This window comes from Ovis canadensis, chromosome 6 (assembly GCF_042477335.2).
Source record: "Ovis canadensis isolate MfBH-ARS-UI-01 breed Bighorn chromosome 6, ARS-UI_OviCan_v2, whole genome shotgun sequence".
NCBI lineage: Eukaryota > Metazoa > Chordata > Mammalia > Artiodactyla > Bovidae > Ovis > Ovis canadensis.
Genome location: NC_091250.1, coordinates 121,872,119 through 121,941,794, shown reverse-complemented (window position 1 = coordinate 121,941,794; position 69,676 = coordinate 121,872,119). Strand labels below are relative to the sequence as shown.

The window sequence follows — 69,676 nt, the reverse complement described above, 5'->3', positions numbered from 1 at the left end:
ATGACGTCTCAAAGTCAGCCAGCTGCAGTGCTCAGTACCCAAGCGCTTGCAAAAAAGGGCAACACATTCTGTGGGTCCAGCATCAGGTGTGTGCGATGCAGCCTTGGAAGGCCCCGCCAGCACATCCCTGGCTTTCCCCGCCTCTATGTCAGCATCTGTTTGCCTGACTCCATTCTTTAGTACCACGGGAGCTTGCTCAGGTGCAAACTGGAAACCGCAAGGGAGCTAACGCCCTTGAGGGTACCCACCTCCCAGTCAATATGGGAGAGAGTCACCGAGTGACTGTCAACCACCCCATCACATGGGAGTGTTACCAGGAGCATGCTATGCAGAACCGTACAGAGGCTCTCCCGCGGGCCTGAGCCCCGGATTCATTCCCGTGATCGTGAACTCTAACACAACCTTGACTTTCTCTTTCCCTCGTCCTGCTTTGCTCACTATTCACCTATGCTTCCTGGAACCACCTGCCAGGTGACCTACCTGAGCCCGAATCCCTCATCTCACGGTTGGCTCTCTGGGAAAACCCAACTAAAATGTCTGATGCTTGTGGGGGTTATGGTCAGGTTGGAGATGAAGGTTTATCCCCCCTGCCACCAAATTCATGTTGAAGCACTAATTCCAATATGAAAGTCTTAGGAGGTGGAGCTTTTGGAAAGTAATTTGGTTTAGGTGAAGTCATACGGTGGACCCCGTGATGGGATTAGTAACCTTAAGAGGAAAGAGACCTTCCCAAGTGGCTCAGTGGTAAAGAACCCATCTGCCAACACAGGAGACGTGGGCTCCACCTCTGGGTTGACAAGATCCCCTGGAAGAAGAAATGGCAACCCACTCCAGTATTCTTGCCTGGAAAATTCCATGGACAAAGGACCCTGGCAGGATACAGTCTACAGGTCACAGAGACACGACCGAAGGGACGGAACACACACAAGAGGAAGGAGACCTGAGTTCCTTTGCTTTCTACCTTATCGAAACAAGACGGTCGTCGTAAGCCAGGAGACCTCACCAGGAACCCAGTTCTTGGCACATTAACCTCGGGCTTCCCAGCCTCCTCATTCCTTCAGGCCCAGCAGTTCTATGGCTTTTCAACCTCCATGCCCATCCCAAGAGTGTATTTCAGCTACACTCTCCCCAGTGGTGTTTCCAGAGTCATGTCTCTGCTTCTCTGGGAGCAGTTTGGCTCTCAGTGCAGGCAGCCATGGAACAAGGCTGGAGGTCACACAGAGGGAGCATGCGGCCTCAGGCTCCCTGGCACTGACCAGCGCTGTCCCGGGCCTGTCCCCAGGTCCTTCCTGTTCCTCCCAGTCTGATGCAGGAGACTCCCCCTCAAAGTATGCATCTGAGATAGCAGATCCCTGGTCTCCCCCATCAGCACACCAAAAAAACTTCTGTGTCCCCAGAAAGAGCACCAGCTAAGCCAAGCGTGACAGGAGAAGAAAGCTAACATTTTTAGAGGTAAGTGGGATGGTATTAACTACAGGATGAGCAGTTTAATATTTTGTAAAGATTTCATGAGTTCTTTTTCCTGCTTGTCCTTTGTACATCTCCTTAGTAGGTCAAGACAACATTCTATCCTTACATTTTTGCCAATATGCTTGGAGTGCCCTTAGGCCATTAACGAAACATCAAGTTGTTTGCTAAGGTCTTGGAATAAGCACTCTTCGTCCCTCAGGTTCCTAGCCAGGCCTGATGTATGGAATTTCCACCTGGGCATCTGGGGCTGGACTTTCAATCCTGGTTTTCATAACAGAATCTTCCTCCTAGAGGAAGCTGCCTGGCAAGTTGGACCATCAGCTTAGAAAATTCACCTCAATGGTAGAGAAACCTAGGGAGGAAGACAGGTTTTCCTGAAAACCTAGCAATATGAAAAGTAGTTGTGGACTACTGGGCATGTTAACTGATGTTTGATATATGTAAAGTATATTTCAGTGAAAGCTTTAGACTGCTAGGATTACGACAAATAGTTGCTGCATATCTTTTGAGCCATGAAGTTAGAATTTTATGCTTTACCCCTAATACCTTGAATACTCAAAATGTCAAAGATTTAGATGTCTAGCAAGACATGGCCAACTGCTACCTCTCATTACTGTGACTTATCATGTTAGGCTTTTTAATTTGTAGGAAAAGACTAACTACTTGCTTATGTCCTTTGACAATTTCTGGTGCCTTTGCCAATTTTAAAATCCTGTTTCCTGAGATTTCTGGCTTAATGTTAACATTTATACATAAGAATGTCTCATTAAAGATGACAATTTATACCTGAGGCCACGTGAAGTGACATCATAAGGTGTTCAGTATCTACAGGATTCTAAGAAATTTATTTACCTGCTTTAGCATAGGACCCTGGGTCTGGGAGACCAGAGTCCAGGGCTCTCAAGCAGGAATGGAATCAATTACGTTTCAAAAGTTAGGTGAGCTTGGTGTAGGGTGAGGCAATTCAACACAGGATCATGGTTCCTCTGAAGGAAAATAGGGCAAAAAGCAAAGATGGTCAAGGCAGAGGACATTCCCCACTGATGCCTTCAAAACCCTAGTTTCCCACCTGGCAGCTGCCGGAGGGGTGTCCTTTGGCGCCACCTGGTGGCCAGAGGGCCTCACAACAGACTTGGAGATGAGATGCCCGAGGAAGCTTGACAGATGCTGAAGCTGAAATATACTTTGGCCACCTGATGCGAAGAACTGACTCATTTGAAAAGACTTTGATGCTGGGAAAGATTGATGGTGAGGAGAGAAAGGGATGACAGAGGATGAGATGGTTGGATGGCATCACCGACTCAATGGCCATGAGTCTAAGTTCCAGGAGTTGGTGATGGACAGGGAAGCCTGGAGTGCTGCAGTCCATGGGGCTGCAGAGAGTCGGACACGACTGAGCTAAAGCCTACCAGGGGAGATGCTAGGCTCCTGCAACTAGAAATCTAGACGCTGGAAATCTGGGGACAGCCCTAAAACCTACTCAGCATCACAGTGGGCCTGGGCACGCCTTTCCTCCCGCTTCATCCTTTCTGCTGACCCTGGCTTGGCTCACATGATCTTCTGGTCACAGACCCCTAAGAAGCTCCCAACCACATTGAACCTAGGGCAGCTAGATGAGCCAGAAATGCTGTTCACAGGCCGTAAGATGTGCTAAGATGAGACATGTGGGTCCCCTGCACACTGTCTGGGGAGGTCAAGAATGCAGTCTCTTTACGATGAAGGCACTCAAGTCACATCAAGCTAAGCAGGACTTGGGAGAAGTCCTATCCCAGATCCAGTCTGCAGGGGGATGGCTGTGGTGACCTGGGCTTGACACTAACATCCCTGCTTAGATGGTCTTTACGCTGTCAGACCAATGAGTGATGTGGGCCATCTGCTGCCACAGTCATCATTTTACGACGACCTCTAATACACACGAATGTCATCACTGCCTCTGATGAGGCTTGGAAAGCACTTATCAAGGGCAAATTGCAGTGTCAAGGCAGCATTCTGTGTACAGATTACACTACGCTCACCAGAGCTGCGTATGTCTAAGTATGTTCCTAATGAGACCATAAGACTTTCAAATGCAATAAGAGAATAAAGTCATTTCTATGGTTCATTCCTTTCCTCAGCAGTAAGACAAAGGGTCAGAAATAGAGGGGCACAGTGGCATTTATACTTTCCCTTGAGTCATAGGCAAGGATAGTCTAGTTTGGAAGCCCATAGCCCAGCCCAAATTGACAAAGCTGACAGGTGCTTTCCAAGGATGGTTTCAGGGTAATTTTTTGATACTATCAAATATACCCACATTACAAGAGCAAAACTGAATGGCCTAACAAGCCAGGTAAGGTGGTGATTTTGCCAAATCCACTCACTGCCACTTGTCAGAAGTGATAAATTTCAGTCTATTATAGCCAAAAAAGATGATACTTAAAGTCCTTGTTATATATAAGTCCACCAAAGGGCTTCCTGTAAATAACTCCTTGGAGACTCTGGACTCCGAGGGGCACAAGCCCAGGGGTTATAAGGATGCCCCCACATTCAGTGCCAGGGTGGAGAGGGCAAGCCACCAAGCAGTACACACCCTGCCCAATCTGCACGGCCACGTGGGTGAGCACACAGCTTGCACTTGAGGCTGAGCCTCAGAAGAGAGGACTTGGGACACCACTCTCTCAACCAGCAGGTGCCCCCAACAGTTGCATCAAGTTATCAAGAAAGGCCTCCATGGCTCACACAGCTCTTTCTGGAAACTTCTCTCACCAGGAAAGACAGGTGCAGCCACAGATGACCACGTGGACTCCATCACTCCAGGTGGCAGAAGGCAGGACATGACCCCACCTAGGGTAGCTTCATATCTTGTCTGTATGCTTCACTTCATTTCAGTTCAAAATCTAATTTTTTAGCTTTTTATTTATTAAATTTTAATATCTTTAATTCTTACATGCGTTCCCAAACATGACCCCCCCTCCCACCTCCCTCCCCACAACATCTCTCTGGGTCATCCCCATGCACCAGCCCCAAGCATGCTGCATCCTGCGTCAGACAGACTGGCGATTGAATTCTTACATGATAGTATACATGTTAGAATGCCATTCTCCCAAATCATCCCACCCTCTCCCTCTGAGTCCAAAGGTCCGTTATACACATCTGTGTCTCTTTCCCTGTCTTGCATACAGGGTCGTCATTGCCATCTTCCTAAATTCCAAAATCTTTTTAACACACTGAAGATTTGTTGCAACTCTGCCCATCAGCACTGCTTTCCAACATGCGCTCACTGCATGTCTGTCACAGTTTGTGAATTCTCACAATATTTCAAACTCTTCACTATTCTTGGTATGGTGACCGGGGATGCCATGAATTGGACCAGAGAGATGTGTTCCAATGGCTCCAACTGGCCAATTCACCATATCCCCCCCCTTTACTTTCTGCCTGTGTCCTGAGGATGAAATAGTGAAGTTAGGCCAGTGAATAACCTACAATGGCCACTAATCAAGGGAAAAGAGTCTCCTGTCTCACTTTATATCCAAAGCTAGAAATGATTAAGCTTAATGAGGGAGGCACGACAAAAGCTAAGACAGGCTGAAAGGTAGGCCTCTTGTGCCAGACAGTCAAGTCGTGAATGCCAAGGGAAAGTTTTGGAAGGAAACGAAAAGGCTACTCCAGTGAACACACAAAGTTCAGCCTCATTGCTGACACGGAGAAAAAAGTTTTACTGGTCTTGCTAGAACAAACGAGCCACAACATTCCCTTAAACCAAAGCCCAGTCCAGAGCAAGGCCCTAACTCTTTGATGCGATGTCAGGGAGGTGAGGAAGCTTCAGAAATTTAAACCAACAGGCAGAGTTCAGTTCAGGCAATTTAAGTAAGTTGTCTCCTTAACTTAGAAGCCACAAGGGCTGATGTAGGAGCTGTAGCAAGTTATCCCAAAGATCTAGCTCAGATCACTAATGAACATGGCTACAGCAAGCCAGTATTTTTAAATGCAGAAAAGCAGCCTCATGCTGCTGAAGAGAAGTCAATACCTGGCTTCCAAGTTTCAAAGGCCCAGTTGACTTGTTCGGGGCTCATCCAGCTAGGGACTTAAGTGGAAGCCAATGTTCACCTGCAATTTCAAAGTCATAGGGTCCTTAATTATGCTGCTGCTGCTAAGTCGCTTCAGTCGTGTCTGACTCCACGCAACCCCTAGACGACAGCCCACTAGGCTCCTCTGTCCCTGGGATTCTCCAGGCAAGAACACCGGAGTGGGTTTTAGCGCCATTTACAGAGCTCAGGCAGAGTCAAAGTCTGAATGAAAGCACATTCTGTTAACAGTTTCCTGAGTATTCGTTTACTATTGAGATCTGCTCAGGAAAAAATTCCTTTCCAAGTATTATTGCCACTGACAATGGATCTGGCCACCCAAGAGCGCTCTGATGACGATGCAATGAGATTATGTTGTTACATATGCTTGCTAACAACATCTGTTCTGCTGCTGTGGATTAAGTCATTCTGACTTTCACGTCTCATTTAGGTACACTTCATAAGGCTATAGCTGCCATAAATAGTGATTCCTCTGAATCTGGGCCAAGTAAGTTGAAAACCTTCTGGAAAGGATTCATCATTCCACATGCCATGAAGAACAACATCGTCATTCACGGCAAGAGGTCAAAATGAACATTCACAGAAGTTAGGAAGACATCGATTCCAACCTTCATTGGTGACTAAGGGCTTCAAAACTTCAGTAGAGAAGGAGCTAGAGAGATGACAGCTAGCAAGAGGACTAGAGTGAGAGGTGGAGCCTGAAGACGCGACTAGACTGCTGCAGTCTGCGACCATGTAATGGATGAGAAGTTGCTTCTTATGGAGAGACAAGGTATCTACCTGGTGAAGATGCAGTGAAGACTGTTGAAATTAGAGGATTCAGAGTTCCAGCAACTTAGTCAAAAGCAGCAGCAGGGTTTGAGGACAGACTCAAGATCTGAAAGTTCTGTGGGTAAAATGCCAGACAGTATGGCACACGGCAGAGAAACCAGGAAAGGGTTTACAACCACTGCAAGGCTGTGCACAAAATCCTTCAAGCTAGGTATCAGCAGTACATGAACCAAGAACTTCCAGATGTACAAAAGTTGGGTTTCAAAGAGGCAGAGGAACCAAAAGTCAAATTGCCAACATTGACTGTGTGGATCACAACAAACTGGAAAATTCTTGAAGAGATATGAGTACCAGACTACCTCCCATCTCCTGAGAAAACGGTATGGGTTCAAGCAGCAATGGAACAGAAACAGACATGAAACAGACGGGTTCAGAATTGCGAAAATGAGTACAAGACTATATTATCACCTAGCTTAACTTGTTCATAGGAGTACATCACGCAAAATGCCACCTGGATGAATCACAAGCTGGAATCAAGACTGTCAGGTAAAATAACCTCAGACATGCAGATTATACCACTCTAATGCCAGAAAGTGAAGAGTAACGAGTCTCGTGATGGCAAGAGTGAAAAAGTTGATCTGAAAGTTAAAGATCATGGCACCCACTCCCATCATTTCATGGCAAATAGACGGGGAAAAAGTGGAAGCAGTGACGGATTTTCTTGGGCTCCAAAAGTCGGCAGATGCTGACTGCAGCCATGGAATTAAAAGATGCTTGCTCCTTGAAAGAAAAGCTATGACAAACCTAGATAGCATATTAATGAGTTAGCCTCCAATTAAAATAATTTAAAAAGCAGACAACATCACTTTGCCAAAAGTAGTCACGTATGGAAGAGTTGGTCCATAAAGAAGGCTGAGAGTCAAAGAATTGATACTTTTTTAATTGTGGTTCTGGAGAAGACTCTTTAGTCCCTTAGATAGCAAGGAGTTCAAACCAGTCAACCCTAACTAAAGGAGATCAACCCTGAATAGTCACTGGAAGGACTGACGCTGATGCTCCAATACTTTGGCCTCTTGATGCAAAGAGCTAACTCGCTGGGAAGGAAAGACATGCTGGGAAGGAAAGACATGCTGGGAAGGAAAGACATGCTGGGAAGGAAAGACATGCTGGGAAGGAAAGACATGCTGGGAAGGAAAGACATGCTGGGAAGGAAAGAAAGACGACAAAGGGAACAGGGAGTGGCAAAGGATGAGACAGATAGCAAACTCTGGGAGACAGCGAAGGACAGAGGAGCCTGCCATTCTGCAGTCTATGAGGCCAGAGAGTCAGACACGACTTAGCAACCGAACCACCACCACTGCTGTAAAGCTCAGCATTTGGCTTGCGGGGCATCAGGCTAAGGATTCCAGTCTGGTGACTCTCGGGCATCAGGGAAGCATCCACATTTGATAGATGCTTTCCCTTATTCTCAGTAACTCAGACATCTTTCACCTCCACTTAAGGGGGCAACACTTCCTACAAGTACCTGGACATGGGAAAGCTAAAGAAACAGAACCCTGAAGAAACGCAGCTCTTGCAGACAGTAAGCAAGTGTTTCAGCCCCCGGGGTCCAGCAGGTGGGTTCTGCCCGGCCAGGCACATCTTTCACCATCTCATGCAGTAGGTGCAGGCTCAGTCCCGCCTGAGCAGCTCAAGTTTGGTGGCACCAACACCTACTAGGAACTAAAGGAGCCAAAGAAAGCCTGCTTGCCGGTTCTCGGTGAGCTCACAAGTGAGACAGCAGAGAGGGCCCAGTGTGATCCTAAAGCAACAGGACCTACAGATACCCCAAGGTGGGTCACATCAGAGGCCACACCCGAGCACTCAGCACCCCTGGAGCTGGATATTCTTAAAACGTGAAGCTTCAAGGAAACTGCACGCTTGAGCCCCAGAAACACCCCTATAGTCAAAACATCCTCCCTGCCCTCAGGGAGTTTCCCATCTGGCAGAGACAATAGCTGAGATGGTTCGGCTTTGACATCAGTTGACAGGCACCAGCAAGCCCAGCAGTTTCACCACCACAATATTCAAAAACACATTGGGGCACTGGCTCCAAGGAAGGCCCCAACATCCACAGGGCAGCCCCCCAGAAGTACCCGCCTCTGGATCCTGGCTGCAGTTTACACTGCCAGCCTCTCCCCCAGGCTTGCTTAGTATACAAGTCTGGCAAAATTATATATATATGTAATTCAGAAAAGCTAAAACTAAGGTCATTTAGTAGGAGGCAGGGGCATTGAGAGTGTCATAATCAGGCTCCCAGGTTACGTACGGCCTTGCATCCTGTTACCAAGGCTCATCTCCCAAGGCAGGCATCCCTCGGCCTCCTGGTGTGTGGTCTTTTGTGGACGGTAGGAAATGACAGACCCACTTAGAACTGCCCGAGATGGTCTCCCAGCACAGCAAGCTGCTTTCCACATCTCTCAGGAAGGAGGCTGACCCAGCCTGGACCACAAGAAGGAATAGTCCCTGGTAAGGCCCCTAACATCTGCACGTGCAGGGCAAACTTCCTGGGTTTAAAAAAATCCTTATTGAGAAGGTTCTTTGTCCTCTGACTGCAATCTCCAAGGTGCCTTGCACCTGTGAAGACATGTGGGAAGAATTCCACATCCACTTGAGTGACAGCCTCCCCCAAACCACCTCCCAGTCACCCAGCACCCCCCCCATGGCCAAAGTCCCCCTAAGTCGGGCCTGCCACATACCAGGGCACATCAGGCATTACCCCAAACTCAAGTTTCTCATCCCTGATCTTTATTCTCAGCAATCCAGGAAGCCCATCAGGCTGTAGCCTGTCCTAGGCCCCAGAGTGCAGCCGTCAGAGGGCAGCAGGTTAGGATGCCCTCCCTTGTGAGTTTAGAGGCTGAGCTGTACGTCCTTGGGGGAGCTGAGCACCCAGCAGAGGACACTGCTTATCCTCTATCCCAGTGTGTGAACTGTAGATGTTTTGTCCTGGGATAAGTTTCCCAAATATATGCACGTGAGAAAGTCAAGGATGGGAGAGGTCATTCCCAAGTCTTCTCTCCCCCATTTTCGGCTAGTTACTATGAAGTCAGCGGGTTCATAGTAGCTCACTGAGTTACCACACTCACTGATGACATCCCCTTCACTCTATTTTAGGGGAAACACAGCAATGCCAAGTCTCAGCGAAGTGAACTCAGTACCCGTTTGTTGAGTCTCGCCCAGCCACCACACAAACCCCAGCCTTTGCACTCACCCACTGTGGGTGGCCTTTCTTAGCCCTCGGCACCACCCCCCAGGGCCCCTGGGCCCACCTGCCTCAAGTCAGAACACTGTCATCCAGTTTCACAGGAGGATTAAAGTTTTTAAAAGTCAGATTACGTTCCCTGGCAGTTCCAGACGGGTTTTCTGGGTGAGGCCTGTGAGGGAATAACTTGGTTTGAGTTCAAGTTCAGAGATTCGTCATTCCCGGGGCCAGGAGGGGTGGGGGGGGGGGGGTGCGGGACTTGGTACAGGATCTGCCTTGACACCTTTAGATTCCAGGCAGTCAGGACTGATGGGTGCAGTGGGAGGGAGCCACTTGCAGAGGGCCTTGCTAGGAGAAGCAGCTGGCGCCATTCTCCCTGGTCTTAGCCAGCTGACCCACCTCTCCCAGGGTTCAGTCTCTGACCCTCCCTTATCCATCCCTCCATTGGTCAGATTTAGGTGCTGCTGGGGGAGGGGCTGGGGGGCCCACCTCATTTTGGGAAGGTCTCATGAGGCTGAACCACAAGAGCTAAAGCCATCTCTGCAGTTTGACCCTCACAACAGAGCTCTTGTGGCCACAAGACCTGAAAAAGGTCAATCTTCATCCCAAATCCCAAGAAGGGCAGTACTAAAGAATGTTCAAACTACAGGACAGTTGCACTCATCTCCCACGCTTGTAAGGTCATGCTCAAAGATCCAGCAAGGCTCTTGTGGTTCAATTCGACAGCCAGGCCCCACCATTATCCTATTGGTTCTCATCACTATAGCCTAGAAGACCCTGCGTGACACAGGGTTCTGGAAGAGGCTTGGAACCTGTAAGGGATAAACGGCTGCTACTCTGACACACCCGAGTCAGCTCCCCAGCTACTCAGGGGACAAGAGTCAAGTCCTGGGCCAAGGAGGCCAAGATTTAAGGGTGAGGCCTTGCAGCTGCTAGGTCTGCTCACCTGCTCTAGCAGAGAGCAACCTGTGAAGGTCTGCAGCACATCCCCCAGCAGTTTCCTCTGGATGGATGGTAGCTCAACCCCTGGAGGGCTCTGTTAGAGCCCACTAAGCCACACTCCTTCCATCCCACACTCTTAAGTCCGAGTTTTTCCACTGAGCATAGCCCCAGCAAGAGGGGCCCTAGGCATCAGGGAAACCCAGCCAGTCCATAGCAGCTAGTTCGGCTCCTCCTGGGCCACAAGATCTGATGCCTTGTTCTTCTGCCACTGCCTGCTTTCAAGCCTCTTTAGACCCCTCTTTTTCCTTGAAAAAGGAAAGTCTGCTCAAGTCCTGACCTCTACTTAGACTGAGGTTGCAGACATGTGCCTCGAGTTAGATAAACCCCTTTTCTGTTTTAAACCCAGCTAAAGCCCCCCGACACCTCAGGACTCCAATCAAGGCCACATTTGATACTCCAGCTGTTCCAAGTCCACACGGCCATACAGGTTTAGGCCAGTTGTCACCATTAAGAGACTAAACTTCAGCCAACATGGGCACAGAGCCATCCCTTCTACACACACAGCCTGTGTCTGCATACAGAGCAGCAAGTTTGTCTTTCTCCAGACACACCAGGAAACCTTTTCCAGGTGGGATTATTAAATGATGCACTTGGCGAGAAGTTAATTGCATACCAGTGCAGAGGGAGCCAAATTCTCCCCACCAAGCTCTAACCACTGCAAAAGGGGCTTATCTATATGCTATTAGTTCCTTCAGGGCACTGCCTTCTAGAAGCCTCAAGGGCAAGTGAATCAATGTCAGGTTGGGGCACATAGGAGAATCCCAGGCTGGGTGAGCTTACAGGAGAAGTATATTGTAGGGACTCAGCGCGGTCATGAGTCCAACACAAGAGCTGGAGCCAGCAGCCAGGTCCTCAAGCAGGAGTCTGAGGATTCCCAGGCAAAAACAAACTCAAAAATTTGGCCTTGATTTGCATTCCGTAAACCCTAAAGTGACACTCCCAAGCCACTTCCAAGTCTTTACAGATAGATGTAAGAGGTAGAGAAGCACTTCCCTCATCGAAATTCAGACTCTTCCAGTGGCTACAGGCTTCCTTCCCAGTTCCTCCACCGGTAATCCATTTATTTGCAATTTGATTAAACACCCTTGCCAGGGCAGAGTCTGTCTCCAACACCAGGTCCTAGCAGTCCTACATAGCCTAGCAGAATTGCCATTTTAGCTGAGAAACGCTGGCTTAACACTCATTCAAAAAACTAAGATGATGGCATCCTGTCTCTTCGCTTCACGCAAATAGGGGGAGAAGTGAAAATGGCGACAGATATTTTCTTGGGCTCCAAATGCAGCTATGCCATTAAAAGACGCTTGCTCCTTGGAAGGAAAGCTATAACAAACCTAGGACAGAGTATTACGCAAAGACGCTCTGCTGACAAAGGTCCATCTATAAAAGCTATAGTTTCTCCAGCAGTCATGTATGGATGTGAGAGCTGGACCATAAAGGTCACTGAGTGCTGAAAAATTTGTTTCCACATAGTGGAGCTGAAGACATTTGAGAGGTCCTTGGTGTACAAGGAGATCACACCAGTCAATCCTAAAGGAAATTTACCCTGAATATTTATTGGAAGGACTGATGCTGAAGCTGAAACTCCAATACTTTGGCCACCTGATGTGAAGAGCCAACTCACTGGAAAAGACCCTGATGCTGGGAAAGAGGGCAGGAGGAGAAGGGGACGACATACTGCAGTCCATGGGGTCACAAAGTGTTAGACACGACTGAAAAACCACCCCCAAGCTGTTCTACTCCTCCCCTGGGAGCCCAAGTTGACCACTACAAAGCATGTAGTCAAGGTCATCCATTTGATGGCCTAGCTTAAGTGAGCAGATCACCCACCACCCCAGTGGTCCAAGCTAAAAACCAAGCATCACTGGGCTCCTTTCTTCACCCTTAACTCCCACTGCCTGCACATCAAGTTTATCTACTCCCTGTTCTCACACACTGTAAGCTAAATTCAAATTTACTGTAGCCTTAAGGCAGAGGACAATGAGTTAGCCATTTGTTAGCAGTAGCCACAGAATGGACAAAGGACCAATGTGGTGATAGTCCCCCATCCGGTGGACTTTTGTGGCATTTCTAAAACAGCCCTCCCCAAGGACCCACCTTGTCAACTCCCAGGTAAAATAAAAAATGTATTACAGAGGAATTATCTAGAGAACTCAAAAATGCCACCAGAGCGTGTGGAGTCTGCTCCTCCAGGGGAAGTGAAACACGGTGTATTTGTAACAGATGTACACTGACCTGCACAGAGGTGCCTGCTCTACTGCCTATCACTCTTCAATGGAAGTTTTAGAAGCTTTAGTAAGACACGGACAAGAATTTCAAACGAAGTGCAAAAGTAGTTGTTGATATTAATCCAGAAGTGTAGGTGTTTCAACATTCACTTATGTAACAAATTGGCCACCACAGGCATCAGTTTCTACAAAACTTTCCTGGGTCAGTAAGGTGGTTAAGGCCTTTTCTCCCAGAAGACATTCTCATGCCTTAGGAAAATAAGGAACCTCATACGCCCCATGTCTCTACAGCACCTCCAGCTCCCTGGCACCCAACATGCCTTTCCACCAAGTTATGCACTTCTAACAACTATCTGAGCAAGACTATGCTGCTTTCCCATGATGAGCTCAAAGTCTTACAAAGGGATAGAAAACCTGGGGTGCACCAGCCCCCAGAGTACTTTCCCATTTGTATTTAACTTCTCGGTGCCCGTCATTAATGCAATGGATCTTTCAACAAGCATGAGCCCATGAGTTGCCACAGGCCAAGATTTTGTTTTGAAATATTCAGATAGGTTTGTTCGATTCCACTCCCTCTCCCCCCAGTCAAGGGTTATACTCAAGTATCAGTATTTTGGCACTGGATAGTGGAATGGTTGGGGGTGGGCAACCCAAGGGAGGGGAGATAAGTTTTGTGAACCAGTCCTGAACTATTGTGACACAAACTGACACCCAACCGATGGCTGACTCCACATTCACTCTGCCTCGGAGTAAGCACTTACAAATTCCAAGTTCTAGGCATTCTCACGAACACCATTGTAAACATTTCTCTCAATCCTAGCACTCTTAGAAGTTTCTAGTGGTTCTGTAACTGAGAATCACTTCAAACACCCACAGCATACCAGGCAGACACCAGGTGAGTGGTCAATGTGCAGAAATCATGCTGCCTGACCTACTCGGTCTCCATCCTGCAGGAAAGACTCTCAAGGGCCCACGTTCTCTCCCCTGCATGTCATAGTCTCCACGGTGGCCAACACAGCATCCCCCAGTCTTAGGAATCTCAAAGGGACATAGATGCACCAACCTCCTGAGAAACTTCAGCCTGAAGATACACAGGGCTTCAGTGGGATGCACAGGCACAGAAGAGGCCGAAAGCCTTGAAGTTATATATAGATGCCAGCACCTCCCAGATGTACGTTACTGGTGCTGCCTGATGCCATTAACTCTGGAGAGAGATAAGCTCAGACTCTGAATACCAGCCTCACCCTCCACAATCTCCCTTTGGATCTATTGACTTAAACTCTGCGGGCTTCATGTTGTCTGCGTACAGAGGCCCTTATTATCCAGTCCCAAAGCCATCATCAGGGACTGGCGCTCACCTGACCAGGAGCAAGGAGCCCAGGGCTCCTCCAGGTGCACACTCAAGCCAGGGGCATCCAGAGAGCCACCTGTGGCCATTGTCATGGTCTTTGTAGACCGGGACCTGGGGACTGGAGTCAACGAGAAGAGGGACGCAGGGGACCCAAGTCTCGAGTGAAACAAGGGTGCTTTATTTGTAGAAATGCACATTTATATATCTTTATACAAGGCAGCTTCAGGCAGTAAAAAAAAAAATTGAGCAAAAACAAAGCCAAGCAAATAATCTTTAAAGGGCGAGAAAGCATTCTATATCCTAAGAGGGGCATAACTGAGTAGACTACCTTTAAGTGAAAGGTCAATGAAGGGGGTCACTGAAGGGAATCCAAGCAGGTGCCCATTCATATGATCTCAGTCTTGAGAACTGCACACAGCTCTGCTCGCTCCTGTTTTCCGGGAACTGATAGAGTCCTTGAGAAACGGCACACAAGAGAGAACAACATATTGGATCCTTTCAAGGTCAAAGTCCCCCGACAGGCCACCACCACTCTCCATCTGCCCTTGGACACAGAAGTACTTCGTATGGCCACAACAGCCAGGCCAAGGAATTGGGCCACAAATCTCTGGGCAGCACAAGACGCTGGGTAACCCCCTAGTATGACAAATATCCTGGTGGCTATTTTAAGAGCTGCCATTTTAAGCTGCAGTTGAGCATTTTTGAATGGGAATCAAACTTGGGGATGGGTTGGAGAGCAACATTTGTAATCATTGATACTTTGGTAGGACACCTGCCTGGTTGGGGGTTTCCCCCAAAGGCAAGTACTCCAGAACAGGTGGTAAACACTATGGTGTAAAAGCTATTGTCAGTGAATGTCAAATCTTGCCTCCTTCCCCTCCAAGGGGCTCAGAGGCTTAGGCGGTTGGGACTCTGGGCTTGGGAAAGAATGCTGATGACAGGTGAGATGGGCAGGTCCAGTCTTCTGCATTACGCAGGGTTGAATTGTGTTCCTTATGCCCCAATCATACATCCAGGTCCTAATCCCAGTACCTCAGGATAAGACCTTATTTGAAAATAGCACCACTGCAGGGGTCAAGACAACTTCATACTGGAATCGGGTGGGCCTTGATCTATCCTTAGGAGGGGGAAGGAGGTACGGACACTCAGGGATATTGCCATGTGAACATAAAGACAGAGGTTGGGCAATGCTTCCACAAGGCAGCAATTGCCAGCAGGCCCCAGAAGGGAGACAGGCACACAAGAGTTTTCCTCACGCCCTTCAGGAGGAACCAACCCTGTCAATGCCTTGATCTCAGACACTTGAGACATCTTGCAAGGCCCAAGTCTCTAAAATTAGGCTGGCTCCTCACCTGGACCTTAGAAGGATCAGATAATGCAGGCTGTTGTCTATGAAGTGATTACAGTAAACAACGAGTGAAGAAGATATCTTCCCCGAGCTATGTTTGTTAGATCTAGTAACCCATGTAGTGATCAAGTTCTTAGAGGTACATCCATCGGGCATAACCTCAAAGGGGAAGTCTTCTGTATGCAAAGTTCCACAGTTTGCAGGGAACTGCAAACCCCTACACAGTAGTAGTTGAGCTTTCCTCTTGACACAGCAGTAAAGAACCCGCCTGCAATGCAGGAAACTTTCCAGGCGACTTGAGGTTCGATCCCTGGTTTGGGACGATCCCCTGGAGGAGTGTATGGGAACCCTCTCCAGTATTCTTTGCTGGAGAATTCCATGGACAGAGGAGCCTGGCAGGCTACAAAAGTCCATACAGTTGTGAAAGAGTTGGAGACAACTGAAGCCAACTGAGCACACACACAGCACAGTTATTCACCTGGCTGCAAAGCCCAGCGCTCTGACACAGCCTGTGAAACATTTGTTTCCATCTGCTCAGCTCGGGGAGGGACCCAGTAACACACATACACTTGAGGACTCACGTCTTGCTCTTGCCTTGGAAGAACTTATATACTCCAGAGATTAATATTCATACAAGGTTTATATAGGTAAGGTCAGGGTTTTGAATTATTAAGCCTCTTTGACAAAGGCCTTGGGGGACAAAAGGCAGAGATCTTGCTATCATGACCCCGCCCTCAACAGTTCTCCCTACTAGGAGAGCAGCCCAAGGGTACAGCCACAGGTTTCCAGGACAGGAGGGGAAAACTGACACAAAGCTAAGTTTGCCTCACGGGACTTTACCATCCCCCTAACTCCCATTCATAGTTAAAATTTATTGTAGCCTTAATGCACAGAATATAGTGACTTCAAGAAACTCCTGTTATCAGTAGCTAGAGAATGGGTAACTGACCATTCTAGTGAATGTAGGGTTAACCCCATCCCCGCAAAAATCCACCTCATGGGAAATCGAGTAAAAAGAACCCGTAGCTAGAGGAATAATCCACAGGACTAATACCGCCAGAAAGTCTTCTCTTTCAAGGGAAAGCAGTGACCCCTATGGTGTATTTGTAATAGATGGTCTGTTCCTCTGCACAGAGGTGCCTGTGATCCTGCCTACCACGCTAATGAGGTATTAGAATGTTTTAGTAAGATGTGCAAAGTTTAAAATACATGAAGGGCAAAAAGAAGTTGCTGATATTTACGCAAACACTGGCGTTTCAACAATCACTGACAAATTGCTGGTCACAGGCTTGGTTTCTACAAAAATCCCCATCAATGTAATTGACTATAGATGGATGGGAAACTGAGAACAAGATCCATTAAATGCCAACTTGCTTGTCCAAGTTGTAACTTGTCTTTATTAAGCTTTCTGTAATTGTTCTTGCAAATTGAATCCCCTCCAGGGGTCACTGGAGCCTAGATTTATCACAAGAGTCCTTTGACCACCCCCCTGTAAGATAACACCTGACATGGGTCAGTGAAGAGTTGCCCAAGTTGTTTTTTCAGGAACTTGCCCAGATCACTTGAGACCACTGACTACTCAACAGGACCTGCCTGCGTGTGTGACCTTGTGGCATCACAAGAACACTCTCAGATCACGTGAATGTTGCTATTTTCTGAACATGCATCCCATGAACCATGTCAACTCAGATACAGATTTTTCCTTTCTACCTCCAATTACCTTTCTCCTGCACCTTCTACCATCACCTACTCTTCGCCTGCAAGTATCCCAAGCCCCTCAACCTTCGGGGAGGGAGCCAGATTTGAAGTTCACCCCTCACTTTGGGGCCTCCTGAATAAGCCTGGTCTCTTCTGCAAAGCTCAGCATCTGGCTTGCTGCGTTCATCAGGAGAATGAAACTCATTGCACAACAGAGGCAGACTTGACCCAGTCTGAACTCGATTTTCTGGTGATTTGGAAGCGAGGGCCTGCTTGTGGAGCTGATTAACAGGTGATGGCAGTCAAGCTGGCTTAAGGTAGGCAACAGGTGCTTCTTGAGTGTGGCTTACCTGAGCTTGTTTACAGGCTGCAAATGGACCCAGGAAAGTAAGACTTCTAAAGAGGGCAGGGCTAGTCATGGGGCAGGAGGCAGTTACTCTACTACACGGGACATTCCAAGAGGTGGGCTAGTCCAACCCTGAGCTCCTGGAGTGGGTAAGTGCCCACCCTGCCCCCCACCCTGTTCATTCCTGCACCTGGCACGGAGCCCTCTTGCAGGGCCCAGGGCAAAGCAGGAAGCAGATCCCTTCCTTGGGAGCCTGGACATGAGAACACTAGGGTTGAAAGCGGACAAGCAGGAGTTTGGAACACCCATCCAATTTCTCCTGTCTCTCCCCAAAGCTAAAAACAGCCTCCCACCTCCTGTACAAATCCACTTTAGGGAAGAGACAAGGGCTGTGGGCTTCCCAGGTGGCTCAGTGGTAAGGAATCTGCCTGCTGATGCAAGAGATGTGGGTTCGATCCCTGGGTCGGGAAGACCACCTAGAAAAGGAAGTGGTAACCCACTCCAGTATTCTTGCCTGGGAAACCTCAGAGTGGCCTGGGGGGCTATGGTCCATGGGGTCACAAAGACTTGACACGACTCAGCACACACGCACATAGAATTTGAGAGTTCAATTGAGTGCACGTGCTACCCTAGCTCTGCCTTGTCAGACACTGGAGTTGGGCTAGCGAGAGGGAGGAAGTGGCCACAGTCTTTCAGGTTGCTTTTTTAATCAGGGCTCTTCTAGACCCGACTTCCATGCTCACATGCAACAAAGGTGAGGTTAAGCATGCCCAGGGTGAAGTGGAACCTTGTAGGGCTGTTGGGGCCACTATGAGGAAAGCAGGAGCAACTCCATCTTGAAGCCTGTTATCTCTCTTAAGGACAGGATGTGAACTGGGCCTGAACTCTGCCCACCAATGAGGAAAGGGTTACTAACAAAAACCAGGTCTCCTGGAAACTTCCCTCCCTATAGATGGCAAATGGAGACTAGTTGAGGTCAGGCTGCCCCTGTGAGATTTAACCATGGAGACATCCCCGTGATGTATAATCATTGTTCCCCTATAACCTTAATTGTTCTAGCACCTGCTTGTTGTAAAACTCAAGTCATATAAGACAAAGGTTGCTAACATGTAACCAGTCACATAGCAAGGAGTATAAGTCTCAAACATCAGGGTCCTTATTGGGAACCGATTCCCCTTGGACCTGCTGGCAGGTCTGTATTTCCAATGTCTTGAGTGTCCTCAGAGGTGTGTTTCACGACTCTGGATTTCACAACAGGGCCACACGTTCTGAGCCCTTTTTTTTTTCCCACTACAAAGCAGCTGGCAGAACTGAAGGGGAGAGGTTAAGGCCTCCTCATACACATACCTGGAGCCAAATGAACGGTTTTCTCTCCGAGTTACCCAACTCAGGTAACTGCAACCAGTTTCCCCCAAAGCCAGCCTAGGGGGTTTCCTGAAGAAAGTTTGAAGGAGTTGCCCCAAAGGGTGTGTTTTTACGAGATGCTATTTTACACTTATTTTACACACGAATTCGATGTGGATTCAGGTGATGCTCTCGTGACTCATTCTCTCCAGAGTGCATATCGGCAGCTTCCCTTAAGCTTATCTGGTGGACCCTTTAAGTATTGCAAAAACATGGTCCTTGTTGTGATGTTTACAATGTCGGCAGGGCAGGCAAGTTGGATTAACCCAGCAGGCACATGTTAAATGCTGTTTACGTACAGTTTAGGCTTCCCAGGTTGTTCAGTGGTTAAGAGTCAGCCTGCTAATGCAGGAGACGGAGGTTCGATACCTGAGTCGGTAAGATCCCCCTGGAGGGGGAAACGGCAACCCACTCTAATACTCTTGCCTGGAGAATCCCATGGACAGAGGAGCCAGGCGGCCAAGAGTGAGGGGCCGTGGTCTGGTGGGTTACCGAGTCTGAGCAAGGCTCTTCGGAGCTGACTGCAGCTTGTTAAGGAAGGGGTTGTCTTACCCTTATCTGCAGTTGGAAGTCTCCCCAGGCAGAGATGTGGGTGTTCCTAAGAAAGTACTTCCGACCACTATTCCCATGTCATAGGGCTTTGCTCCTGAGTGGTTAAAAAAATTTTAGTTGAATGAACTCTGGCCTTAAAATTGTGCGGTTATCAGGAAAGGCCTGGAAACAGGTGCAGAAACCCTAAGGCAGGCTCTGAGCTAGAAGAACCAGGGTGAGAGCAGTTTGAGAGCCAGGCTGGGCACCCTAGGGCCTGGAGAGGCTGTTGCTCTCTAAGGAGAAAAAAGACCGGAGTGGGAGGTGGCAGGATATTAACCAGAGATTCAGGCATCCAAGAGTCCAGGTGAAGAATGTGGCAGCTGTGGGTGGGTAGATGCGTTTTCTGGCCAGTATAGCCAGAGATGGGGCCGCTGATCACTGCAGGAAGGGACAGCCTGGAGGAGCCGTCTCGTGCAATGGGAGAAGGCTAGGTTGCCTGGTCTCAGCTGGCATTAGGTATAGTCCTAGTAGGTGTCTCTGGACACTTCTGAGGTGCCAGGGAGGCAGTTTCAGAAATGAGGGGCTCAGAAGTGGCTGGGTGACACAGCAGTCACAGACTGGGGTACAGTTGTTTCAGGGTCCCCACCAGAGACCAAGAGTACATTGACACTTGTATTAAAAGGTGTGGGTGAGGAGTGGGAGAGCCCAAGGGGCATTAGTAACAGCTAGTAACAGCTGATACCAACTCAATGGCTGGGCCCTTACAGCTGAGATGAACCAAGCTGGGATCACCCTGTTGGGACCTAACAAACGGCATGATAGGCTTCAGGGACTAAGGTAGGACTCAGGGGAAAGGCTGAGTCATTGCCTAGTGAGGTCATCCCCACAGATGCCAGGACTTGTTAATCAGCATACTCCCCGTAACCTGGTTTATCAGGATGTAAAAGACATCCCCCTGCAGCCAATAGCCAATTAGTAAATACCAGGAAACCCCTGCAGCTGCCGGGGTCCAGCCCCGGTGGATCCAGGGAATTCGAAGGGTGGACGGCGTCGGCGTGGAAAGACTTATTTATTAATGATAGATTAGATTAAGAAACTATAGTGTAGTAAGAAGATTAAGTGGAGGAAGAGGGCTGAATAGCTTGGTTTACGCGAAAGGCCAATAAAATTCCAGACAAGGAATTTGCACCATCTACGTTGGGCCACCGGCGCCCGCTTGAATATCTAAGGGTGCCTCGCCTTAAGCTCCCTTTCTCGCGGGTCTTAACAGCCGGGGCAAGTAAGTAGACCTGGTGAGCCTCCGCGCTCCAGGTGGAAATTCAACCCGAAATTAAAGTAAAGAGCAGAGAGGGAAAGAGAGAGAAGAAAGAGAGAGACACGGGGGGGAGCCAGAGTGCCAAGAAACCAGGCCGGGAGACTAGTTAGAGAAGCTGGTCCAAGAAGCTGGCCCCCGGCCCCAGAAGCTGGCCCCGAGAAGCTGGCCCCCTCCTTTATTGTTCAGAAGGCCTTTTATACTTTTGATAAAACACAGAGATCAATGGGTAACACAAGATTATGTAGCGTTCGCAGCTCAGGCTCTTTCTATACATCATTTGGTATACAAAAGGCCTCAGGTGATTTACATTATCTTCTGGCCAAGAGGCTTGTTAACACTTTTTGGCTCTCTTCCTTAATGAATGTTAATCTTGTTTCCCCTGAAGTGTTTTTCTTTAATCTACATCTCCTTAAAGCATTAACATTAAAGTTACATCTCTATGGAACAAAGGTGCAGTGGGACACAACAAAGAAGGTACTTAACTCAAAGATCTAATGTTGCTAACACAAGGTCTACTACTTGTTTTTCTAACTATATCTACAACTAAAGGATGTGAAAATTTGGCAGCAAATATTGACTCAACAAATGAAACCTTTAATCAGTCCTAAAAAGATTTTGACTCCTCGGAAGCTCCTACATTCCTAGGATGTTTTAAGCTTCCTGTGCCTCCTGCGGTCAGGAGGCCTCAATCACACGCGCAGCTGTACGAGTCCTGCAGGCAGGCTAGAAAGCCATCAGAGGGTTTTTTGAATTGAAACACTCTTTCGAATGCAGAAGACTAACGCCCTGAATTGTTTTCCAGAAAATGTCAGAAGAGTAGAAAAGCAGAGCACAAAAACCGGCAGATTTTTGTTGGGGTACATGCTTAGGAATTTCCAGAGGGGTCCCTGAAGTCTGAGCACGCCTTGCGTATGTCAGCTTCCTTCCTCATGACCTTGTCACGGGCGGGATTCCTCACACTGGCTCCCGGCATGCAGCCAATAAAGATTAGCCAATTAGTAAATACTAGGAAACTCCTGCAGCCAATCAGCCCTTGCCAACTCTGTTCTAAAACCTGTAAATCTGGGCTCAGGGCTCCTTGCTCCACTCCACTGCGTTGGATGTGGCGGGAGCCCTAGCTCGAGCTAGAAATAAAACCCCTTCATGCTTTTGCATTGCTGTGGACATCTTATTCTGTTTTGGGGACTCGGACTCTGGGCATAACACACCCCAGGGAAACAGCACCCCATGTCCCTCTTCCAACCCCTGCAACTCCCTGCCAAGTCATGTTTTGCTGTGACCTGATTTTTATAGCAAAGGCCAGCATCCCTAACCCCCATCCAAACTCAAGTCCCCGGACCAACCTAACTTCCTCTTAAGCTAGAGAGTCTAGCTTCCTGTCAGGGTAGCTTTAAGTTTGCTGTATAGTCTCATTTATCGAATCCAAGAAGGTTTTACCCCTATGCATAAGGGTTATCTGCTTTCAAGGGCTTAAGGTCAATGCTTTAGTTTTAGAGTTAGTCCTTCCCTTACACAGATGCCTGAGGGGTGAAAAGTTAGCACACCTGATCTTAATCCCAGTCCCAATTCTCAGATGATTACAGCCCCAACCTGTAGACCACTCTCTTTCCCTTTGTTCCGGCAACATCTCTAGGGTGGTTCAGTTCACAAGACTACCTTCACAGATACTCTCTCAGTTGCGGACTGCACATGGGGTCTGGAGTCAGCCATCTGAGTACCAACCCTGTGCCAGGGACACACTCCAGATAACAGGGATATCAAGAAGGTATTTGTAGGGGTTGAAGGTTTTGACTCAGTCAGGTGGTCAGGGTAGGGGGTTTTCCCTGAATAAAGAACACATGCATGTAAGTACTTTTGAGTAATTCCAGGTAGCCAACAGAGGTTACAGAAGCCCTGGAGACAGGAGCAAGGCTGGGGCATTCGTGGAACACCCAGGAAGTTGAGAAAATAAACAACACCCAGGTGCTGCAGAAAATAAACAAGAGGGAGCAGAGCTGAAAGTAGAGAGTAAGATAGTCTCATGGAAACCTGAGACCTAACACATAGGGCTCAGTAGGCCATTTTCATGACTTATACCTTGAACTTTTGAGACTGAGCACCTACAGGTTTGAGAGAGTAAGGAACATTTTCAGTTTTAAAACAGGCTACAGCCTGAAGCGCAGAGATGAAGGTGGGGCAGGGTAGGAGCAAATGCCTAGAGACCAGATAGGACACACCTGTGTTCATGCAGGTGCCCCTTCAGGGCTCTGCAGGACTATTCAGTAAAGACACAAGGAATGAACCTGGATGCAATTCAAAAATAGAGCCAACCCAGGTACAATGTCCCCTGCAACTCCGAAAGATTTCCCGAGAGCCAGAGGCAAGGATAGCATGGACCCCGGGAGGTCGCACAGGCCTGGCCTGGCAGAGGAAGACACACTGACCACCTTGCTCTGGAAGCTTCCACCGCGAGCACTTCCTTATGATCAGTACATCTATTCCTATGTCTGACGCCAAGATCTTGGGTTTTTCTATTTTCATATGTTGAAAAATTTTGAAGTTTCAAATGAGTAAAGGTTAAGCATAAATTTTTCCAGTAGGTTCCAGAAAAGTCAAGGGTCACCCTGAGGTTTTTGAGTATACGTTTACCCCTCCTCTACCCGTCCCCGCAAACCCTGAGACAGTACCCAACTTGCTTTTCCCCTGGCAACGAGCCGCTGCTTCAGCCTTACAAGTGGAAGTTCCCCCTTTCTTCTAGCTTTCATTAGGAAATAAGCACTAGTTTTTTTTGTTTTTTTAGAACCTACATCCCTCCCCCCTCTGCTCTTGGGTTCCTAGTTTTCTGAAGTTTTTAAGAGAGCTCGGGCCCTGCAAAGCACATCCCTAGAACTCCTCCTGCAGCCGCTTTTTGCGAGGAAGGGCGACTACCAGTTAAACATGCTTTAAAGGAGAAAGCAAGAAAAAGGATTATACTTCTGTGTTTGCAAAACCCAAGCAGGACGCCCACTGGGCTGAAAGGCTGGCAGCTCAGTAAACGCCCGCTACGCAAACATAAGCCTTATCCTGTGCCTCTGGTGATTCCAGAGCCCGCAAAACTTCACCAAAAAAACCCCAACTTGCTCAGCCCACCCTTCCCCACCACTACCCAACCTTGCCCCACCGGCCCCCAGGCGCATTCTAACGCGCCGCACTGACCACGCCGCCTTTTCATGCGGTCGCGGTTTACGTCACTTCCGGAGGCGGGACTCATTAGGCGGGGCCCGAGCGGGGAGGGGGAGGGACCCGAGCCGGGAGGGGGAGGGGCGCGGCGGCGGCCAGGTCCGCGCAGGCTCGCCGGAGCCGCAGCCGCCGAGCCGAGCGCTTGACTATATATGGTCAAAGCTGGGGGGCGAGCCGCGCGCGCGGGGCCGCGCTTCCGGGTTCGGCGCGTCCGCAGCGGCAGCGCGCAGGGCAGGGCGCGAGCCGGCCTCGGAGACCCGGCCTCGGACCGCCCCCCCCGCCCCTCTCCGCGCCCTGCACGCCCGGCGCCGCCTTTCGGCCCCTGTCCCCGGGCTCGGCCTCGGCCAGGTCTGATTCGCGGCGCGCGCGGCCCCTGGAGGCTCTCTGGCGAGCGCGGCGCGGTAACAAGTGGGCAAGGATGCCGTACGAGATCAGTAAGTGCCGCGGCCCGGTGCGCCCCCCGCCCCGGGGGTGGGCGCCCGCCCTGCCTGCCTGCCTGGCCCCCTCGGCCATCGGCCGGGTGCGGGCGGTCCGGCGAGGTCCGCGGGGCGCGGGGGAGGGGTGCGGGAGCCGGCTGGTGAGCGCTCCGCCGCCCTCCCGGGGGCGCCGGGCGGCAGTCCCTGGCCGGCGGGGGAAGGCGAGGAGGGCGCCCCAAAGTTGGCGATGCGGTCGGGGCCCCGCGGAAGCCCCCGTATCTCCGTGCAGGGCCTGGATAAGGGAGCGCGCGGACCAGGAAGTCGCACCCGTCCCCTGCGCTCCTTCAAAGTGGCGGCCGCCCCTCCAGGTTGGAGGCAACAGGTGACCGGCAGAGACCGGTCCAGGGCCGCCCCCCCTTCTCCTTTTTTCTCTCCCCTTTTCCCTCCCCTCCGCCTTCAGCCCGGCGTGGGGCTGGCCCTCAGGTGCCTGGCTGCGTTTGTGTCTCTGCAGAGAAGGTGTTCGCCAGCCTCCCCCAGGTGGAGAGGGGTGTCTCCAAAATCGTCGGCGGCGACCCCAAGGGCAACAATTTTCTTTACACCAATGGCAAGTGCGTCATCCTAAGGAACATAGACGTGAGTACCTCGCCTCCCCCGTTCCACCGGCCGCCGCCCGGATGCCGGTTCTTTCCCTGACCACCCGCCCAGCTCTGGGGTGAATCCTTCCCCTTGCACCCTCTCCCCTCCGGCCTGGCGGCCTGGGGCGAGGACGCCACGCCCCCCTCAGCCTCGGGGACCACACCTCGGAAGCCCAGGGAGACAGTTGCAAATTTATCCAGACCCAAGTCTCTTTCTCCGTGGGGGAAGCCGAGGCTCAGATTTAGTTCCCTTCAAGTGAAGGGCTCTGGGTTTGAGAGATCGGACCTTGACCCTTGAGGTGCTTGGTGACTCGGCCTCTCTGAGCCCCGGTTTACTCATCTGTAAAATGGAGATGACTTGGGGCTCCCCGGCTTGCCCTGCTGGCCTGGGCCCCCCTGATTGAGACCCTGCCTGCCGGGCGGACACCCATACTTATGGCACACCCACGGTCCCCCAGGGTGGCAGAAGCGGGGCTCACACCCAGGTCTCCACCCTTCCGGCCTGGTCTTCCCTTTCGCGGGGTCTGAGCCCCACTGCAGAATAAGGAACCAGTTTATCCCCATGAATCATCTGCACAGGCCTCCTGTACCCAGGCTGAGAAGGCTTCTAGAGCCCATTCCTTGGGAAATCCTCGAAAATATTCCGTTACTTCTCTGTAATGATCGATATGACCTGGTGTGCTTGTCAGTCTCCCCACTGCTGAGATTACAAACTGAAATCTTTGCTGTGCCTAGACTGAGTGGGGGGTGGGGGTGGAAGCCGGAGGTACCTACATGACCATTCCCTAGTGTCTGGGGGTGAGGAGGGTTCTCTGAGCTTCCTGGGTGGGGCTTATACACAATCTGTAAGTGGATGGCTTTGATTGGTGATGCCCCCTCAAGGGATGTCAGCTTAAATTCAGGGTATGTTGGTGGTTTCCCCTGGGGCACTGGAACTGTCCCTCTGGAGATAGCCTTGCTTTCTGAACCTCGGAGCTGGCTGAAGCAGTGCAGGGGCTCTGTGGTCTTGGTGTCCTTGTCTGTGAGGTCTGAGATGCTGCTGGCTCTGCTGCCGCACCCCTCTCCGCCCCACCCCCAAGCAGTCTGCTGGGAGACAAAGCTCCATTTGGCAGTTTCTGCCCTGCCCAGGATGGCTTGGCCCCTCACTTGAAGGGGTGGGTGTGTGTGAATGTGCTTTGAAGGTGCTAACAGCTCCTCTGCTAGACACAGATTCCTCGAAAGCTGATCCCGACTCACTCAGAACTGGGGAAAACATGGGCAAGGACTTAGATCGTAAAGATCCAGAGGTCTCCAGAGAGCTTCTGAGATATTGAGAAAAGAAAAGTTGAGATGGCCCTGAGTAGATAGATACTGTAGTTTATCAAATAAAACGAGTGAAGGCATTCTCAGGGATACGGGGCAGCGGAATGAATGCTTAGGTTTGCCCCTGACAAGGCACGCACACGTCACAGCGGGTTATACTCACTTCCAGATGGGAGCCTGCCCATGAAGACCTACTGTGTGTCTGGTGCCATGAAAGGTTCTTAACCTGCAGCTTCTCCTTTAAACTGCCTCTTCCCCACCTCCCCGATCCACCCGCCCAGGGGACCCACTGCTCAGAACAGGGGTCCAGCTCAGCGAGGTAGTAGTAAGGCAGCCAGTAAACGGAGCCACTTCCAATGGAGACGCTGTTTACGGTCACAGACAAGCACCCTCTTTGCAGGAGGCATTCCCTAACTTACGGAACCTATTCTGTTTTCTGCTTGCTTGTTCTTCTGAGCTTTTTTTTTTTTTAAAATAATATTTATTTATTTTTGGCTGCGACAGGTCTTTGTTGCAGCACCCGGGCTTCTCTGTAGTTGAGGCACCTGGCTTAGTAGTTGCAACATGAGGGCTTAGTTGCCCCGAGGCTGGAGGGAATCCCAGCTCTCCAACCAGGGATCAAACCCATGTCCCCCATATTGCAAGATGGATTCCCAACCACTAGACCACCAGGGAAGCCCCTCTTCTGAGCTTTTCATCCTTAGCAGTACCCCCTCGAGTTTACCATTCTCTTTGGAGGGCGCGTCTGCTTACCTTTCCCATCTGTTTAAGTGTCTTCAGGGCCAAGACAGCACCGGGGTGCAGGTGTGTTCCTCCCACCCTGTTCAAGAAGTCCCATCAGGCATTTAGGCTTTTGTTTGATGGGAGCGGACCATTGCTGCTCAAGTCAAGGTGGGAATAATTTTTGTTAGGGCAGAGTATTCCTGGGGGGAAAAAAGACACTACTTTCATGAATATTGAAATAGGAATTCAGTCTGGTTAGAATATAGGCTGAGTCCAGAAGAGACACGAAAGGGAGGAGGGGACCAGATTGGGAAATGTCCGACAGAACGTCTGATGGGCGGCTTATACTGAACACGCCCTCCCCACAGTTGGGTTTCCCACGTGCTCATCCTCAGAATGGCGACCGCCACTCTGCCAGCTGTTCTGGCCCCAGCCTTGGACTTCCCCTTTCCACACCATATTTAGTTCTCCATTGAGTCCTATTGCCTCTGCATTCAAAGACTTCTGAATCTGACGATTTTTCACTGTTTCCACCCTCATCGTGCTATCTTGCCTGGACTGCAAAAACCAAAGGCCAAACTGGCCTTTCTCCCTGACCCTCCTCCAGCCTGCCCTCATCACTGCTGCTGGACCAGTTATTAAAATACGGGGTCGAGCTGTTCCTTGGCTCTCCCATCCGAGACCGATGGTGCCCTGTCGTCCAGCCTTGCATCCCCGACCTCTCCTCACTGCCAGCTTCCCTCCCTGGGGCTCCAGGCCCCCGGATTCCACGCCCCCTCTGGAGCTTGCTGCGTGTGGGTCTCCAGACTTGAGCCTTGCTGTGTCCCTTGTCTGCACATTCTTTGCTCAAATAGCAGCATGGCTCGCTGCCCAATTGCTGTGGCAGCTTCACCTCCTAAGTGGCCCTCCCATCCTGGCCTTCCAGGAGCCAGACGGCGAGTAGCCACTCTCACCTGCCATGTCCCGGCCTAGCACAGCGCCGGGCACGTAGTCCGGTGCTCAGTAAGTCCCTTCTTGATTGAAAGGCAGGCTGTGTGGCGGAGATGATAGGCAGCCACAGAAGGTTTACTGTATGGAAGTAAGAAAGGCTCCCCTGGTGGCTCAGATAGTAAAGAATCTGCCTGCCACGCAAGAGATGCAGGCTCGATCCCTGGGTCGGGAAGATCCCCTGGAGAAGGAAATGACAACCCACTTCGGTATTCTTGCCAAGAGAATTCCATGGACAAAGGAGCCCTGAGAGCTACAGAGAGTTGGACACAACTGAGTGGCAGATACCACCTTTATTCCCGCCAAGCAGGCGTCAGGCCCTTGCTAACCTTCCACTTGAAGCCACAGCTGTCCTTCACTTTGCTGCCTTCAAAGTTGCTTTGTGAACCAAGCATCACGGCACTTCTCAAGCTGGTGGCAAAGAGCGTTTCTCATCTGTTTTTCTCTCAATACATTTGATTGCCACACCTAGGAGAGGAGAGGAAATTCTCTGCCGGGTTAAAAGCAGGCAGTGAGATGGCCATCCAGAAAGGAACATTCCAGAAGGAGGGAGCCTGATACACTTGTACTTTTGAGGCCCTGTTGCCCTGTGCCCGCAGTGTAGTTGGAAGGTTCCTCCCTGCTCCCAGTGGCTGTGAAGGAGCCTCATCACGTTCTAAGCCGCCTGGGATCACTTCCCTGTAAACTGGCTCTGGCAAGTGAGTGCCCGCTGCCAGTAGCAGCCAGCAGATCTGCTATACAGACAGGTTTGGGGCCGGCTTTTAAAGCTCTGCAGTCCCTACATTCCAGAGCTAGAATGTACTATATGTGTGTGCAGTAGTCGCTCAGACTCTGTGACCCCATGGACTGTAGCCTGCCAGGCTCCTCTGTCTGTGAAGATTCTCCAAGCAAGAATACTGGAGCGGGTTGCCGTTTCCTTCTCCGGGGGGTCTTCTCACTATATACACACACGCACATATGTGGGGAAAATGATTATGTGAAGTTGAATCCCAGGGGTGTAGTGTTTGTAGCAGTCTGGTGTTTCTGTGCTTCAAGCACGGGCTCTGTGGGCTCATCGTCAGCAGGGCAGAGGCCAGCTGGCATGCGTGCTGCGTGCTTAGTTATGTCCAACTCTGTTGTGATCCATGGAGTGGGTTCCATGCCGTCTTCCAGGGGATCTTCCCGACCCAGGGATCGAACCTGCGTCTCCATGCCTCCTGCATCGACAGGTGGGTTCTTTACCACTTGGGCCACCTGGGAAGCCCTGGAGACCAGCGCTGATTTTCCCATGGGGTGACCTACTGCCAGTCAGCGTGCAGAAGGACCACCTTGGGCGTCCCCTTCAGGTGGGGGTGGGGTGTGTACACGAAGGGACAGATGGCCACCGGAGGACCGACCTTGTCCCTTCTGTCCCATGACACGTGCCTCAAGTCCCTGCCCCCTGCCCAGATTGACTGCGTGCTCTATGGGCAGCATGGAGATAGTGCCCCTTCCTGTGGAGCTCGCTGCCTTGGGTGGGACTGAAACAGGGCGCCTGAGGACAAAAGGAGGTGGCGTGTTTGATCGCCACCTGGACAGAAGGCCAGCGGGCAGCACAGACAAGGGGTCGGGCTAGGAGAGCTCTGGGGTCCTGTGGTCTGACCTTTTAACAAGCAAGGATGCTGGGCTCAGAGAAGGCTCCAGAGCTCTTGGGGGGTCCCGAAGGGTGGGGCCATGCTCCACTGGCTTCTGGGCTAATGATCTTCAGGTGCTTGTGCTGTGATGTCAGTGTCCACCCATTGCCAGTCATCTTGGGAGCGCCCCCCCCACCCTGAGTGTCAGCTGGCTCAGGGGATCACTTCCACTTCTCTCCCACCCTCCTTGCCCCCTCCACTTCCTGTGCTTGAGCCTGACTTGATCCTGTTATAGGTGTATATAAGCACCTGATTTGTAGCGGAGCCCAGGCCTGGCTCTGGACACTCCCCAGCAAAGGCCAGTCCTCACGGAGCTCACCGTCTCCAGGGGAAACCGACAGTCAGGACTGATGCCGAGAGGCAGAAATGTGCCAGGAGGTGTCATCCCAGAGGGCCTTGAGCAGCTGGGGGCCCAGGAAGGGACCAGTCAGGTGGAGCAGGGTTGGCAGGAGAGTCCCGCACAGGTTGTTGACCCTTGTGGCCGGAGCCCTGGGGTGGGGGGAGTTATAGGCAGGCAGGAGAGGGTGCTGGACTCTGGTGCTGGGGGTCAGGCCACCCCACCGCAGCCCAGCCCTGGCCCGAGGCCACCAGAACCACTAAAAGGTTCAACAGATGAGCCGTGTAGTCAAGTCAGTGGAGAGACTGTTCTGTAGCTAAGGTATGAGGCCGGTGCATGCATGCTCGGTGTGTCCCACTGTTTGTCACCCCACCAGCTGTAGCTCCCTAGGCTCTCCTGTGCATGGAATTTTCCAGGCAAGAATACTGGAGCAGGTTGCCATTCTGCTTCCCCGGTGGGATCTTCCCCACCCAAGGATTGAACCCACGTCTCCTGCATTGGCAGGCAGATTCTTCACCACTTCACCACCTGGGGAATTCATGTGAGGCAGGAGGGAGGCCAGTTTGGCTGCTCGAAGATGAAGGCATCGTCAGCTGCTGCATCCAGCCCTCGGTCCTGACGTTTCCCACACACATTCCTCGTCCTGCCAAGCCCAGCCAGTAGCCTTGGTGCCCAAGGTTAAATCAGTGGTTCTCAGTGAGAGGCAGTTTTGCCCCCACCCCCACCCTGTTGAGGGGTATTTGGCAATATCTCAGGACATTTTTGTGCTACTGGTATCTAGTGGGCAGAGGCCAGGGGCGTTGCCAAACATCCCACAATGCACAGGACTGTCTTGCAACAAAGAGTTCCCCAGAAATGTCAGCAGGGGTGAGCGAAGAACCCCAGTAGGTAACATCCTAACTCACCAGGTTAGCGCTGTAAAAGAAGCGTGTCCTCAGCATTTTGGGAACAAGAGGAAAGGGCCAGCTGTGTCACAGAGCCTCGAGGAAGGTTTCTGGAGCAAGGGCACTTTTGAGTTGGGTTTTGGAGGGTGAGTAAGAGTTTTCCAGGAAGGGGGGTTGAGACGACAGAGATGGGGGAGTCTGGCAGGGAATACAGGGGCACGGAGGTGGGCAGAAGTTGAGCTTGTGTCCTCTCAGCACTGTTGCGGACTCACTGTGGGCTTTGGGTGTCTGTCTTATCCTTTGTTGCTGTGTGCTTGCTCGGTCGTGTCTGACTCTTTGCGACCCCATGGACTGTAGCCCACCAGGCTCCTCTCTCCATGGGATTCTCCAGGCAAGACTACTGCAGTGGGATGCCATGCCCTTCTCCAGGGGATCTTCCCGACCCTAGGACCAAACTCACGTCTCCTGCATTGGCAGGCGGGTTCTGTACCATCTGAGCCACCATTTCTTGCCCTTGGCAGGGAGGCAAAGAAAGGGTTGCAGCAGAGCGGCAGCCCTGTCCCTGGTTACACCGTGGGGGCTGACCCTAGCCCCCACAGTCTCCCCTCCTGACCCCTCTGAAGGCCCTGGGCAGGCAGAGGGAAAGAGGGACAGGAAGGGAGGTGGCATCATGCTGGGCCCAGCAGGGAGTGGTGTGCCCACTCTCACATGGGGGGACCCCCCTGGGAACCCCTGTTCTAGGGCTTGGTTTGCTTCAGGGGCGGGGCTGGGCAGGGAGCCAGAAGGAAGGTTCTGGGCGTGGCCACTCCCACCCACCTCCATTCAGACTATACACTTCCAGGCGGGTGGCTGGGTAGCTGTCTCCATCGCTGCAAACCTCTGTTCCCTGAGTTAGGAGTCAGGCTGACAGTGACTCCAGACATAGGTAATGGAGAAGAACCAAGAGGAGCACGGCTGCTCAGCTGAGTTCAGGTCCCAGTCCCCCCCACTTACTTGGGCACATCCCTCCAAGACTCTCTGCCCCACCTCTTTGCCTGTAAAATGGGGTCCTAAGGTTACCCATAGGTACTGTGAGGTTTCAAAGAGAATCAACTGAAGGGTCACCCCAGCTGTCTGAGAGTAGTCATCAGCATATGATGGTTGTGTTTTCAAAAATGGCTGCTGGGGACTGGCATGCCACAGTCTTTTCAGAGGGTGGGGTGCAGTGGTCATAGTTGTAGTGGTGAATCAGATCTGGGCTCTGCCCTCTGTGGGGGTCCACTTGGTGAGAAGCTTTGCAGTTGTAAGAATGACATATGTCCAAGGCAGCAAATAATAAGGGTCGGAGAGTAGGAAAGGTAGTGTGGGCTTTCTGGGCTGGGAGAGATCATTTCTACCTTGGAGCATCAGGGAAGGCTTCCTGGAGGAGGCGGGGAGCCTTTGCCCAAGCGTTAGAAGGTAGTTTGGAGAAGGTCATCTGGGAAGGAAGGAAGGTATTCCAGCCTGCAGCGAAAAAAGGGAAGAATGTCAGAGCGAGTGACCTACTGGAGGAGGGCAGGGGCAGAATGGAAAATGGACTCTGGACTGTGGCTTAGGGCTGCTTCCTCTGGATGAGAGAGGGAGCCTCCAAGGTCGAGCGGGATGGGCTGGCTGAACCGTGGACTGAGCCTCTAGGTTCAGTTCTGCAGGGCTGGAAGCAGAGAGGTTTGTGGAGCTGCTTGGCAGTCACTGAGTTGGGTCCCCCGTGAGCAGAGGGCCCCGCAGGTCACATTCGCCGTGCAGGTCGGTTTCTAGGGCCTGCTTTTAGGAACTGGGTGTGTCTAGAAAGCCAGGGCTCTGGAAACTTAATCCTCCAAAAGGTCACTTTGCCTGGAGTTTGGAGGAGGCCGCCACGGGCCATCAGCAGCTCCAGAGGAGCAGGGCTGTGTCCAGTGGCTTCACTGATGTGGTGACATGTCCACAGGATTCCAGGCGTGCCGAGGCAAAGCTGCCATGCCCTGTGGCTGGGGCCACCCCTTAACCTTATCTGTAAAGTGCCGTGGTGACCTCTGGCCTCAGAGGACACAGGAATGTGAAAGCTCCTTTGGGGGCGGGGGGTGCTTTAAGAATTCTCCCTTCCACGTGTGGAAAGGTATGGGGAGAGAATGCTTCATTTGCTGGGCTGGGGATGGCCCTCCACACACAGGTGGGAGGTGGGAATGGTCCAGGGTCCTCTGAATGTGTGATCAGAGTCTGGACATAGAGCCTGGTGCGTTAGTGGAAGGCAGAGGGGTCAGTTCAGCTGTTGTCACGGTATTGTCCTGGTCCCAGGAGGGACAGGAAAAACTGGAATCTGGCCAGGGTGGGAAGATGAGGTGGATGGACTTGGGACAAGCCTAGGATCACAGGGCAGGGCAGGGCAGGGTTGAACAGCGAGCGGGTCAGGGCCGGGGCCGGGACAGGCCTGGGGTCAGAAGTGGGGTTTGCAGAGGGACACGCCAATGGTGGAGGGTGGGGGGCAGGGCTGGGATGCGCCTCGGGACCCAGCGAGACGACAGGAGGTTTTCGCAGGCTCTGCCCACATCCGCTAGGCATCCACGGGCCTCAAATGCCAAGGCTTCCTTCTGGTTTCTGCCTGAAGCCCCTGTCCCCTGATGGGGGGGGTGGTGGGGGGAGGAGGGCAGGAAGGAAGTCCCAGGGGAGGGGCGCCCCAGCCCTGCACAGCTGGGTTTGCCATGAGCCTGGGCGGTCACAGACGCTTTGGGGACAGGGAGGCGTCCCCTTTGGCTGGGGAGCTGGGGGCGGGGTTTTGCTGCTGACTCTGTTTGTTGTGTTCAGCCTGGAGAGCTCGCCCCCAGTTGTGTTGGGAATGTGGACGGGGGCGCTGGGACTGACCCAAGGTTTCACTCGCCCCAGCTGCTTTAGGGGAAGGATCTGTAGGGGCAGGACTGCCTCCCAGGACCACTGTTTAACTCACCTTCCACTTCTCCACGTGACCCCCGCCCCTTCCCGCTCCCCTTTAAGGGCAGGGCCGGGCTGGGCATCACCGTGGGCATGAGTTCCCCTGGGGGTTGGTCTCCTACCTGTTGTGCCTACATGCGGGCCTGAGAGCCCTCCGTCAGCCTCAGAACACGGGCCTTGGAGCCACCGGGCCACAGGCCGCTTTCACCAGCTTCTCTGTGAGGGAGGTTGTCCTTGTTAGAACGTTCCAGTCCAGAGGGCTAACCTGGGAAGGAGCAGGTTGGGTTCGGATGGACGTTTACTGGGTCCTACACATCATCGTTTTATTGCAGGGTAATCTAGGGACAATAAAATCCATCCGTTTCAAACGCACAACTAGAGTTTTGACAAATTAAAAGCTTTCCAGTCACTCCCATGGGCCTCTCCACCCTGCCCCCCACCCCCCAGGCCCTGGCAGCCCCAACGACAACCGGCTTTCTGTGGCCTGTGGGCTGACCTTTCCTGGACTTTGATCAGAACGGACTCCTGCCGCGGGTTCTCCTTTGCATCCAGCTTTGTCATTCAGTGTGAGGCTTTCGAGGCTCCTCCTGTGGTTGAGGGGCCTCAGCAGTTTGTGGCCTTTTGTTGCCAAGTAGTGTTCCCCTGGGTGGACAGCACTGTTTGCTTCTGCAGACACCTGGGGGTGAACCTTTGGGTTGGTTGTTCTCCACTTAGGGACTGTCATGAACTTTCATGTGTATCTTTTTGTGGGCATGCACTTCTCTTTCTCTTGGGTAAATACCTAGGAGTGGGGTTTTTGCACAAATGTTGTGTTTAACTTTATAAATAACCAGCCCAGCTCTTCCAGCTGTATTATTTTACATTCCCCCCAGCAGTAGATAAACATTCCAGACTGTACCCCACCCATCCTTGCGACCATTTGGTGACGTCAGTCTTAATTCTCTTGACCCTCCTGGGTATAGGGTAGTTTCTCACTGTAGTTCTGATTTGCGTTTCCCAAAAGGCTAATGACACTGAGCACCTTTGCACGGGTTTATTTGCCATTCAGAGTATCTTTAGATGGTTGATGTCTCTCTGATTTCACTTTTTGCTTATGTTTATTCTGCATTGGATTAATGTATGAACCACATATGTTAAGTACCTACTCTATCATGTGACACTAAGTCCTAGGGGTAAAAGGACTGTGTAAACTTTTACCCCCCCAAAAAAATAATTGAGCATCTGTCGTTTGCTAACTGCTGTGATGATTAAAGGAGATAGATGCACATGGAGCAGGTCAAAGAGGAGCTTGAGGAGAGGGATACGGGGGCCACGGACCGTGGTGTGTGTCCTTTTAGATGCTTTGCAGGCACAGGAGAGAGAGGGGCTGTCACGGCAGGCTTCACACAGATGGCTCTTCAGGCCTGATAAGTGGGTGTTAGCAGGCAGGGAGAGGTGTTGCTGGCGAGGGCACAGCATTTACGGAGACTGGGGGGCTTGCAGGAATGGTAGGAGGGTGGTTGCCGAAGCAGGGACTTAGCAGGATGCTTCTCCGGACTCTTTGGGTGAGGGGGCGGGCCATCCTGTGGCTAGAAAGAAGCTGAGAAGAGTCCGGGCCTCCGACCTTGTTGAGGGGCATTAAGAGACGGGGATGGGGAGACTGAGAGGTGGTCAGAAGAGGTGGGGGCAGTTGGGGAGGCGGGTCAGATGCGCCCGCAGCAGCCTCCCTGGGACCCGATGCGTTCACAGCCCGTAGCTGGTCCTTTCACAAGGCACTTGGCTCCTCAGCGCATATCGGCGGGTGTCGGGGATTAGATGCCTGGCTCTCTCTGCCCTCCTGGGAGGACGCTGGGTTCTGATGACAGAGCATCTGAGCACAGGGCCACAGGTTTGCTGTGTGTGCCGGGGAGTGCCGTGATCGACTTTGATAAATTGTACATTTAAGCTTGATGACTGAGTCCAGAGAGCTGCTCCTGATCTCCGACGCTGGCCCAGTTCTCACTGCAGAGTCCAGCCAGCCTTGGATTTGAGCCACGAAAGGGAGTTTCCCAAATTGAGGGATTTGAATGAGGAAGGGCCCCCCAGCTGCCTACCCGCCTCTGTGTTCCTGCTTCTCCAGGCCAGAGGCTCCGGTTTGGGTCAGACCCCACCTGGCAGCCTGGGGAGAGCTGGTTCGGAACGGGGGAGACTCGCTCTGGGGAGCTGGACTCAGAGAAGGCGGCAGCCCCCACAAGTGGGAGAAAAGAGTCGTAGATTTTTTTTTCCTAAGGAAACTTTCATGTCCCATGTGTATTTCGGAAGTATGTATTTGTTTGGCAAGTACCAAAAGAAAGCAAGTCACCTCACATATTATAAAGGAGTTAAATTGCCTAGAATTCTTGTCACCCAGGCAGGTAAGCGTACTTCTGGGGTTTTCCTTATGGAGGTTTTGGCGTCTGTATTTGTGTGTGTCCGTGGGTCATTTTCCCACCCAACTCCGTTAATCCGGAGAGTGGAAAGCAAGTTTGCCTGCTCCTGGGTTGCCTGTGTTCATTCTGGTCTCCTCTCTGCAGAATCCGGCCATTGCGGACATCTACACGGAGCACGCCCACCAGGTGGTGGTGGCCAAGTACGCGCCCAGCGGCTTCTACATCGCCTCCGGAGGTACCTGTCTGTCCGCGTGCATGGCTTCCAGCTGCATGTGATGTAGCCCACCCCACCCTCCGCCCCGAGTCCTGGGAGCCTGGCTTGGGAAGGTTGGGGGGTTGGGTGAAGGAGGCAGGGACGAAGGTCCAGGAGAGTGGGGATGGTGGGTGGGGCAGAGTGGAAAGTGTAAGCCACCAAGAAGCCCTTTTCCAGAGCTGTAGCTGGCAGTGTTCCAGCTGATTCCAACTCAGAGGTCAGCGGGTTGCTCACGAGCCGTTAGAGCAGCTGTGTTGTGATGTATCAAAGCCCATTGAATGTGTGTGTGAGTGAGTCAGCGTGTGTGTTTCTGACTTGTAGCTTTGCCTCGTGTGTGTTTCTGTGTGAGTGTGTGTGTGTCTATGTGTGTTTCTGTGTGTTTCTCTGTGTGAATGTGTGTGTGTATTTCTGACTTGTAGCTTTGCCTCATGTGTGTGTTTCTGTGTGTGATGTGTGTTTGTGTGAATGTGCAAGTATGTTTCTGTGTGAGTGTGTTTCTGTGTGTGTGTCTGTGTGTGTGTGTTTCTTTGTGAGTGTATTTCTGTGTGAGTGTGCGAGTGTGAGTGTGTGTCTGTGTGTGTGTTTCTGTGTGTGTTTGTGTTTCTGTGTGTGTTTGTGTTTCTGTGTGTGACTGTTTCTGTGTGTGTGCGAGTGTGTTTGTGTGTTTGTGTATGAGTGTGTGTGTCTGTGTGTGTGTGTTTGTGTGTGACTGTGTTTCTGTGTGTGACTGTGTGTGCGAGTGTTTCTTTGTGTGTGTGTGTTTCTGTGTGTGAGTATGTGTGTTTCTGTGTGTGACTGTGTGTGTGTGTCTCTGTGAGTGTGTGTTTCTGTGTGTGTGTGTGTTTCTGTGAGTGTATGTTTCTGTGTGTTTGTGTGTGTGTGAGTGTGTGTTTCTTTGTGTGTGTGTATGTTTCTGTGTGAGTGTGTTTCTGTGTGTGTGTGTGTTTGTGTGTGTGTTTCTGACTTGTAGCTTTGCCTTGTGTGTGTGTGTGTTTCTGTGTGTGTTTGTGTGAGTGTGTTTGTTTCTATGTGTTTCTGACTTGTAGCTTTGCCTCGTATGTGTTTCTGTGTGAGTGTGTGTGTGTCTATGTGTGTTTCTATGTGTGTGTGTATTTCTGACTTGTAGCTTTGCCTCATGTGTGCATGTGTTTCTGTGTGTGAGTGTGTGTTTGAGTGTGCAAGTGTGTTTCTGTGTGTGTTTCTGTGTGCGAGTGTTTCTTTGTGAGTGTGTCTGTGTGTGAGTGTGTGTGTTTCTGTGTGTGTGTGTTTCTTTGTGAGTGTATGTTTCTGTGTGAGTGTGCGAGTGTTTGTGTGTGTCTGTGTGTATGTTTCTGTGTGTTTGTGTGTTTCTGTGTGTGTGTCTGTGTGTATCTGTATGTGTGTGTTTCTGTGTGTGTGCGAGTGTTTGTGTGTGTATTGTGTGTGTATGTGTGTGTTTCTGTGTATGTGTGAGTGTGTGTGTGTTTGTGTGTTTCTTTGTGTATGTTTCTGTGTGTGACTGTTTCTGTGTGTTTCTGTGTATGTGTGTGTGTCTGTGTGTGTTTCTGTGTGTGTGTTTCTGTGTGTGACTGTTTGTGTGTGCGAGTGTGTTTCTGTGTGTGTGTTTCTGTGTGTTTCTGTATGTGTGTGTTTCTGTGAGTGTGTGTTTCTGTGTGTGAGTGTGTTTCTGTGTGAGTGTGTGTTTCTGTGTGTGTTTGTGTGTGTGTGTTTCTGAGTGTGTGTGTTTCTTTGTGTGTATGTTTCTGTGTGAGTGTGTGTTTGTGTGTGTGTTTCTGTGTGTGAGTGTGTTTCTGACTTGTAGCTCTGCCTCTTGTGTATGTGTTTGTGTGAGTGTGTGTGTTTCTGTGTGTGTGTGTGTGAGTTTCTGTGGGTGAGTGTGTTTCTTTGTGAGTGTGTGTCTATATGTGTTTCTATGTGTGTTTCTGACTTGTAGCTTTGCCTCGTGTGTGTTTGTGTGTATGTTTCTGTGTGAATGTGCGAGTGTGTTTGTGTGTGTCTGTGTGTGTGTTTCTGTGTGTGAGTGTGTGTTTGTGAGAGTGTGTTTCTGACTTGTAGCTTTGCCTCGTGTGTGTGTGTCTGTGTGTGTGTTTCTGTGTGTTTGTGTGTGTGTGTTTCTGACTTGTAGCTTTGCCTCGTGTGTGTGTGTGTTTGTGTGTGTTTGTGAGTGTGTTTGTGTGTGTGTGTTTCTGTGTGTGTGTGTTTCTGTGTGCGAGTGTGTTTCTTTGTGTGAGTGTGTGTGTTTCTGTGTGTGTGTGTGTGAGTTTCTGTGGGTGAGTGTGTTTCTTTGTGAGTGTGTGTGTCTGTATGTGTTTCTATGTGTGTTTCTGACTTGTAGCTTTGCCTTGTGTGTGTTTGTGTGTATGTTTCTGTGTGAGTGTGCGAGTGTGTTTGTGTGTGTGTCTGTGTGTGTGTTTGTGAGAGTGTGTTTCTGACTTGTAGCTTTGCCTCGTGTGTGTGTGTGTCTGTGTGTGTGTGTTTCTGTGTGTTTGTGTGTGTGTTTCTGACTTGTAGCTTTGCCTCATGTGTGTGTGTGTGTGTTTATGTGTGTTTGTGAGTGTGTTTGTGTGTGTGTGTTTCTGTGTGTTTGTGTTTCTGTGTGCGAGTGTGTTTCTTTGTGAGTGTGTGTGTTTCTGTGAATGTGTGTGTGTGCTTCTGACTTGTAGCTTTGCCTCGTGTGTGTGTCTTTGTGTGTGTGTGAGTGCATATGTTTCTGTGTGAGTGTGCGAGAGTGTTTGTGAGTGTGTGTGTTTCTTTGTGTGTGTGTCTGTGTGTGAATGTGTGTGTGTTTCTATGTATGAGAGTGTGTGTGTGTGTTTCTGACTTGTAGCTTTGCCTCGTGTATCCTTTCTCTGCTGCCCCTTGCCCTGTACTGAGCACAGCTCTGGCCTTAGGCAAGCACTCATTCTGTTGGGCGGTCGGGGTCCTGGCTCCCTCCAGCCGGACTTTTGTGTGACTCGGTGGGAGGCTGGGCAAGAGGAGGGACATGAGGTGACCGTGGTGAAGGAGGTGGGTTCACCCCGATGCGGTCGTGTCTACAGCTGAGAAGGCGGGGCACACAAGGTAGACTGGCTCCCCCTGCGTCTCCCATTCATTCATCGGCTCGTACACTCAGCAGGTGTTGACGGGCAGCCTTGCCTGCGTCCAGCCGGGTCTCAGGCCCCAGGAAGGGCTGAGTGGATGAGCTGATGTGAGCGTTGTCAGTTACCCCCCGGAGAGGGATGGAAGTGAGCAAATTGCTGAACGGAGTAATGGCCAGTGGAGAAGGGCAGGGATAGTACATACCAGTGGCCGCTCGTCTACACTGCCCTCTCTGTGCCTGGCAGGCGGCGTCGAGTTGTCCCTGTAGGGGTTGCCGCTTCCTAGCTGTGTTGTTGGTTAGTTGCTCTGTCCTGTCTGTCTCTGCAACCCCATGGACTGTAGCCTGCCAGGGTTCTCTGTCCATGGGATTTGGATTTCCCAGGCAAGAGTACTGGAGTGGGTTGGCATTTCCTTCTCCAGGGGATCTTCCCAACCTAGGAATCAAACCCAAGTCTCCTTTACCGCTGAGCCTCCAGGGAAGTCCTCCCACCTGTGCAAACCTTCCTTAAAATAACTCGCCTTCCTGGGCCTTGATTTAACTGCCTTGTCTATAAACCGGAGCTTTAGTTCCTACCAGGTTGGTTTGGGGAGGACCCCGGGCAGCAATGCGTGTGCTTGGGTGTCTGTGCCTGAAACTCTGGGACACTCCGGGGTGAGAGGCGTGCTCGCTGACGGCTGATGCCAGCCGCCCAGGGTTGTGTGTGTGGGGCTCGGCCAGGAGCTGGCACGAAGTGGGCCCTTAATGATTTGTATGTTTAGACCTACTCTTGATTCCATCTGTAAAACTTGCTCTAATTTATATCCTATGATTTACTCTAGCCCTGTGATTCCCCACCCCTGCTGGCCCTGCTTTGCTTGCCAGCACAATGCCTCTTCATTTAAAGCCCAGGATTTGGCCCTGGTGCCTTTTAAAATGTGTCTTCTCAGGAGAGGAGTATGGTTGGCGCAGCTCAGCAGCCTGGTGCTGGGAGCCGCAGCCCGGCTGCTGAATCACTCGCGAGCCCAGGCCTGCCCTCCGGTCCCGGGGCAGGTCATTGAACCAGCAGGAAGCACAGTCCTCGCCTGCTGGTACAGAGGCCGTTGCAAAGGACAGTCCGCAGAAGTAAAGGCTCCATCTCACGTTTTCCCTCTCGTGCAAGCTCCCGGGTTTGGTGGGGAAGTGAGTGGGGTGGGGCTGTTAGCTGGCAGGCCGTGGGTGGTGTGCTTTACGTGGGTGGTGTGCTTTACGTTTCTAGCAAGCTGGTCCTTTGAATGGAGCAAAGACCAGGAAACATGTACTGCGCGGAGATTAGTGCTCTGGGCTAAAGATAGTGTTGCGTGTAGAGTATGGAGCTGGAGAGGTGCCGTGCTCTCTGGCTAAAGTGGGTTACCCAGCACCTGCTATGTCCAGGGTGGGGTTGGGGGGCCTGGGACCTCAGGAGTCCTGCGGTCACTCCCAGTCGGGGATCCAGCCTCAGATCTGTGAGTCTTTAGATCCCCGTAAGTTTGGCTGGTCCACATCAGGTAAAGGATCGAACCTTTCTGAAGACCTGGGTGAGGGGCCCAGTCCCCCAGCCCCTAAACCAGACAGCAGTGTATGCCTTTGGGGACCCTCGCTCCTGGCTGGTGGTCCTCAGGGTAGAGCCATTCCAGGGCCTGATTTACCTTTCTAGGGGATCTTCCCAGGCTGCTGGGGCTGCATAGGGGTTTCCACCCCTGACACCACAGTGATGCTGGTGTGAGCCCCACACAGTGTGGGGCACAGGCTCACCATGAGCAGATCCTGTTTCTTTTCTGGATGCAGCTTATTGTCTGGGGAGAGACCCTCTTGGATGGTGGAAGGAGGCCTTGTGGAGGGAGGGAGCCCTTCCCCCCGCCCTGTCTGCCCCCGTGCACTGTGGGTCTCTGCTCTGGGGCCCTGTGAGCGCAGCACGTGGATGCGTGCTTGTGTTTGCAAGCAGGGGCCTGGTCTCCAGGGGTACCCGCTTAGGGCTGCCCTCAGCCAGTGGGGCCACGCCTGTTCTCTAACCCCTCTGTTTCCAGCCCAAGTGCTCCTGAAAAGAATTAAATGTACCAGCAGGGCTCATCAGAGGGGGCTGATGGTCCAAGTCAGGGTCGGGGGGCAGGTGGTGGAGAAGAACTGTGATGCCAGGCCTGTTAAGGGGAGAGTGAGCTGAGGGCAGGGCAGGCGGTCCCCCCCTGAGCCTGGGGAGGGGGAAAACAGCTCTGCTGTCTTGGGGACCAGGGGTGAGACTGTTTCTGACGTGTGCTGCAGATGCTGCTGTGTTCTCCATAACTCCGTGTAGCACCCTGGGCTGGCCTGAGCGCGGGGACTGCACGGCCTAGTACATGGGTGAATGTGAGCACACACGTACACGTGAGCACGGGCGTTGGTGTACGTGTCCTTCCTGCACACACAGTACACCTTTCCCTTCTCCGGCCTCTTCCCCTTTCTTGCCTTTCCCTGCCGGACCGTGGGTTCAGCTAAGGGGCTTAACTCGCTCGGGTCAGCTTTTGCACTCACCTTGGGCAGCATGCCAGGCTGTCCGGCTGGACCAGTCCAAAGACCAGGGCCCCCTCATCCGTGCTGTTCACAGGGAAGCCCATGTTCCCTTCCAGCTGTCCCACGGCCAGACGGGAGCCCTGGGTGTGCGCCCGCAGAGGCGGGGTCCCCAGTGACCTCTGCAGAGCCTTAGGCAACCCACTGACCAGTTAAAGACTAACTCATCTAGACTGCAGCGGACTGGGGGCTGGTCTGAGACTTTGCACGTGTCGACTCACTTTGTCGGCACAACAGCTCTCTGGTGGCTGGTTATCCCACCTCGGGTGCAGTCGTAGGGGGTGTTTTAGACCTGCAGAGCCGCAAGGGGCAGGGGTCGCGTCTGCAGGGGATGCCTACCCTCAAGTGGACCCAAACAGGAGACAGTAGCTGTTCCCCTGGACCTCATGTTCAGTGAAGCGGCCAGGAATCCTGGAAGCAGGGTGAACAGAACTGCTGGGGGGATGGGACTTCCCTCGCCACCCCACCCCCACCCCCGACCCACGTGGGGCTGAGCTCCTAGCCAGCCGTGAGAGTTCATGTAAAACACTCCGCCTTTGCTGCTCCTTTGGGAAGGGGCGTGTCAGGGTTGGTGCTGGGAACTGGGTGTCAGGGTGGAGGCGGGCAGGGAGGCGGTGATGCTTTATCACTGATCAGCCGCAAGTACTGCAGTGAGAAACCAGCTTGGCATCAGGTTCTGCCTGGAGTGTCATCCTTGCCAGCCCCGACCTGTGTGTCTCCTGGGAGGCTCTCAGCCACCGGTGCTGGCAGGGTGCCTGTCTCTACGAGCATGGCCTGTAGGACACAGGAGCACCCCTCATTTCCACTGGTCAGTACAGCGCCCACACAGGAGAGACAGCCTCACTAGGATTGTCCTGTTTTGCAAATGAGGATCTTTAGCTCCTAAGTGTTAAAGGAAGTTGCTCTGAGTCCGTGTGCCAGTTCGACCCTCTTCAAGGAAAGGAATACAGTCATAAATCAGACTGCTTCCAGGGTTCGGGGGGTGCCACCGTGAGTCCCTGGGCTTCCTGATGGCCTGTGCAGGGCCCGTGATCCCTGGGGAAATGCTGGGACCCTATGCTGGTCCTCACAGAGGCAGCGGGCTCAGTGATGGCGTCTGAGTGCTGCTTACCTGATGGATGACTGCGCCTCCGGCCAGCCCACCAGCCTGGGGACCGCGGGCAGCGCCACATGGTGTGCCCGGAGCCCACGCAGCCCTGGCCCCGAGGTGAGCGTGGCCCTCACCACCCCGTTGTGCCCGCAGACGTGTCTGGGAAGCTGAGGATCTGGGACACCACGCAGAAAGAGCACCTGCTGAAGTATGAGTACCAGCCCTTCGCTGGGAAGATCAAGGACATTGCTTGGACAGAAGACAGTAAGAGGATCGCCGTGGTCGGGGAAGGAAGGGAGAAGTGAGTCTGGCCTCTGCCCCCGTCCCCCTCTCCTCGTCCATGTCCCTTGCTTGGCTTTCTCTCCTGGGCACTCCGGTGGGAGGGCTGCAGTGACGTCGATGCGGCTCGGACTGGGGGTGGCAGGGTGCGTGATGAGTCCTGTGGGTGCTGGGCCTTCAATACAGGGCTGGCTTTAGCAGTGCACATCCGAAGACCGTGTGTCACCACGGGGAGGTCCCCCCCCGGGTTTGTCTCTGGACCCAGGCACCTCCTTTGTTCCGACATCCTCGGCCCTTCGCCTCCTGGAACCCGTGCTGTCCCGCACGCGTTCTAGATACAGGGAGACGGAGCAGGTCAAACCATGGGGGCTGCTTAGAGTGTTTACTGGGGTTCCTCCCCGAAGCTTCCTCACCGCCACACCTGCCGAGGGTGGAAGGCTGGATGTGATCGCCAGGTGGGCGCACCCTGCATGGCCTTACTTGGGAGGAGGATGCCGGGCAGGTGGCCCTGGGCGGCTGCTTGCCCTCGCAGCGCCGCTGACCAGCAGGGTCTGGACCTTGCTCCAGACATCTGGCTCCAGGCGCAGGCGGGGTTCCGTCCTCAGCCCTGCTGCTGCGGTCCAGCACTTTGAACTTGTCTCCATTTCCCTTCCTCAGGCTTTCTCTTAACGGGTATCCTGATGGGTATTCATCCTTCCATCCTCTCTTATGTCATCCCTGTTGGTCTTGATTCCTTCTTCACTGAGTCATAGCTCGCAGTGCAAACAGCACGTTTTCATTGACTGCCGACTGCTCGCTGACTGCAGGGCGGCGTCTCATTGTGAGCAGGGGCCGGTACTTGGTGTGTTTCCTGGTCCCCACCTCCAACCTCCACCCCCCATCACTCCCCCAACCCCCTTGTTAAATCATTCGTGAAACTGGTGAACCCTGAGCCATTCGGCCGGCCAGTGCTTCTGAGGCATCTTCACGTGGGGGGCTCCTTGAGTCTGGGCTGTAAGACACGGTCACCCGGGGCCCCTCGGGGCCGCTCCCAGTAGCTCTCCCGCATTTCAGATGAAGCCGGGTTGCTGATGTGTTGGTTCTTTCTGGGAGCACGTGTGATGCACAATCGTGAGCAGGGCTACCCCCCCGGCATCCCTGCCCCTGGTCGCTAGTGACACAGCTGCCTGTCCCAGTGACCTGGCAAGGCCTGACCTTTCTCTCCTGTGGCTCCTCTCGTTGGGTGAAGGTTCGGAGCCGTCTTCCTGTGGGACAGCGGCTCCTCCGTGGGTGAGATCACGGGCCACAACAAAGTCATCAACAGCGTGGACATCAAGCAGAGCCGGCCGTACCGCCTGGTGACCGGCAGCGACGACAACTGCGCCGCGTTCTTTGAGGGGCCACCGTTCAAGTTCAAGTTCACGATCGGCGTAAGTGAGCGTCTCTGGAGGGTGGTTTTAGGGGGAGCTTTGTGGCTTGTGCATGAAGCCAGCAGAATCTAGACCTGTTAGATGCTGGTGGCAGAAGGTCACGCGTACACAGCGTTCATGCCAGGTTCGCTGGGTGATGGTTCCAGTACTCGGGGGTGGGCGGGTAGCAGGTTCACCCTGGGACCATGTGTGTACTGGGCAGGGGGCACACCTCTGATCAGGCGAGTCTTGGCCCAAAGGGGCCCTGTTAGGGGAGCCCAGGCCTGAGGCCTGCCCCCCCAGAGGGGGTTGTGCCAGTGTGAGGCCCACCAGTGTGGCAGAGGAGGTGAGCTCCAGGGATGTCTGGGTCTGTTCCCTCCGGCACCTCCTGGGAGATGGATGAGGGCAGGGTCACACCGGAAAGGTGATACGTGGTGAGCAGAGTTGGGTGCTCTGCCTGTGGGGGCGTGCTCTAAACGCTGAGTGGAATCACACAGCCTTCTGTAGGAATGACTGCAGGGCCTTGGTCCCCACAGCTTTGCACGTGGGCCTGACCCTCTCTCAGCCTCACTTTATCCATCTGCAAGATGGGCATGGGACATGGGCATGAGAGCATTTTAGCCATGGAGTTGGGCTGTGCACAGCGCCCTGCCCGGTTCAGAGTGGCCCACGAGGTTCGTTCCCTGCCCTGGGGGACTGAGGCTGGAGTATAGAAGGAATGGCACCTGGCTGCGGACGGCCCACCTGTGAGTCTCACAGAGACCACTGTGAAAACACTGCAAGGCCGTCAGCCCTGGTGGTAGACGTGGACGTGACCTCGCTGAGCTGCAGAGTGGAGGACACTCGGCCCTTTACTGCCGGCTATGTCCCCTGGAGGCGGCTGAGCTGGGCTTGGCCAAGGTCCAGGGACATGTCCAGAATGTTAGTGGCTCGCTGAGGAGTCCTGTAAACTCTGATGATGACGCAGTGAGTCATGAAGAGCGGGCAGGGCGTGGCCCAACGGTGGTGGGGGGTTCTTGGCGGGCCCCTGGGGTGTCCTGGGGACAGGACCCGGGCCGTGGGCAGCATTTCTGTACGTGGGTCTCGGCCCAGCTGTAGAGGGGCTTCTCCAGGTTCCCTGTTCATGGTAAAGCAGGACAGTTTTATCCCAGGGCCCCCAGGTAGGGTCTCTGGCTGGCTGCCTGGGAGGCACAGTGGGCACGGCTCCTCTGCCCTTCAGGGTGGGCAACCTGGAGTCCCTCATGACACCCCCCATCACCTCCCAGAGGCTGGCCCCTGGGGCTGCTGGTCGTGGTGGGGTGGTGCTCAAGGTCATGCTTCCGGAGCGGGATAAGGTGCTCTGGAGCACGGATGAGTCATGCTGAGTCAAGTAGCTGGGCTTCCTGCACAGTGCCCAGCGGAGGAAGGGGGGAGGTTTCCGTGGCAACCAGAGGCTTTCCCAGCTCACCCCGTGGAGCTAGCCCGCCCAGCTCCCCACGCCCCACACACACGTTGTGTTTGTTTTTACTTGGCTGAGCTATGGGTGGACAGGGCTCCTTTCCCTCCACCCCCCACAACCCCCGCCCCAACCCACCCAAGGATTTATTTGCTCTTTGCAGATGTAGGTTAGACCCAGCAGCTCAGTGGTGGTGGAGGGGTAAGTGGACCCAGGATTCTTTCCAGACTTGACCCGAGCCTGTGCTCCTCACCCCTGTCAGAGATCAGAAGGGGCTGCGGACCAAGAATGGGTTCCTGGGTGGCAGCCCAGCACCGCAGCTGGCCAGCTCTGCAGCCAGCAGGCTGGCCCTGCCTCTGAGCGCCCCCTAGTAACAGGGTGAGGCCAACCCTCGTCCACAGCCCCACGGCTGGGGCGAAAGGAGAGGCGCTGATGGACGTGTGAGTGTCCATGAGGAGCTGTTGGGCTTAACAGGCTCACTTGGCCTCGAACAAAGGATAGGAAGACGCTTGGGGTCCCCCACACCCTCCTAAAATGTCTCCTAAGGGGCTGACAGCAGGTCAGCCTGTGACTGTTCCGTGTATACCTGGCCTTGACCCTCACGGTCCCAGCGTGAATCTGTAACATGAGGGCCGCCCATTGGTCCACGTTCCAGCTCCTGCCATCTTCCTCCTGACCACGTTTAGGGGGCGTGGGCGTGAGGAGCCCAGAGGGGTCGAGTTCAAGTTGCTGCCTCAAAAAAGGAGTAACTGGTGTTCCAGATCAACTCCCAGGAGGCTTGGACCCGGGTGGATGGAAAGCAGTGTTACAGAACACGTGGGGTGGCTGCCCGTCCACCTGCAGCGCACGGGTCCTGTTGTTTTTCCTTCTTGTTCAGGGTTTGTTTAAACCACCTTCTCCTGTTGGCAGAGCGAGAGTGGAGACAAAGCTGAGTCATGCCCAACTGTAGGCAGACGGTCCAGGTTCCTGCCCGGCCCGCCGTCCTTGTTTGTCTGAACCTGAAATGGGCTGAGAGGCTGCAGGCGCACGGGGTGGAGGTGCTGCAGTTCCAGTTCCCCCCGAAATTGACCCCAGCCCACCTGGGGAAGTGGCTCCAGAGTCCAGGGGACCAGCTGTGTGACAGAGGCGGTGGGCAGCAGTGTCCTGTGCCCAGGGCTTTAGATTCCCCTTCAAGGCCCTCCGGGTGGCCTGAAAAGAGGGCAGGTGGCCCTTGCCCATCCCTGCCTCTCCCACAGGGCCTTCTTCCTGCTGAGGGCATCCCTGAGCTAGGAGCATCTGGATGTGTGGTCACAGGCCCGCTAAGCGTCTCTAGCTCCCGTGTGTCTGCACCTGGCCACCTGTGGCCTTGGTGAGTTTCCACGCTTCTCCAGCCTCTACTTCTGCCTCCATCGGGTGGGCAGGTGGGCACTCCTGGAGCAGACACCTCTGTGACTGTGTCCACGGTCCATTCCATAGTATGTGTGCCTAATGAAATGATGGCTCAGAGCAGGAAGCATTGGGGGCCTTCTTTGCCCCAGGACCGCTTGTCAGACTGTGGCTGTGTGATCTGGGACTGGAAACTGCCCACTGCATCTCCCCAGGCCTCTGAGAGCAGAGCACACCCTGGCTGAGGAGGGGTCGCCTGGCCTCCCCTTCGCCCAGGTGGGCTGCACAGTCTGGCACCTGAGCTGCACTTCCTTCTAGAGCCTCGGTCTCCTGTGATTGCGAGTATCACCTTCCTAGACATGTAAATTTTGAGCTTGAATGTGTGAGGTTTCCGGGCTGTTGCGATTTCCTGTGTCCTTATGACAGGGCAGGAAACAGCTTTGCATTCAAGCGTGTCTCAGGCGCCTGCTCTGCACTGGCCCTGGCCTGGGCACACCGGTGACCTGAGCTATCCTTAACCACCACACACTCATGCCAGCTTTTCAGAAAGCTGTGTGCGTGTCCATGGGGGTCATGCCGGAAGGTCAGTGGGGCAGGGGGTGACCAAGCCAAGCTCCGTGGATGATCAGTGGCCTAAGGGTTCGAAGGAGCCTTTTCGTTCTCCCATCAGGTCCAGTGGTCACTCTGGGCAGGTCTGCGCAGGGCGATTGGAGAGGCGGGTGAGGAACGTGGTGCTGCCCCTCCAGGCACTTAGCAGAGGGTCCTGACCTCGCAGAGGGAGAGGGAACCAGGTTTGGGAGGGGGTAGTGGGCTGAAGAGGGCAAGGCAGCCTTCCAGGTCAGGATGGACACCCACTCCTGGGGTGCTGACCGCGGAGGCACCTGCTGCCCTCAGGGAGTGTGGGGGCAGTGGGCCTGGGCATCCGAGCTGTTTGGTTCCTTTGCAAGCCTGTGACGTGGATCAGGGGCAGGTAGCCCAGGGTTTCAACGTGCAGGTAGGTGTCCTGCTGCAGACCCCACTGAGGCCGGTGAAGCCCGGGCGGGCTCTGGGGACACCCGAGCTGGTGGGCTGGTCAGCTCCGTGGAACCCAGGGGCTCTGTGTCCCTGTCAGTGGCTGGACTCGGCGCATTACCTAATTACTGCTGGTGGCTCCCGTCTCGGGTTTCTCGGTCGTGGGGGGGGTGGGGGCGGGTGATGGGGAGCAGCAGTGATGGGGGGGATAATGATGGGTATAATGACAGTGGGGGAGGTAATGATGGGGCACAAGTAATAGCAGGGTGGGTGGGGGGTAATTATGGTGGGGAGGTTCTTGGGAGGGTCCATTGACACTGCCCCAACCAGAGCTCTGGCTTCGCCGCGCCTAAGGCTGGGTGGCCCGCACCCCAGGAGCCTGCAGGATGGTGCCGCCCCTCCAGGACTTTAGGGGGTCTGGGGCCCGCAAGCCCAGCTCCGTCTTCTGAACCCTCCATGATGTTTCCCCCAGCCCGATCCTCCTTCGTCCTCTGGCCTCCCTTCCCCTCCCCATGAAACGGGCTATTTTTAGCCCCCTTTTTTTTTTGGTTAATGGTCTGCTCACTGTTCCTCCCTTTAAATTGGCTATTTTCAGGAGCAGACATCAGTCTCCCACTCATCTGGGCTCTTGGCTTCAGTGGCAGGAAAAGCTGACAGGGAGACTTTCTAAAGCCACAGCGCCTGGTCCCCGGGCGGGGGGATGTCTGCCCTGTCCAGTCTGACCCCTGCCCGGCAGCCTGCCTGGTTCAGGGGTGGGACAACAGATGACAGACAGATCCACACGTGTGATGTCCCTGTAGGGCCGGGGGTGTTGAGGATGGCAGGCAGGCAGGGGGGAGGCCTGGTGACTGTGCTGACCTCTGAGCTGGGTGTGTGAGGGGTTAGTCCTGTTTCAAGGAACCACGGTACCCAGAGTTGGACGAGATGGCATTGCAGGGTGACCCAGGGTCCCACTGGTTCATAGCATGTTCCTCACGCCCCCCAGCGTAGCCCCCACTTTGGCCCCGTGATCTGCTTCACCGCGGGGCACTCTTGGCATGCTGCGTCAGTCACAGGGACCCAGGGGGGCTGGCCTACCCCTCTCCCTCGTCCACCTCACCACCCAGGAACCCAGAACAGCAGGGCGGGTCAGCCAGTAGAGGTGTGGAAGAGACATGTGGGCAGGCGTGCAGAGCAGTGGTTGTGTTGCTTTTCCTTTGACCTCGTGCAGGAGGAGCCGCTTCTGCCTGTCTATCCTTCCATTCCCACGGGGTGGTTCTGGGAGGACTGAGAGACGCCCTCCCAACATTCGTCCTGAGCAGCCCTGGGGATGGCAGGCCGCTGGCTGTGAGCCTGGGGAGTTAAGGATCTGACCCCCGGGCTCCCTGCCCAGCTGGCCAGCCGGCCTGCCTGCCTCCTGTCCAGGGCCGAGAGCCAGAGCTCTGCACGGGAAACCGGAGATCTGGGTTCCCAGAACCCGGGCCACTCGGAGCCTGGGTGTCCCCTGAGGAGAGAAGGGTACCCGAGGTTCCCCAGGGCGTCTCAAAGTGGTGGGCTGACTGTGAGCCGCGGTCACGGGGAAGGGCAGTCAGAGGGCCCAGTTTGGAAAGTTCGTTCATTTTGATGGATTGCGAGCCCGCTGGGAGACGGCCATTCTCCAACTAACTCAGAACGCGAGCCTGAGAGCCGGAAAGGTTGGCCTGAGAAGCAAAATAAGTGGACATGATAAACAAAAAGCAACACAGGCCATCCTGGGGTGGGGGGTGCGCAACCCAGTCTCTGCCCCCATCTTCGTGTTGAGAGTCAGTTCCTAGGCAGGTTGATAAGTCCAGGGGACCCCCAAGGAGAGAGGGGTCTGGAATTCTCAAGGAAGAGAAAAGGACAAATTTTTTCCCCTCTACATTCCTTAGCATTATATAACAATAATGTATCCTGCTTAAGGACAGTTTCTGGAAAAAAACCTGGCTAATCCTGTTATCTTAAAATGTAAATTATGGGAGTGGGTTTAGTGAGGTCTTTACAACCTCCAGACATTCTTTTGATTCACTGTAATAACTAATTAAAAGTATGTAACTCCATTGCTAACACTAGCAAGGGGGTACTCTTTCTACCCCCCTTCTGATGTCGACGTCAGAAGCATTGTCTGTCTCTTTTATACTTTAATAAAACTCTATTACACAAAAGCTCTGAGCAATCAAGCCTCATCTCTGGCCCAGATTGAATTCTTCTCCGGAGGCCAAGAATCCCGGCGTCTTCTGTGGTTCAGCAACAGCTTTCAACGTGGTCCCCCAGTGTCTGCGCTGAGTACAGATTTCCCTCCCCCCGTGGTGTTGGGTAGGGGCCCACCCACCCTCAGGGGCCATCATCTAACCCTGTTTCCAGTGAGGTCATGTTCACAGGTCCTGGGATTTCAAGCCATCTCTTCAGGACAAGTCAACCCATAAACTTACACAAACACGTGCAACTCCTTTTAACCCAGCAGCTCAGGCTTTAAAACTATCAGTGGTTTACCTGGGCGGTGGCTGGGATTTGCGTTAAGTCGAATTGCTTTTCCTGCAGGTGGGGCGGCTGTGGCCCCGGGGGCAGGTGACCTGTGCACCTTTAGGAGAACGGACGACACCTGTTGCTTCATGCATGCTGGCGGGGGGGTGGGCTTCGGATTGATGGCTTGTGGGGTTTTCCGAGGATCACTCTCTGATGCAAACCCTTCTTGACCCTGGAAAGATTGACTTCATTTACTCCTTTAGGTAACGGAATCACCTCTGGAGGTCGCATCTCAGATTCTTATTGCCAGGAAGGTCATCACCACTGTTTAATTTCTTTAAAACCTCATTTGTTCGGCAGATGCCCAGATGAGCGCCTGCTGTGTGCTGGGCCCCGGGCCAGGCTCCAGGGACTCAGGACCAAGGCCTCACAGTAGCCGCCTCACTAAGCGTAGGGGTTCTGAGCTTGAGTGGGCTTCAGAGCCAAAAGGAGGGCCGCGTTTCTGTCGGCAGAGGTTGGGGAGCGTGTACGTCACAACAGGGAGGCCTGGCAGGCAGAGATGGGCCCTGCTGAGGCCAGGGGCTGAGCCAGACTTCTGGCGTGTATGCTTGGGGCTCCTGCCGAGCTGGGAGGGCTCCCGCGGACGGGCATTCGCATGAACGGTGGTCCTGGGCCTCAGAGCTCGTGGAGGGCTTTCCGGAGCTGCCTATCCCTGGTTAACCATCCCGTTTCCTGCAGGACCACGGCCGCTTCGTCAACTGCGTGCGATTCTCTCCCGACGGGAACAGATTTGCCACGGCCAGTGCCGATGGCCAGGTAAGGTCCGGGGCCGGGAGGTGGGGAGCGAGGGGTGTTTGTTCATCTCTTGGGCCTCTGGTTGTTCAGAATAGACAGACTCAGTGAAGCTGGTCTCAATGGGCAGCTCCCTCCGTTCTCCTCCTAGGATGCGACTCAGTTTGAGGTTGTGTCCACAAAGCGTGATAGCCCCATCTCTCTGTCGGTCTCCTTTTAAAGGAGCTCGAAATTCATCCAGTTTTGATGAATTCTTGTAAAGTCACAGTTGTCAACCCTCTTCTTGATGGTGGAGCGGGGATGAGTGGGAGGAGCTCAGTCAGTGTACTGACATCTGGGCATACACACCCACGCATGATACGTGTGTTCATACACACATACGTGATTCACATGTTTGTATTTCCTGAAAGATCTTCATCTATGATGGGAAGACGGGAGAGAAAGTGTGTGCGCTGGGAGGAAGCAAGGCTCATGACGGCGGCATTTACGCTGTGAGTATAGACCCGTGTTAACAGCTTGCTCTGTGCTTATGGTGGGGCCTGTCTGCGTTTGTCATCGTCCATATGTGGGTTGAAGTTGGAAGCTTGAGATGAGGCGTCAGGAGCAGGGGTGCTGGCAGAGACCTTCAAGGTCACGTGGGATAGGGTGCCATGGCCCACAGAGGCCTATGGCTGGAATGCTCATCCTGTCCTTGCCCTGCGTGTTCCACTACCTCCCAGGCTGTCATCCCTGCTCAGGCACCAGGGCTGTGGACACAGCTCCGGTATCTGAGTCTCTTTCCCCCTCGGTGGAATGCTCTGACCCGTGACCACCATTTGTTTGAGTAGATCAGCTGGAGTCCTGATAGTACCCACTTGCTCTCTGCTTCCGGAGACAAAACCTCGAAAATCTGGGACGTCAACGTGAACTCGGTTGTCAACACTTTTACCATGGGCTCCAACGTCCTGGACCAGCAGCTGGGCTGCTTGTGGCAAAAGGACCACCTCCTCAGCATCTCCCTGTCTGGCTACATCAACTACCTGGACAAAAACAACCCCAGCAAACCCCTGCGGGTCATCAAGGTAAGGCCAGGCCAGGGAGCAGCTCAGCCTGCAAGGGCTGCCCGGCGGGGAGGTGGGCGTCCGGCCGGAGAAGGGGCAGCAGAGACGAGGTGGAGGCCCAGTGGAACGGCAGGACGTGGGTTGCTTTGGGGATGTGAGTTTAACAGAAACGATAGGCCAGATGCCAAGATCCCCTTCAGCTGCTGTGAAAGCTGGACGTTCAGGGCAGCGGCCCTCACCCCTGCTCACGGGGCTCGTTTGTCCCGAGGGGCTCAGCCTTCCTCAGTTAGGAGCCCACCGGCTGTGTCCCCCACATGAGGCAGGACAAGGAAGATGCTGAGCCCTGAGACAAGGCATGTGGCGGGGTGTGGCCGCAGTTGTGAGGGGCCCAGCTGGCCTTGGAGCTGGGCCGGGACGATGTGCAGGGTGTGAACGTGAGAATGCATGGGGAGGCACTTGTCCCGTGTGGTTGGGGCAGGGTGGGCACCAGGGAGTGGTGGGGGTGGGCACTTGGAAGCGGACGTGGACTTGGAGAAGCCCGTGGAGCCCTGAAGGGCAGAGGCCCACGGTGTGAGCAGCAGGGACCGATACTAGGGGCAACGGAGAGGACCCCCCTTCCCTGCCTCCCATCCTCATCTCATCGGGACAGCTCACCCAGGCCAGCTGGCCGTCAGCATCTGCCCAGAGTCTCCTGTCCAGGTGGGGCCGTGCCTTCTCCCTCCCTCAGCCCTGGAAATGGTGGCATCTCAGGAAATCGCAGCCAGACTGGGAACTTCTGTGTTCCAGGGCCCTCCTCTGACCCTTTTGCCACCCACGGGCTTGCTTCTGCTGCGGGGTGGGGTGCTCAGGGTCGGCCTCACCTGCCCTGGCAGCCCTGGGTGAGCCATGCTTTCAAGGGAGGGGCCTCCACAGCAAGGCTTCAAGCGGCTGCCTGTCCTGCAGCTGAGCCCTGCGGCCGAACGTCAGCACCTCCTCACGCCCTGCTCGCTCAGCTGCTTTTGGGCCATGCAGACAGGCTCTGGGAGGCGCCTGGGCCCCGCGGCCTGGGTGTAGACGAGGCTGGGATTATTCCCCGGGGGCCCAGTCCTCCGTAGTCCGTGGGCTGCCAGCTCCTGACCCTGCAGCGTGTGTGCACCCCACAGTCTGTGAGCTGGTGGCTTTCATGGGCTTGGGTGACCGTGCCCGTGAGGCAGGGGTCAGGCCAGGCCATCTGCCTCCTTAGGCCTTGTGTGGCTAGCTTGTGAATCCCGAGGGGTGTTTGGTGCTGACATCAGGCTATGGGTGAGAGCCCAGCAACTGGGCTGGAGTTAAATGAGCTCTTCTCAACCCTAGTGCACGTTCAGGTCATCTGGAAATTTCCATAAAGGGCTTGATGCCTGGCCAGCCCCGTCGGGATGCAGTCAGAGACCATAGGAAGCTCTGAGGGGCCAGTACTTTAAAGGTGCACCCAAGTGATCCTGTGGCTCAAGCTGGAAGCTACATCAGAATCGAATCACCTGAGCGGGCCTGCTTGTTAGAACACGGCCGCTGATGGAGAAGGAAATGGCAACCCACTCCAGTGTTCTTGCCTGGAGAATCCCAGGGACGGGGGAGCCTGGTGGGCTGCCGTCTATGGGGTCGCACAGAGTCGGACACAACTGAAGTAACTTAGCAAACCAGATGTGCACGCGTTCACAGAGCCTCAGGGGATGGTGTGTAGCATGGCAGGCCCTCTGCAGAGGCATGGAGTCCGGTCCCCAGCAAACGCTCTTCCGTTTCCACCACCGGCGTTCAGCTCCCCCCAGAGATGCCCATAGGAGCCAATCTGTAAACAGAGGATCCCCCAGTGTTGATCGTAGGCTGTGTTCACCCTCACCTCAACAGCACCTGAAGTCTAATCAGCTAACTAGGATCTGTACATTGAAACCTACAGCACATTAGAAACTTGTATTTAAAACCAGTTAACCGTACTGACCGATTTTTACCTGGGAAATATGTAAATATGAAGTGTTGGGGTTTCTTTTTTTTTTTTAAGAAAAGGAGACGTTCACCACTCTCACGTGCCATTTGTCCTCAGAGGGCGGCTTTACTTTTTTGGTAAAGGAACAAGCTGCTGATCTTGACAAGGAGTTCATATATAATTGTTATTACAGAGGAATTGCTATTACTCATGTTTTAAAAATATCTAGTAAACATTATTAAACTTGATCGGGATGGGCCAAATAAAGTTTTATTGGAACATAGAAAAAAAAAAAAGAACACGGCCGCTGGGCAGCACGCAGTGCTCACAGCATTCATCTGTGGGGCGCAGGAGAGCCCCAGTGCTCACAGGCTCCTGGCAAGGCTCCTTGCTGCCCGAGGGCGGGCCAAGTCCTCGAGCATCCCGTTGCTCACAGGTTCTGTGTGGGTCCCTAGGCTGCATGGGGCGAGACTCCCGGTAAGGCCTCGTAGGTCGCTGCCCTGTGGAAAGGACTCAGGGTTCCTGAGGACTGTGTGTACCTTTCTCTGATGATACATGCCTCGTTGTGGCAACAGCCAGCAGTGCTCAGAAGGCTCCGGCTGCATCTGAGGAGGGGGAAGGAGCCCATCTCTTAGATTTCCATCCCAGGAGCAGTTAGTTCAGTTCAGTTCAATTGCTCGGCCGTGTCCAACTCTGCGACCTCATGGGCTGCAGCACGTCAGGCCTCCCTGTCCATCACCAACTCCCGGAGCTTACTCAAACTCGTGTCCATCGAGTCGGTGATGCCATCCAACCATCTCATCCTCTGTCATCCCCTTCTCCTCCCGCCTTCAATCTTTCCCAGCATCAGGGTCTTTTCAAATGAGTCAGTTCTTCATATCAGGTCACCAAATATTGGAGTTTTAGTTTCAGCATCAGTCCTTCCAATGAATATTCAGGACTTATTTCCTTTAAGATTGACTGGTTGGATCTCCTTGCAGTCCATGGGACCCTCAGGAGTCTTCTCCAACACCACTGTTCAAAAGCATCAATTCTTGGGCGCTCAGCTTTCTTTATAGTCCAACTCTCACATCCATACATGACTACTAGAAAAACCAAAGCTTTGACTAGACAGACCTTTGTTGGCAAAGTAATGTCTCTGCTTTATAGTACACACATCATGTCATGGCAGTAGTCAGCGATGCTCAGAGGGCCCCAGCTACTTCTGAGGAGGGGAAAGAGCTGTGATTAAACCCCATCTCTTAGGTTCTTTCCATCTCAGAAGCAGTTTGAAAGGAGGTTAAATGCCTTCCTTTGAAGCAGGCGTCTGGTTGTAGACGAGTGTTTGGGGCCTCTTTGTTGCCGATCAGGGAGGGATCAACCCTGGGACCACCCTGGTTGTGGGATCACAGCCCTGGTGAGGGTAGGGGACTCAGGAGAGAAGAATCCTCACGAGCCAGGGACGGAGCTGGAGCCGTGAGCTGGGTCTCTGGTTGGAGACTCTCTAGGCCGTCCAGTGGCCCTGGGGTTCTGCTTCTGCGAGGGTTGGGCCCTTAGTACTGCTCCTTCACCTTCGTGGAGACCCAGCCCCGGGTGGGGGCTTGTCCTCTGTGGCTGGGGATAAGGGGCGGCTGCCTGGATCAGTCTGCACAGACCCGGGCACTCTGCTGGGCTCCTGCTAGACCCCCATCCTCCACGCAGGTCAGGGTTAAGTGCCTGGGTGGGGAGGGACCCAGATATCAAGGGGGTGGGTCAGCAGGAGGCGGCTGACCCAGGCCGGCAGGTGGTGTTTCAGGCCCAGGAGGACCGTGGCCTCTCCCTGGGGCTTAGCCGGTGGCGAGTGTTTGACAGTCACTGGCTGGACACAGGCGTGTCCTCAGCTCACCCCGCCCATCTGTCTCCTCCACAGGGTCACAGCAAATCCATCCAGTGCCTGACAGTGCATAAAAACGGCGGCAAGTCTTACATCTACTCTGGGAGCCACGACGGACACATTAATATCCTTTGACTCACAGCGCTGGTTTCACGGGCCCTGGCAGGAGATGTGGGAGCTTCCTGTTGCCATGGGGCCAGAAGCCAGGCTGGCCAGGTGGCGGCCACGGGGCTCCTCTGCCTGGTCCGGGTCGCCAAGAGGTGGCCCAGTCCACACTCGGGCCCTCCATCTCCGGGTCATGGCCTTCACTTGATGGGTCACTTGTGCAGCCTTGAGGGCTTGGTTGCTGAACTTCCCTGTTCATGACCTGGTCCTGGCCTCGCCCCTCATGAGCAGCAGAATCCATGTGCGTTAGGATCCGGAAGGACTTAGAGCCTGTTGGGGGGAGTCCCCTTGTCTTAAAAATGGGGAAAGCAAAGCTCAGACACCTCAAGTGGCTTCCACTCGGCGACAGCAGAGCTGGGCAGAGCCCACGCCCTGTTCCCCGGTGCGGGCCTTTGGGGTCCCCCCGAGATGTTCCCGGCAGCCCTTCCAACCCCCCTGCTCCAGGATGGCCAGTGTTGGAAGGGTGGTCCACAGGGCCTGGCTCGGCGAGGCATCGTGGCTGCGTGAGAGGCCTGCCCTCGTGCAGCCCATCCCCTGGCCCGAGGCTGTCCTGCCCTTGGAGGGGCTTCCCAGGCCCTGCCCTTCCCCCCATCTCCATGGTGCTGCCTGGTCTGTAGGGTTCCCTCCTGGGAACAGTCCCCCGCAGCCCCAAGGGAGGAGGGCAGACGTCCCCCTCTTCCCCCTCAAAACAGAAGGAAAAGAGGGTACAACTGGGGTCCTGCCCTGTGTCCCCCAACTCTGGGCACCACCCCATCCTCTCTGCTTGTCCCCGGCCAGCCCTGGTGTCCACTCACCACAATGTTGACCTTGTGGGGGATCCATGGCAGGGTTGGGGGCCTCCCATCCTGAGACCTATGAGCTGCAGGAGATGCCTGCAGCTTCTTGGGGAACTGGCCTCAGTGCAAACAAAGATGCTTCTTTGTTGATATAAAAAGAGAGCCTCATAACTTAAAAACAGCTCAGACCCAGGCACCCCGAGCAGACGGTCAGCCTGGGACTGGTTGCCAGATGGCACCTGGGTGGCCATCAGCCAGTCCTTGGGGCCCAGGCCGCCTCCCTCTGAAGGTGCTGGGCTGGACAGCAGGCAAGAGAGAGCGAGGGAGTCAGGGGGCATCAGCCTGGGTACGTGGGGTCCCCGCAGGGCTTCCTTCTGAGCCCCCTTGGACAGAGGCGCCACTCCATTGTGGCAGGACAGTACCATCCTGCGACCTGCCCAATTCTGGTTCTAGAGACGGGTGGACTCTCCCACTGCGTGCCTTCTTGCTGGTTGATCACAACGTCTGCTTCCTGAAATGGGGAGCTGAATGTGCACAAAGAGGTCCACTCGGCCTGGTGCCCACTGTCCCTTCCCTAATATGCTGCCCAGAATGGGGGATGGGCCGTGGCCTCCCCAGGGTGGGGCACGCACCACATCCTGAAGCCAGGCTCTTCCTTAACCCCCTGCCCCACATTACTGGGATTCTGAGACGGGGGAGAACGACTCCTTTGCTGGGAAGGGCCACACAAACCAGGTGTCCAGGATGACTGTGGACGAGCATGGGCAGCTGGTAAGCTGCAGCATGGACGATACGGTGCGGTACACCAGCCTCACGCTGCGGGACTACAGGTGAGAGCTGCCCGGGGCCAGATGCGCCCCCCCTGCCCCTTCAGCCCGTTGGTGGCAGTCTCCCTCAGGGGACCCATGCTGCTGCTACCGAGCCTGGGCCGACCAGCGCACCCAGGGCAGAGCCATGGCCTGGTCACCCTACTGCAGGGACCCTTTGACCCAGCCTGGGAGGCACCACGCTTGGCTCAGTTCTGTGGCGTTTTCCTCAGTTTACCATTTGTTAAGAAGTGGTTTGTGCGTGCATGTTTTTCTGGGATGTGTCTTTGTAGTTTTAACCAAAAGTGCTAAGTCCCTCAGTTGTGTCTGACTCTTTGCAACCCCATGGACTGTAGCCCGCCAGGCTCCTGTGTCCATGGGATTCTCCAGGCAAGAATACAGGAGTGGGTTACCATGTCCTTCTCCATTAACCAAAAGTAAAGGCGACAATTTTCACCCATCCCGTTAAAAGTACCAGTTACATATATATATTTGTTTGTTTGTTTGTTTAATTACATTGTGGAGGAGAATGGTTAAGACCGTGGAAGGGTGGGAAAGGGAAAGTGCTAGTCACTCAGTCGTGTCTGACTCTGTAGACTGTAGCCTGCCAGGCTTCTCCATCCATGGGGATTCTGCAGGCAAGAATACTGGAGTGGGTTGCCATGCCCTCCTCCAGGAGAATCTTCCCGACCCAGGGATTGAACCTGCTGCTGCTGCTAAGTCGCTTCAGTTGTGTCCGACTCTGTGCGACCCCATAGACGGTAGCCCACCAGGCTCCATGTCCCTGGGATTCTCCAGGCAAGAGAACTGGAGTGGGTTGCCATTTCCTTCTCCAATGCATGAAAGTGAGAAGTGAAAGTGAAGTCGCTCAGTCGTGTCTGACTCATAGCGACCGCATGGACTGCAGCCCACCAGGCTCCTCCGTCCATGGGATTTTCCAGGCAAGAGTACTGGAGTGGGGTGCCATTGCCTTCTCCAGGATTGAACCTGGGTCTCCCGCATTGCAGGCGGATCCTTCACCACCCGAGCCAGATTCTTTGGGAGGTTAGGACCAGAACTGAATTCTGTCTGAACCCAGGGAGTGCCAGGCAGGGTCTCTGGCCAGTGCATGTGGGGCCCGACCCAGGACAGGGCAGCGGGGGAGTGGCCCTTGGCACAGATGCGGGACGTGCTGCTTTCATCTCTCGCCGCCGCCACCCCTCGTCGCCGCCACCCCTCGTCCCAGCCCCCCATCTCGACTCTCTCTCTCTCCTAAGAGTCGGGGAGTCTTTGCTTCCTCCCTTTCATGTCTTGTTCGGCAGAGGCTCCTTCAGCCGCAATCGGGTGGAATTCCCACCCGTCACCGAGCGGCTATGGTCCTCACTGAGTGTGTGTCTGTGCCTGCCCTGCACCCCTGGAGACTAATGCGTCCTTCTCTCCACAGCGGACAGGGCGTCGTGAAACTGGACGTCCAGCCGAAGTGCTTGGCCGTCGGCCCCGGGGGTTACACCGTGGTCGTGTGCATTGGCCAGGTACGGCTCCCACCCGTGGGTCTGACCAGAAGGTCCGGACTGACTGCACAGTGTCTGGTCCCCACGTCCCTCCACAGCCATTCTCCCCCTCTTTACTGAGAGCTCTGCTGCATGTGCTGAGGGCCTCCCACGTGTTCACTGAATCCTCAGCAGTGCTATCAGTCTGGCATCATCCCCACCTCACAGGTGGGGAAACTGAGGCACAAAAGCTAAGCTGCCCCAGGGCTGCGTCTGGCAAAGGGCAAAGCTGGGATTTGAACCCGGGCAGCCTGGTCAGAGCCCACACTTCAGGGTCAGATGCCCTGCATGGGGTGGTCCCTCACCCCTGCTGCCCACAAGAGGCACAGCCAGTGTGGCTCAGCCCACTCATTGCAAATCCCAGCCCTGCAGCACTTGGCTGTGTAGCTTTGGGCGTTTTCCTCACCCTCTCTGAGCTTTAGTTTTCTCGTCCCTTACAGTTCACAGGGAGGGTTACGAGGAAGTACACAGCAGGCTGTTGGTACCGCCTCTGCAAGTGAGGAGGCTGAGAGTGGCTTTGCCTCCCTCCCCGAGGTCCTTTGATGGTAGAAGGTGGCACCCGGGCCTCCGAGGCCTCTGCTCTTTCAGCCCTGGCAGCCTGAGTTCTCATTCAGGGCGGTGAAGGTCTGTCTCTACATGCCATTTCTTGAAATTTCCGGAAACACACCGCCCTTGACTGAGACCCAGGCCTGACCCACTTTATCCAGGACACTGCTCTGCAGCAGACGCTGTCTGTCGGGGCTGGGCGTCCCAGCATTCAGGGTGGAGGAGGCAGGTGCAATGGAGCCCCTGTTGGCACAAGCAACAGACCCACTCCGGAGAGCTGTCTTTCGGATCCACCACCCCTCCTCCGTCCTGGGAGCTTAATTGCTTCGGGGAGCGTGGATTCCTGTGTGTCCTAGATAACACAGCCCTCCTGCCAAGCAATTACGGTAGACAGCGGGGTGGCCAGTGAGGGTGCACGAGGAATTGAGGGCTGGGAGCGCCGTAGCGAGTGTGGGAAAGACTGGACGTGGCTCTTCTAGAAAGTCACACTGGGAAGAGCTCACGGGTTCGGGGAAGAGCCACCCGAGGCTCTGCTTAGAAGGGGCTGGTGGGTAGAGGGTCTAGTCCTGCGTCCTCAGGTTCCCAGGAGCCCATGGCCCATGGGATCGGATGTGATGACTGCCCTGTTGCATTCTGTTGTTCCCCTGCTTCTCTCGGGCATCCTGACCGGAACTCCCCGCGGCCAGTCGTAGGGTCCGCAGACTGTGCTGGAGGGGCCCACAATTCTCTGTCAGGGAGCAGCCACATTCAGGTCTCACCCCTGAGACTTGAACCAGAGTCTGGACAGAGGCCCTCCATCTCTCCCTGTCGGGGGCGCTGGGCAGTAAGGGTGCTTCCTGAGTCGGGCTGATGACTCAGGTGAATGTTTGTCCAGGTGCGTTTTCAGTAGCAGATTTTAGGGTGGGTGCTGCCACCCATCGCCTGGGCTTCTTCACCTCCCCCACCCCACAGCAGAGCCCACAACAAACCCCCGACAGTCTGCTCAGCAGAGCTCTGTCATTACGCCCGATGGTGTGTAGTTGGAGGAATTCAAGTTCAGAAGCAGCAGATGGCTTACACAGACGTCTGGGCGGGTGTTGGGGACATCACCATTGACGCTGATGAGGGAGTAACACCGCGGGGCCCCCGGGCGGTCCCACTTAGTGCTGCTGAAGCCCTGTCCTGGCGCCCCGTGCTGTCCTGCCGCCGCCCCCTGACCCCAACCCCCAGATGGGGCCTGGGCCGTCTGTCCTGGGCCTCTGCTCCAACCGCTTTCTGTATTTCCCAGATTGTTCTGCTGAAGGACCAGAGGAAGTGCTTCAGCATCGACAACCCTGGCTACGAGCCCGAAGTAGTGGCTGTGCACCCGGGCGGTGAGACAGTGGCCGTTGGGGGCGCGGTAAGGCCCTGTCCCCACGCCCTCTGCCCTGGGGTCTTTGGGTGATTTGGGGGAGGGCGGTCAGGGCTGTGTGGGTGCCAGGCTACCTCCTGCCACCCAGCGAGAACCTCTCTGGGCTGCCCCCTTCCTCCCCAGGAGACCAGGGTCCCAGCAGTGAGCGGGCTGTGCTGGGGGCACAGGGCAGGGAAGCCCTCAGCCTGGGCGTCAGTCTTGGGGGCAGTTGGGGGAGCCTTGTGGGCACAGGGAGGGGACAGGGGAGCCTTCACACCTGTGCAGTGCAGTGCCCGCCAGAGGGCTTCAGGTTCCCCGAGTCTGACTTCCTGACATCCACTCTTTCCCCTCACCTCCTGGCCCCTGAAGAGAAGTGCCAGGACCCCACAAGGATGGGGCGTTTGCTAGGACAGGCTGGACAGAACAGGGAGAGAAGCCTGGCGCCCGAGGGGATCTGCTGGGCCGGGGAGGGGCATGGGGTACAGGGCACGGGACAGATGGTGAAGCTGAGTGCACGGTCAGGTTGGACGAGGGGCCCTTGCTGGAGACCTAAGACCTGTATAGATGCTTCTCAGAGCTCAGCCTGTGGACACTTGATTGGAACATACTGGAAGTTTTGTAAAAAGGGCAGTCTCATGAGCACCCAAACACCCACGTCACAATTGGGGTTGGGGAGGCTGTGGGGAGTTTGATGTGATTTTAAGATAATTAAACCTCTTTTCATGTAATTCTGCCCACTATGCTAAGCCAGCCACCAGAGCTGCTGCTGGATTGTAGGATGTGTCCTCTGGTAACCTGGGGACAAAGGGGTAGTTCTCCTGGCACCTGAGCTGGCATGTGGCCAAGCCGGGCAGCAGTTGGTGGGGAGGAAAAGCACTGCTTCTTACGGATACTTGGGCCCCTCCCTCCAGGAGGATGGGCTTCGGGAGAGTCGGGGGTGGGGTGGGGAGGGCGCACGTGTTATCTGTGGGCACAGGCGCCCATGTCAGGGGAGTGACCTGCAGCCCCTCTGTCCTCCCGCAGGATGGGAACGTCCGCCTCTACTCCATCCTGGGCACCACGCTGAAGGACGAGGGCAAGCTTCTGGAAGCCAAGGGCCCCGTGACCGACCTGGCGTTTTCTCACGACGGCGCCTTCCTCGCCGTGTGCGACGCCAGCAAAGTGGTCACGGTCTTCAGCGTTGCCGACGGCTACTCGGTGAGTGGGCAGGCCGCCTGCCCCAGCCCCACACCAGGCAGCACAGATGGCAGGAGGGGTCCACAGCCTCTCTCCCCGGTCATCACTGATGGGGCGGGTGCACAGGACATGCGGTTTTGTTGCTCCCGGAGCATGAATGACGTGGGCCAAGGAGACTTCCTCTGCTGTCCAGCAGTTTGTGGGCTCCTAGCAACGTTGCCAAAAAGTTAGGGGCCCGAGTGGGAGCGAGGCTGCTGTGAAATCGGGCTGGTAGGTTCACCTCGGCGGTATTGCCCAGTGACTTCTGGGACCTTCTCTGTCAAAGGGCTTAGGCTAGGTGGTTTTTTTTTTGCTTGGATATCATTGCCACTTAAAGTCCTGCCAAGTGTGAGTGCTGGTTGTCCAGACGTGGCCTTGCACTTGGGGTAGGGGGTGGTCCCTGGGCAGTGGATGAGTGAAAGAGGACCCCATTGCCAGGACCCCAGAAGCTCATCCGGCCCTGAGTAAGACAGCCGATGGCACTGGCCTAGGAGGCGTGAGGAAGCCTTAGACCCGTTTCACAAGAGACTGCACTCCAGAGGGCTCCGGTCACCCTCTGGGTGTGAGGGAGCTGGCATGATTGGACCGCAGGCCAGATCGGGGGAGGGGTCCCTCCAGTCCCCCCACCAAGCCAACCTCCCCCCACCCCCAACTTCCAACCCTTAGGACAGCTTTGAAACTTATAGCAGAGTCCAAAGAATTTGCCACCTTGATTCTACCGTTACCGTTTTACTGTGTCACATTACCCATCTAGTAATCTAATTTGTTAGTGTACATTTTGCCATTAAGTATATCAGCCCACATATTGACTAGAGTTTGGTGGTTTCTTAGTTTTAGCTGTAAGATTTACATATAATGAAGAATGAATGAGATCATAAGTATATACTCGTGCTTTGCTTCTGACTGCGACCCACACCTCCGTCAACATAAAGAACATTCCACCTCCTAGGAGGTTCCTTCCACCTGAGTAGCACATTTGTCAAATCCTGCGTTTATCATATCTTAAGTGGTTTCATTTGCATATAACAAGTTTACAGCATGCTGAGTAATCTGCAGAGTAGACTCAACAAAAAATGAAAGAGGCAAACTTGAAAATCATGGTTAATCTAGGAATTAAGAACAAGGTGGAATACTCTAAGTAAAAGCGTTCCTTTAGTTAGAGAGCATTAACTTTCTGTTCGCATTGACCTGTTTGGTAAGATAGCGGCTCGAGGCTGGAACACACTGTAGACACGTGCTCCTCTGGACAGACGTCTGCCTGCAGACCACACTATCCGACTCGGGCTCCAGGGCAGTGGTGTGTGTCTGGGGGGCAGCCACTTCCTCTGTCCATACACACGTAGGGCCCGGTCCATGCCAAGTAGGACCTTCTCGTGCTTTCTATTCCTACTTTTCTGACTGTCCCCTCCCTAGGGCAGAGAGCTCTGTAGGCAAGTGGGCACGTGTGGCCCATGGATACATGTTAGGAGGACAGCCCCAGGGTCCCAGGGTCCTGGGAGGGGTGCGGTGGCTACTGCTTGATCTTGGACTGCTCCTGTCTGTGCCTTTGAGCAGTGGGCAGCCTGGGGGTGTTATGAGGGGTCGGTGAGTTGGTGAGAAGCCTGAACTTAGGTGAGATGAAGCCCACTCACTCTGGCCCAGACCCTGACCTGCCACCTCTTTTCAATCCACATCCAGGAGAACAATGTTTTCTATGGACACCACGCGAAGATCGTCTGCCTGGCCTGGTCTCCAGACAACGAGCACTTTGCCTCGGGTGGCATGGACATGATGGTGTACGTGTGGACCCTGAGTGACCCTGAGACCAGGGTCAAGATCCAAGGTGATGCTCCCACCCACCTCAGCTCCACGAGCAGCTCCAGAGAGGCATCCCCAGGGCCTAAGGGTCCCTTCTGTGCTTTTGGGGAGGTGGCCCCCTCGGGAGGCCTAGCCGTCCAGCAAACATCTCTGCTGGTCCAGGTGGACATGCAGAGGACACCTGTGTTCCCAGCATCCATACAGCAACCATGTCCATCCAGGGTGGATCTCAGTTCTCCTATCCCCATGTCCCCACCTCCCACCACCTCATGTGGCCTCTCGTCCCTTTCCATTCAGTCTCTACCCAACAGGGAGCCTTTTATGTTGAATGTAAATGGGATCTTCTACTATTCAAAGAAGTTCTGTGTCAGGCCCCATCCCCACCCCCCATCAAGAGCTCTTTCTCAGGTGGCGGGAGGGGGTGGGGGATGGGGGGCGCTGGGCACCAGTGGCAGGAAGGAGTGCTGGTTTTGTAGGAAGACTCAAGTTCAAGATGCAGCAAGGAGCTCTCAGAGTAGAGGGTGGGAAGTCCAGTCCTTGGGTCTGGGCTCTGGCAGGGGGCAGGTCACAGGTCACTGAATGTGCACTGGCCTGAGGTCAGGCTGTTCTGTGCAAGGGTTCCCTAGCCTGTGTTCTCAGCTTTTTTATTCATTGTGGCCTTGGTCCTACCAGAATTAACACTGTGTACTGTCTGTGTGTTGTCTGTATATTGTTGCCTTAGGCACAGAAAGACAGATTTGCACCCCTGGGGGGAGGGGCAGTACCACCCCTCTATGGGAGGTTCGTGGTTGTCAGGACCCTGCTGGTACCAGGAAGCTGCAGCCAGGGGTGGCTGCCTGCTAATTGCCAGGTGTCAGGGGTCCCAGCACGGGTGTAGGTGCTGAGGAGCCCAACCACTGCCCCTCCCATCACCTAGACTCTCCCCTGCTGAGAAGAGGGCAAGGGGGTCTGGTTGAGCAGGAGAATCATGTTGGGTTTCTCCCGTGACCCTTGCGGGTAATCTCGGCCCAGGGTGTCCCTGTGGCCGCAGAGCTCAAAAGCCGCCTCCTCCTTCTCCCTAGATGCGCACCGGCTCCACCATGTGAGCAGCCTGGCCTGGCTGGACGAGCACACGCTGGTCACGACCTCGCACGACGCCTCTGTCAAAGAGTGGACAATCGCCTACTGAGGAGCCCTCCTCACCGACCGGAGACCGAATCAGGGACGTGGGGTGAACGCAGCTCCGCCTCTGTCACTCCTTTCTGCCCCGCCCCGGCCCCTCCTCCCAGGGGAGGGGCCTCACCTCGGTCCCGCCCACCCTGCCTCCCGGGGGAGGGGCCTCACCTCGTGCCCACCCTTGGCCCCGCCCCCCTGGAGGGAGGGGCCCCCGCCGCCCACCTGCCAGCTCGCTGGGCCATCCTGTCTGTCCCAAGTTCTGAAAGCTTTAGACCCTGACCATTTGCACATGGGAAATCAAGCGGGCACCTTCAACCACGTGTGGCGCCTGACTCAGACCCACCGCTTACCGCGCAGAACATTCCAGAGGCAGAGCCTCCAAAGCACACAGACCCTCCCGTGGCTCCCGGGGTGTTTGCAGCCCCTCGTGCTACCCCCTGCGGGGTCCTTCCCGGTTTCTGTACCTGCAAGAAGAGGGGCCGCAGGGCCAATGCTGTGGAGCAAGTGGCGCAGGTGTCAGGCTGACGGGCGCACATGGAACTCCGCGTTTCACTGTCCGTTTCTGTGCTTGATTTTGAGAATGGAATCGTGGGTTGGTTTTTTTTTTTTTTTTCCCAGTGTATCTTAATCCATGCCTGTCAGTGTTTACTGCGCTGCCTCCAGGCCTTCGGATCCTTTGTTAACGGGACGGGAGGCATCCTGCTCACCAGTTCACTCTTGTGCTTTGATGTTTTTTCTTGTCTTTCTATTCTCTGCCCTCGAGAGAACAGATTAATTTAAAAGGCAAAGATGGAGTCACTGTAAACTAACTCGTCCTCATTTACACCTTCCTTTTCTTTTCCAGTGCGGATATTAAAATAAGTATATAAAGCACGGTGATTTGGAGTCTCTTTGCGTTTGTCGGAATCACTGGTAAAATGCTGGCTGAGAGCAGGCCCTCCCCTTGCACTTGTGAAAATACTTTGAGCGCTTTAAGAGATTAGACAGAAATTATTAAATATCTTTTCTCTTCACTGTGGATCGCTGACTTTGTGTGATGGGGACACGTGGAGGGGGGGAATGGAAAGCTACATGGGACCCCATGGCCTGGGTGTCTTCAGTGGCATGCAGCCTAGGGGGAGTTCCGGGAAGGCATGGAACCTCAGGATCCCCTCTTGCCCCAACTCCCCAATACTGTGTGTCCTGGACCACCTCACTTCTCTGTACCTGAATTTCTCTGTGTACTGAAAGTATCCTACAGGTTGAGTGCAGTCCTGCCTGATGCTCAAGTTCTGTGGCAGTTCGTGACGTTTCTGGTACTGCCTTGAGAAGTAAAAAATAGTATGCATTCCGATGTTGAAAAAAACTAAATTCCCAAGCATTTAAATTAGTAATGGAAAGACTATCTTATTCTTGGCTAGAAAGACAGCATCATAAAGACGTTTATAAATTTGCAGACCCAATAAAAAATTTCCCTTTCTGTTCTTACTGCTTCTATAGTTCATGTATAAAAAGGAGCTAAAAGTGGAAGAGAAATGTTAGTCTATAATAACTGAAGTGAGGGTCACCAGAGGACACAAGTACAGGACTGCTTTGTTCCAGTATGAGTTTGGACTGAGGCCAGGTACCCTCATCAGTGGGGAAGTGACTATTAAGTAAGCTGGATAAAACTGGCTAACAGTCTGAAAAAAGAATCTCTTGCCATGTCATCAGATCCAGACCCAGGGTCTAAAAGTAGATCCAAGTTTTGGATTTTAAGCAGAAGTTTTAAGAGTGCTGGAAGAAAACATGCAGTCATACAGTACACACAAGCCTGAGTGTTCCTTAGAATGACAAAAATAATGGTCAAGGAGAGAAGACTGGTACTGCATCGAAGGTGGGGGAACACCGTAAAATGTTAAATTATGGTGAATGGCATCCATATTTTCAGCACATGCTAGGCAAAAGCATGTCTAAGTATGTTTGACACTTGGTGTAATTTTATAAATGGAAATTTTTATGTCCACACGTGGGAAGGTTTTCCAAACATATGACCAAAAACAATAATGCATATAGACTGCAGACATTAAGACACCAGGCTCAGAATTTAAAACGAGGCTTTCAGGTATAGAGGGCCAAGAAGAGGGAGGGAGTGAGGAGGGTGTTTACCAGCCAGCCTTGGGGCTACCTCCCTCACTCAGTCCCTTCACTCATAGAACTAGAACATTTTACAGCAGAACTTGAGTACACCCAATATCCAACTCATTTCAAGGCAGGAGGTGTTTGTATTCAGAGATCTTCACAAGACAATTGAATGTGGAAATAAGCCACTTCTGTTAATCTTTGGAGAAAGAAGGTGGGTGTAGGTAGCCTTTGTGAGCTTACAGTGAGCTTAGGCCTTGTGAGTTTAGCATAGGATGTGTGCTCACAGCCTCAGCTCCAGATCTCATTCCTTGTGTGGGGTCTGCCCTCAGGGCTCCACGCAGGGCAGGGGTGATAACTTTGTGCACCAGTGTCATTTCTTGCAGACCAGCTCTGGTCATCTGAGAGGGTTATAAGGATCCCAGGGCCTTGCTGAGCTGCCTGGAACTGTGTAGTTGTTCAGTCACTAAGTCATGCCCAATTCTCTGACCCTGCAACACATCAGTCTCCTCTGCCCTTCATTGTCTCCCGGAGTTTGCTCAAACTCACGTCCATTGAATTGGTGATGCCATCCAATCATCTCATTCTCTGTTGGTGCCTTCTGCCCTCAATCTTTCCCAGCATCAAAGTCTTTTCCAATTAGTCAGCTCTTCACATCAGGTGGCCAAAGTATTAGAGTTTCAGCTTCAGCATCAGTCCTAGTTCAGGGTTCCAATTCAGGGTTGCTTTCCTTTAGGATTGACTGGTTTGATCTTCTTGTATTCCAAGGGACCCTCAAGAGTTTTCATCAGCACCACAATTCAGAAGCATCAATTCTTCAGTGCTCAGCCTTTGTGGTCCAACTCACATCTGTACATGACTACTGGAAAAACCGTAACTTTGACTGTACGGACTTTTGTTGGTATAGTGATGTCTCTGCTTTTTAATACGCTGTTTAGGTTGTCACAGCTTTTCTTCCAAGGAGCAAGTGTTTTTTTCTTTTTTTATTTCACAGCTTCGCTCACCATCTGCAGTGTATTTGGAGACCTAGAGAATAAAATCTGGAACTTTGACTTGATCCAAAATCAATCAGCAATGGCTGGCAAGGACCCACAGCTGGAGGGAGCAGCACGCACCCGATTGCTCAGCTGCCAGCTCAGGGCTGAGCACGGACTTGCACTGGCCCTAGAGAGGCAACATGGGGAGAAAGCTGAACTAAGCGACGGGATTCTGTCCCAGTTCTGAGGGGCTTAACGGTATGACCTTGGGGCAAGTCAGCATCTTCTCCAAGCCTTCCTCTCAGTTGGTAGGATGAAGTTCAATTAGAAGAATGTTGGCTCCTATGAAGCTCTTTGGGAGCATTTCTCCTCTTAAACGACTATGTAGATAATTGAAAAGTGCATCTGTGTGCATATAAGAATGTGCTGCACATATGAGACTGTGCTGGAATGGAGTTCCTTGCTACAAAAGATTGTTTTTCCATGTTTACTGCTGACCACTGATCACTGCAAT

General features: G+C 53.7%; 1 protein-coding gene across 2 annotated transcripts; it reads left to right on the top strand.

Moving 5' to 3' along the window:
- Positions 1–23,983: 23,983 nt before the first annotated feature.
- Positions 23,984–67,098, top strand: WDR1 (WD repeat domain 1). 2 transcript variants are annotated; one of them, XM_069593255.1, is made up of 15 exons: positions 23,984–24,395; positions 24,889–25,010; positions 36,348–36,438; positions 43,317–43,464; positions 44,671–44,851; positions 51,843–51,920; positions 52,307–52,387; positions 52,724–52,957; positions 56,764–56,851; positions 58,342–58,498; positions 59,898–59,985; positions 61,817–61,927; positions 62,942–63,115; positions 64,811–64,955; positions 65,992–67,098. In XM_069593255.1, exons 1-15 carry the CDS (start codon positions 24,380–24,382, stop codon positions 66,096–66,098), a joined length of 1,821 nt encoding a protein of 606 aa, XP_069449356.1. In that variant the 5' UTR covers positions 23,984–24,379; the 3' UTR covers positions 66,099–67,098. The 2 variants fall into 2 exon arrangements, with proteins under 2 accessions (XP_069449356.1, XP_069449357.1); XM_069593256.1 differs by having other exon boundaries at positions 24,042–24,395; positions 56,764–56,856; positions 58,347–58,498.
- Positions 67,099–69,676: the final 2,578 nt, after the last annotated feature.

Coding starts and splice junctions, on each gene's coding strand:
- WDR1 (XM_069593255.1), top strand. Junction 52,388..52,723: donor ATGACGGCGGCATTTACGCT/GTGAGTATAGAC, acceptor TTGTTTGAGTAG/ATCAGCTGGAGTCCTGATAG. Junction 52,958..56,763: donor AACCCCTGCGGGTCATCAAG/GTAAGGCCAGGC, acceptor TCTCCTCCACAG/GGTCACAGCAAATCCATCCA.